The following is a 58,576-nucleotide window of genomic DNA, read 5'->3' as shown; positions in this document are numbered from 1 at the left end:
CTGGAAAGAGAATCAGCGTTTCTGTGGCTAACTCCGGCCCGGTGCTCAATCTTAAAATCGTATTCTTGGAGTCGTTCGATCCACCTGGCTATCTGACCCTCTGGATTCTTAAACTGCATCAACCACTTAAGGGCGGCATGGTCGGTTCGGATTAGAAACTTTCTGCCATAGAGGTATTGGTAGAAGTGCTCTACTGATTTAACTACTGCTAGAAGTTCTCTTCTCGTGACGCAATAATTCCGCTCAGGTTTTGAAAGGACTTTACTAAAATATCCGAGGACTCGTTCCTGTCCTCCTTGAATCTGAGACAGCACTCCTTCAATTCCCACGTTACTTGCATCCGTATCTAAGATGAACTCTCCTTCTGGCAGTGGATACCCCAAAATTGGTGCTGTTATTAAATGCTTTTTCAACGTTTCAAAGGCATTTTGGCAGTCTATATCCCAGCGGTATTCTCTTGCTTCCTCTGTAAGTCGCGTTAATGGCTTAGCGATATCTGCAAACTTCTTAATAAACCTCCGGTAGTAAGTACATAGTCCAAGAAAACTTCTCACTTGATGTTTGTCAGTTGGTTTTGGCCATTCCTTAATGGAATCGATTTTTCCCTTATCCACGGCCACTCCTTCTTTACTGACTATATGACCCAGATAATTGACTTTACCTTGAAATAGCTGGCACTTCTTGGGGTTTAGCATCAATTGGGCAGCTTTAAGTCGATTAAAAACGTTTTCTAAATTCCTCAAATGATCTTCGAATGTCTCCCCCAAGACGATTATGTCATCTAAATAAACCAGGCATGTTTTCCAAGATAACCCTCTCAACACATTTTCCATAAGCCTCTCAAATGTCGCAGGAGCATTACAAAGTCCAAATGGCATAACGTTGAATTGCCACAATCCAGATCCTGTGGTGAAGGCTGTCTTTTCTTTATCGACTGGGTCCATTTCTACCTGCCAGTATCCAGACTTCAAATCTAAAGTAGAAAACAATTTACTTCCAGCCAATGTGTCCAATGTATCATCGATCCGAGGCAGAGGATAACTATCTTTCTTGGTAACGTTGTTCAGCAAACGGTAATCCACACAGAACCTCGTCGTTCCGTCTTTCTTCTTAACCAGGACCACCGGAGAGACCCATGGGCTCGTAGAAGGTTCTATCACCCCGTCTTTCTTCATTTCCTGAACAATCGTTTCAGCTTCCTCTCTCTTCGCCTGTGGTAATCGTCGAGCTGTTTGACGAATTGGCTTAGCATTACCAGTATCAATTTTATGCTTAACAACGGTAGTTCTTCCCGTCTTTCCTCCTTTCGGTACGAAAATATCACGATACTGCCGAAGAAATTCCCTTAATTTCCTTTTCTACATCTGATTTAGAGACTGTCCTGCAACTGCAACCATTTGGTCGAATTTGTCGTTGGAATTATCAGATGTTGTCGCCTGACGGATTATGGATGTCACAGGTACACAAGTTCCTACTTTTGTCTCTTTCTTTATGGTCACTGGGTAGTTGTTGACATTGATAAGTCTCACAGGAATTTCTTTAGCCGAAGTCACCAATTCCTTTCCAATTATGATTCCACGGCCAACCTCATCGTCGTGGTTCCAAGGCTCCATCATAACAGGTCTCCCTTCGTCTACAATTCCCTGTAGTCGCGCTACTATGATCGTTTCGCTTCTCGCAGGCACGACTGTATCTTCTGTAATGGCTGCTTGCACAGTGTTGTCATTATGTGGATGAAGAAATACCTCCTCGTTGCCAACTTTGATTACCTTATTCTTAAAATCCAATTGGAATCCATGCATATTCATTACGTCCATTCCTAATATAACATCCTCTTCGATGTCAGCAACTATAACAGTATGGACAAACTTTTCTGCCCCAATTCCCAATTGTACCTGGATTTCTCCATGAATGTTGGCATTTTCACCTGTAGCGGTCCGAAGTCGTAACCTCGTTGGTAACAGTTTCTTTCGGCTGTTTATAACTGTCGTTCGTATAATGGTTCTGGTCGCTCCGGTATCCACCAACAACGTATGCTTTTTACCATTTATGTCTCCATCTACATATACACTATCTTCACGACATTTCAAAGAAGCTATTAGTATAAGAGGGTCTTTGGAAGAGTTCCGGGTCGAAGCTGCCCCCCTAAGGTTGACTCGTTCTCGTTTTCCTGATGGTGAGTTTCTTGATTTTATGGTCTTCTTTTTCTTGCATGTCATGCTTTTCATCAAATTAAAGAGCTGGTCAAGTTTATCTTCATCTCCTTCCTCTTTTACAGTCCTAACTTTACTGTAACCGCCAGAGGCCTGCGTAGCTGACTCGTATTCGAGGGCGGCGGATAAAACATCAACCAGCGTCTTGTGACGAGCTAATCGTAGTGTTCTCTGCATTTCATGATCACGAAGACCATCAATAAACGTTTGAACGGCCAACTTTTCCATCATGTCTTCCAGAGCTGTTGGATAAGCATATCGTACTAATCTGGCAATATCTACTTCATATTCTTGAAGAGCCTCATCTTTCTTCTGTCTACGATTTTTAAGCTGCGACTGATATACATGCTCCAAATGTTCGTGGCCATATCGCATATTTAACCTCTTCTTCAGTTGTTCGAAATCATCGGTCTCCTCTACGGCTATGGTCTGAAGCACATCTAAGGCATCTCCTCGAAGAGCGATAGTCAGGTTTACAGCCTTTTCTTTTTCAGACCATCCATTCGCTCTTGCAGCTGATTCGAACTGTTTCATGTAGTTGTTCCATGACGATTTTCCGTCGAAAGTTGGGACTTTGATATGCACAGAACTTCCACTTCCTTCAAATTTCGGCCGTGTTTCCAACTTACATTTCGTCTCGTCTTCTTTTATCTCTACTCTAATTGGATTGTTTCCTCTCTCTGCTGTCCCTGTTTCCTCCATCTTCCTTTCCATCTCTTTCCATATCTTTTCTTCGAAGGCCAACATATCGGCAGCAACTTGGTTTTTTAACGAAGACACTCTATCGTCAAGAGCAGACATCTCAGAAGTGACTTTAGAGATGTTAGCAGAAACTTTGCTTTCCAGAGAAGAAATCTCGTTAGAAACTTTGCTTTCTAAAGAAGCGATGTCGCCGGAAACTTTCGAAATATCGCCAGAAACTTTGTTCTCTAATGATGCGATATCACCGGAAACTTTGTTCTCTAATGATGCGATGTCACCGGAAACTTTGTTCTCTAATGATGCGATGTCACCAGAAACTTTCGAAATCGACGAGAGGACAGCATCTTCAAATATATAAGTCTCTGGATCTAGTCCTTCTTCTAGCAAAGCGTTCTTTAGTCGTTGGACTAACTCAGCCTTTTTTCCGGTAGAAGCTAATTCTCTGTCTTCAAGATGTCTTCTTAAATTAGTCACTGTCAGCTCATAAATCGTAGCCATTTTCACAATTTATTTTATATCACACTTGTATTATTATTATAAGTCTAATTTATGTTCGATCTCACTCTGACACCATTTGTTGTGAATTTATTAAAAGGTTCAATATTTATAACACTTACGGATTTAATTTATTTCTTTATTTATATTAACTTATCTGACAATAATTTATTATATCCGTACGTAACAAATTCGCGAGCGCGGGTGTTGAGAATTAACTGTCCCTTCCAAATAAAATGTCCTTTATATATGCCATTGCCTTTACGCTAGAATCATCGAACAGCCTTCTCGATTAGCGGCGAAATTATAACGGTAAGGCAAACGGGTATTTTTACATCGGCTCGACCGTTTCTGGAAGGTCCCTTCAGGTAAATTTCTGCCGGCTAATAGAATACTCTCGTAAAATCTAAAACAGAACAGCATTAGTCATAATATGTACGGTTATTTTAGGCCAGGATAATTATCGTAACAGTAGATAGACGCTAAAGAGTCATATTGCTAATTTTTATATTTTGGTGATAGTAAGTTTGTAGATTGGAGAATAGAGAATAATTCAGCAGTATGTATGCAGCAGAAGAGCGAGAGATTACAAGCTATGATTAAATCTGTGTTTGAAGTTACAGCATATCCAACAGCTATAGGATTCTTAGAAACATCTGTGTATACAATTCAAGTGTCAAATCTGTTTTTAGCAATTAATTCTTTAAAGGTTTGCCTTAGAAATTGTGAATTTGTCTGATGTTTATTATAATTAGTTAACGAGAGATTAAAATCTACCTTCAATTTATTCCAGGGAGGTTTAAGTGATATTTTGTAGCTGAAAGATCGATGTTATTCAGATGTGGTGAGAGATAATGTGGCAAAGATTGAAGTTTAATAGGAGAAAGAGAGCTTAAAAAGTCATTACTTAGTAATTTACAAAATGGATTTTTGGTATTAGTTGAGATTCAAGACGAGTATTTTAAAAGGAGTTGCCGGCTTCTTTGTATAAACTCTCTACGGGGCTAGACTTGAAGGCTCCAAGGCAGATTTGAAGTGCAGTGTTGTGTACAGAATTAACAAATTTAAATCTGATGGCCTAGCTAACATACAAATGAAACTGCAGTAGTCTATTTTAGAACAAATAACACATCTATAAATATGAAGTAGGGAGTCTTTGTCTGCACCCCAATGATGATTGGACAGAGTTTCTAATATGTTAAAATTTGTCATTCACTTAGTTTTGAGATTTTTTAAATGGCATTTCCAAGTAAGTGTACTGTCAAATGTGAGTCCTAAAATCCGTACACTTTTTACTGCTGATTGACAAGTATCATTTATGGTAATTTTAGGATTTATAGTACTGGCTGTCCTGCGAGAAAACTTGAATGATTTTTCTGTCTTCTCAACAGAAAAGTTGAATCTGCTTACTGAAGTCCATTCAAGCAATTGGTTAGTAACATTCTGAAGCAGTTTGCAAGTGGCAACAGTGTCTTTGCCTCGGCAGATAATTATTAAATCATTTGCGTAGAGTGCAAACTTGACTGGAAACTCAATTTTTTACATATCGTTTAAAATAAGTATAAAGAGTGTAGGACTCAATACCGACCCTTGGGGAACGCCATTAGTTTGTTAAAAAGTCCTAGAGATTTTGCCATTTTCTCTTACGTTGAAGGTTCTGTTTTGTTAGAAATTGAATAATAAATGAAGATATATTTCCAGATATACTGTACTCCTCGAATTTAGCTATAATAAGAGGCCTATACAGATTATCGAATGCTTTTTCGATATCAAACGAAACAGCCATTACGTCTTGTTTGCACTGGAAGGCGTTAATGATTGATGTCTGGAGGACTGCTAGATTGTCAGCTGTACTTCGATGTGATCTAAAACCTGATTGTACCAAATTTATTATTTTTTATTCTTCTAGGTACCACAGGAGTCTTTTATTGATCATTTTCTCCATAAGTTTGCACATTGTACATATGAGAGAAATTGGTCTGTAGGGATTTGGATCAGTTGAAAGTTTGCCTTGTTTTTTAACGGGAATTATTATGGATTTTTGCCACAAATTTGGAAATAATTTTTTGGTCCATATTAAATTGTAAATTTCAAGCAGTTTATCTAGACTAGGCCTAGAAAGATTTTTAATAAAGATAAAGGGACCTGCAGCTGAATTTTTGCAACAGTACAATGTGTCTGATAATTCTTGTAATGTAAAGGGCATATTTAGAGAAATTTGATGGGATTTTCTGCTATCAGATAACCTGGAGTTTAAATTAGTAGACATCGGAAGCTGCCAATTTGAAGTAAGTCTATTTGTTGCTTTCTTATGACAATTTTCACCCAAGATGTTAACAATTTGTTGACGACAAGTGACTGTGTTGTTTTGGATAAGTAAAGCAGAAATTTTTGAATTAGAATGAAAGTATTATAAAACAGTTAATAGTAAATAATTTGTGGAAATAAACTATAGAAGAAAGATATGCATTTGTAGCAGATAAGAAAAATGCTAACAGTGTAATAGACTTACTAGTATACATACAGAAATTGGTAGAAATCATCTAAATAGAAAATACTGCAGAAATATGAGTAAAACACAGATTTGCCATAGGATGTTTAAAAAATGTGAATCAAGTAGTACTAGCAAAAACAAAATACAGAGTTGGGATAAAATATGGAACCAAATAAATTTCTTTAAAACGAAAAAACTATATTCATGAAACTTTGCATGCTAGTACAATGAAACATAGCGCAACTAATGTCATATATATTTTTTTAATATTTAGAAACATACAATCCTCATCAACCACGCAAGGTGATTAGTGAAGTAAGCTTAACAAGAGTTAGATTTATTTACATTAAATAGATGTATATAAACATAAATCTTTTAAATAATTTAATACATGTTTAGTGTTTATACACTAGGGTGCCAAATTAACCAGACACTCAGATTTTTGTTTTGTTTTTTGTTGGTGTTTAGATCAAAACTTGTTTAATTTGTTTGAAATGTATTTTATGCCTTATTAGCAATAAAGTGTTTTTCTTGTTTGAACCTGTTTAGATGTTTTGTGCGAACAACAACACTTTTACACATACCTACGTTTTGTTATTAATGTGAAATAGTGGCTTAGTATTAATTTTAGTTTATTATGGTACTGTACCTGATTATAAGTTAGGCAGTAGGTTTTTATATTGTCTCCTGTTTAAAACTTGAATTAAAAAATTATGACACCAGCGGAAGTAGCACAAGCTGTTGCTTTAAATACACATTGATTAAGGTCCGGAATACTTGTCACGAGACCTCTATTAACCCAGATATGCTTGACGTACAATAAATTGTACACCACAAATATCTTTTAACTTGATTATCTAAGTGGATCATATTTCTTGATAACCGCCTAAATACTTTCAGTATGTTGTAACGTTATAAACGTCACATCTTTATTAATTTATATTTTAATAAATATTTCATTTTAATTTGTTTATTTATTTATTAATTTCTTTATCTTCAGTTTAATTTTTACTATTTTTTATTTATAAAAGTAGTTGGCGCCCTATGTTTTTTCTTTTCTTCCTCTGTCTTTATTTTCTCTCTCTTTCTGTCCCGTAGAATAAATATTCGCCCTCTCTCTTTTTGTTCGGCAGACTATTCTGTTTCGTGTTGACAGACAAGCTAGTTTCATAGGATGTTGCTATAGATATCGTGCCCCACGTTGGGCGCCAATGTGTAACGATAAGACTACCAAAGAGAATTGAAGTACTATTGTAAAAATAATACCTCAATCAACCATGGGAGCTTATCGTCTATACCTTGCCTAGCTCAGTATCTCAAGGGTGAGTTCGTTTTGTCTTATTTGCTATCAACTGAGAACTCAGGTTCAATCCCTAGTTTAAGACAAGACGAACTCACCCTTGAGATACTGAGCTAGGCAAGGTATAGACGATAAGCTCCCATGGTTGATTGAGGTATTATTTTTACAATAGTATTTCAATTCTCTTTGGTAGTCTTATCGTTACAATGTAGTAGTCAACCATAGAGTGAATTGCTGGCTTTGAAATATTTGGCGATAATATTGTAATAAAGTTTACAGTTTTTATAACATGGCCGAATTCGGAATACGATTTGCTAAGTAAGTAAAAATTTGTTATAATGTATACAAAAAAAATATTCTTTTTGTGTTTACTTGTAGAAAACACATTTATATTTCAATTTAGATTTATAAATTGGATAAATTATTATTTTATAACTAGAGTTAGGCCATTTGATTTTAGTGTACAAAATATTGTACGACAGGAAAATACCATACTATTTATTTTTAGGGGCTTTTCATTGGAGGATGCGCTTAGTATGTTAGAAGATGATGAAAATTTAGTAGCAAATGTAGATAGTATTACTTTGATGCCTCCAATAAATGCATGTGATATCCTAACAGACGAAGACTCTGGTGATGAAGATATAATGTTGATGGATAATTTACTTGGGTCGCAATTACAAGCTTCTGCTGAAATAAATGTGCAAAATAATTACGGTGACGCATTAGTAACCGATTCTCAAGATAATATTTCATTACCAGAGCAGGCAGAAAAAAGAACAGTTAAAGGGTCTAAGAAAAAAAAATCTACTACTGGGTAAAAGAAGACATTCAGATGAAAGACCAATGTATCATTGTAAACGAACTTCCAGAACAACATGATTCTAAGTGTCCCCTTGATTGGTTTTCCCTTTTTTTATGAAGAATTCATACACCTGATAACGTCAGAAACTAATCGATATGCTTCACAGAAGAATCGCCAACAAGAAGTTCGAGAATATGAAGTCAAAGCTTTTCTGGGAACTCTCATATTGAGTGGGTATGTAAACATTCCTCGCAGGAGAATGTTTTGGCAACGTGACAGAGATGCTAACAATCAACTTGTGACATAAGCTCTTACGGGAGATAAATTTGATTTTATTATATCAAATTGTCATCTGACAGATAACTGTACCTTAGAAAAAGGAGATAAATTTGCAAAAGTCAAGCCTTTGTTTGTAAATTTGAATAAGAAGTTTATGAAGTACGGACCTTTAACGACAACGCATTCTGTAGATGAAGCAATGGTTCCGTACTTTGGAAGGCATTCATGCAAACAATTTATACATGGTAAACCCATCAGATACGGTTACATCACAATTATGGGTTGGTACATCACGTCTTGCCTATATTTACTGGTTTGAACCATACCAAGGATCATCAACTAATATTAGTAAAATTTATACCGATTATGGAGTCAGAGCAAGCGTCGTATTGGAATATTCTGATGTGTTAAGGAAAAAACGGCCAAATAAAAATTTCCACTTGGCTTTTGATGAATTTTTTACCTCTATTCCCCTTACGGAAAAACTAACAGAAAAAAGCCTTTTAGCCACTGGCACGGTTAGAGAAAATCGTTTACCAGGAGTACACTTACAAGATTCAAAAATTATGAAAAAAGAAAAGAGAGGGACATATGACTACAGAAAAATTGCTGATTAAACTATAATCGCAGTAAAATGACATGACAATAATTTAGTAACGCTCTGTTCAAACTCTGCAGGTACAGATGCAAACCCAATTCATCTTGTAAAGCGGTATTCAGAGAAGGAGAAGAAGAAGATCCAGGTATGAAACAAAATAGACAATCTTCATCTGTAATACTAGTAATATTTATCATTTCAGGTAGAACAACCGTATCTCGTACATGAGTATAATGTAAACATGGGCGGGGTAGATCGTAGTGATCAAAATATTAGTCTTTACCGAATTTCTATTCACGGCAAAAAATGGTATTTTTCATTGATCAATCAATGCATTGACATGGCTGTTCAGAATGCCTGGCAACTTCATCGTTTGCATGGAGGAAAACTGGACCAGTTATCATTTAGAAGACGCATTGCAACATCATTGTTACAACAAAATAAAAAACCTATTTCCTATTCTCGATATCATCCATCAGCCAATGAAAACAGTGATATTCGCTATGATCGACTAGACCATTTAGTAATTCCACAGGAAAAACCAACTCGATGTGGTTTGTGCCACGATAGAGCAAAAAAAAAAATGAGGTGTTCAAAATGCAACGTAGGCTTACTTGTTAAATATTTTGTTTCATATCACACTAAAACTTAATAGTAGTTTATATGCCTGGTGTACCATATTTTGTACAGTATTTTTGTTTACTTATTTTTTATAAATATTTTGTTTTTACGATAAATGTTTGTGTTATTAATATAACACGTAAATTTGGAGAAAAATATTAAAAAATATTTTCATGTAGGTTTTAGGCATATCTGGGTTAAGAGCAGATCATCGTGAGGCAACGTTTACACTTCGCTTGCGAACATCTTAATTGGAGTTTTAACGATTGGAGTGCTGTGCTTTTTACGGATAAATCAAGATTTAACAGATACTCATTAGATGGGGCCTAGGATATGGAGAAGAGCTGGTGAACGTTATCAGCAATGTTGTTTACTCCGAAAGTTCAATTTGGTGGAGGTGGTATAATGGTGTGGGAAGGCATATCCCTATACAGGGAGGCTCATACAGAACTTGTTACAATTCGAAGGGGCAATTTGAACGCTCAACGGTATATTCAGTAATGTTTGGAAGATCATGTAGCGCCATTTGCCCCATTTGTTGGAGAAAGCTTACGTTTGATGCAAGATAATGCTCGTCCGCACATCGCAAGCATCGATTCATTTATTACCATGGCCTCCAAGGAGGGCAGACTTAAATCCAATAGAGCATGTATGGAATATTCTGGGACGACGTATTCGACTTAACCATGGTGAGTTCGGAATTATGAATGATGTGGAGCAAGCAGTTCGTAACGAATGGGAGCAAATCCCTTAAGCAGACTTTGCTGCCTTAATCCGAAGTATGTTTTACACAGAAGTGGTAATAGTCTCTACTAAATATCGTTTTTCATAAAAAATTTATATATTTAAATATAATAATTTTTGTTTTTTTGCAGATTTTCAAATTTTTTGAATTGTTTATTGTTTTTTCTGTGTAACATTCTTGAGTTGTAATTAATTTGACTTTTAAATTTTGTTTATTATTAAATACTCCATTGGGAACATCTTAAACTTTTTTAAACGTCAGTTTTTGGGAAAAAACTGAGTGTCCGGTTAATTTTGCACCCCAGTGTAGTTAGGTGGTTTTGATGTCATCTGAAATTCCATATTTTCTGCTTTTTTCTTCGTAGTACTGGCAGTCAATCAGAATATGCTTCACCGTCAATGGAAGAGAACAGATTCTGCAGGTTGGCGAAGATGGGTTAGTTTAGTATGTCCAATTCTTAGTCGATTAATTATTACTTGGTTTTTCCTATTGAATGGATTATTCTAGATTCTAGTCTTGACAAGAGGAGATATTTCATTTAGTTTAGTTCCTGTATCTTTCCAGTAGCCTTGCTATATATTCATGTAAGCTTTAATTAGATTTTTAAGATCAAGGATGCGACGGTACCCAGATATATGCTACTTCTTTTCGAGATAATTATTTTTTATTGGTCGAAACATTGAATTTGTAGAGTACATTTGTTTTATACCTAATAGGGCATTTATTTAGTCTGTGATGATGACACATATATCCTGACTACGCGTTTTGAAGAAAATTAGGGCTTCCAAAATGGCTATGGTCTCACCTACGACGATGCACCAGTTTGTAGGTATGGATATAGTGTGAGTATTGTATTTACAGTAGTATGCAGCAGTATGTCCGTCACGAGGTTTAGAGGAATCACTGAAGATTTGGAGATAATTACGATAATGAGATATAATATGTTCGGAGTATAGGTGTTTGATGATAATCGGATTTGTAGTTGATTTGGGTTTATAGAGTTTTTTTGCAGAAAAATTAAATCCAGTTTGTAATGCCCAGTTTTGAAGTCGATTTAATATAAGTTGTAAAATGTGTGTAGCTGAAATTAGGTTATTAGATTTGGTGTAAATAACAATATCATCTGCAAAAATACTAGCTTTAATAGGGGCTCCAATTACTTTTATGATACTATTAAAAGCCACTAACAATACGATTAAATTTGGAGCCTTTGGGTATTCCATTATCTAGCTTTTTGGGGAACTTTGGTGATTCCACTTGTTCAAACTTGTATAGAATGATTAATTAAGAAATTTTTTATGAATGCAAGCATGTTAGCTTGAATACCATAATAACTAATAGTTGTTAATATAGAGTAACTCCATGTTTTATCGAAAACCTGGGTTATGTCAAAAAATATTGCTATTAACTGCTAATAATTTGCAAAGGCTTCATTAATTGAACTCTGTAGTGAGATATGATTATGAAATGTAGACCGTCCCTTGCGAAAATTATTTTGAAAAGGAGTAAGGAGATCTTTTGTTTCTAAATGCCATGTTAGACAAAGATTTCAAAAATTTTCCAGTATTTTGTACATGCTGCATATTAGAGAAATTGGACCATATGATAAGGGTATATCTTTGGCCTTATTGAGTTTAAAAATGGGAATAGTAATTACCTGAGACCAGAGTTTTGGAAATTTATGTTTTAAAAAACAGGTGTTAAATAAATCTAATAATATTATTTTTGCTGTGAAAGGTAGGTGTTTTATGAATATTGGTGGGATATCATCGTGTCCTGCAAATGTGTTTTTAGAGTTTACAATGAAGAATTCTAATTCATGAAGAGGTATGGTACGATTTAATGAATTGTCAGATTCCTTTACAATGAATTTAAAACAATCTATATTTTGCTTGTGTAATAAAAATTCCGGAGTTATATTTCGCTAGTATTTTCTTGGTAAACTTCAGCTAAAGTTTCACCGATAGCTTTTTTAAAAGTTATGATCTCATTATTGTATGTTAGTACATTGATATGCCTAACAGACTTGGTACCCTTAAGTTTGCGAATTTTAGGTCAAATAACCGGTGAGGGAGTTGATGAATTTATGTATGATACATAATTTTCCAAGTATCTTTTTTGCTTTTTTTTTCATAAGATATCTTGATTTAGCTCTAAAAAGTTAAGTAAGTTTTCATCTGTATTATGTTTTTAAGTTTATTAAAGACATGTTTACAAGATAACAGTCCATGTGCAATTTCACTATTCTACCAAGGTACAGGTTGCCTTTTACAGAGTTGTATCTTTCCTATATTTTTTAACGTTGCTTCTATAATAATGTTATTTCAAGAGGTAATATAGTTTATATCATTGCTTAAATGAAAATTTTCAAGTTTTTTATTGATATCGGATTGATAAGGTGCTTTGCATTTTTCAATTTCCAGAACTGATAGATTAGAAAATCAAGGGGGTGAATGTGGTTTAATCTTATAGAGATTAGAAAGTGGTCACTATTATCTAACGAATTTAAAGTGGTCCATGACAATTTATTTGAAAGTTATTGACTGATGACGAATAATGAACGATTATAAGAATTAAATCTAGTTGGATCCACTGTATCAAGTAACAGTAGATCAGAACAATTAATCAGGTTTTTAATAAGTTACTTATTTAATAAGTCAAAAAGTTATTTTAGTTTTAATAACTTATTTATCAGTTTTTTGACTTTCCCATGCAGTCTGATGACAGTTCAGATCCTCTAAAATTAATTTAGGATGTGGAATTTGATCAATAAGATTATTTAATTCGTGAGAGTTTAGAGTTTATTGATTTAACTACTTAACAAATACAAAGATTGTTGGTAGCCAGTCAAAAAAAATACATAGTATATAAAAAAGGAATATAAAACTTAACTTAAATATATACAAACAAGAACACATATTAAACAGAAAAGGATTTATGGCAAAGTCACGGTAAGAAGTTCAGTGGATGCTCTGCAATGAGTCATATATATTCTTCTGCGCAGTAAAAAACATGTTTCAGAAGATATTTTTTTTAAACTTTTTCGAAACTATTACAGCTTAGCTGTTTAATACTTTTTGGTAAACTATTGTAATAGTTATAATTAAGGCAATTTTTATCTGAAATGTAATATACAGCGATTTGTTTGTAAATAGTGACAGTTTCGCATATTGTGAACGTGAACCTCAGAATGCTTTATTAAATGGGTCCGTTTTCTGTGAATTTCAGTCAAAACTTAAAATATCAACAGAGTAGGTAGCGGCATAATTTTGAATTTGATAAAAAAAAGTCGGCAGTGTTCTAGATAACTAACTCCTGCTAAAATCCTGATAGCTTTCTCTTGCAGTCAATTATTTGAAGTGGGTTTGTTGAATTGCCCCATATGATTACACCACAGTTTAGGTGAGAGTGAAATAAAGAAAAATCATGTCATTTTGAATGTTTCAAAATTGACAACCCTTGTTAGTTGGCGAATAACAAATAATGAACTTGATAACTTTTTCTTTAGTTGTGAGATATGTGCCGACCAGTTCAGTCCATTATCTATGGTTATTCCCAATAGTTTAACAGTCCCTTTGTTATCTATATCATTATGTAAATTACTTGCGTTTTATCAGAGTTAGGTTTTAGTTTGCTTGCAGCAAATCATGTGCTAGATTTAGTATAAACTTCCTCATAAGACATTTTTAAATCATCATTATATTTTCCTGATATTACGTATGTCCTATCATCTGCGAATTGTACAGATTTGTACAGAAATATAAATTTAGGTAAATCGTTGACATAAATAATAAACAAAAGAGGTCTGCCTGGTGTCTGCTACATAGATAAGAAGTTATAAGCTTAAGAAAGATACCTCTGATTCCATAGTAATTTTATTTGTGGAGCAAAATTTCGTGTGAAACGCAGTCAAACGCCTTTGACAAGTCGCAAAGAGAAATTGCTATGCGATTGCCGCGTTCAAACCCCTCAATCACCTCGCTCACAACATTAAATACCGCGTTCGTAGTAGAACGAGTACTTCTGAATCCATATTGTAAGTTACTAAAGTAATTATTTGACTCAAAATAGGAATAAAATTGTTGTTAATAACCTTTTCAATCACTTTCCCAAAAGTAGAAACAATGCTCTGGGTCTGTAATTGTCAGTTTTTGAGGAATCTTTTTTTGTAGACAAGTAGTACTTTTGAGTATTTTAGTAATTTCGGAAATACTTCAGTTGATAAAATTAAATTAACAAGATGAGTGAAAGGTAACTATTTGGTCAATTTCTTTTAAAATTTTGCTATTAATTTTGTGAACGTCCCTACAATTAGAATTACTAAGAAACTTTATTATTTGAGACCTCTTCTTCCGAGATCAGGTTGTACCGAACTGGATATTGTATTGTTTCTTTCGAAATTTACTATTTTCCAGCAGTCTCTAGGTTTATTATTGGAATTAGTTATAAAATCACAGTAAGCTGACTTTTTAGTAATTTGTAATTGCCAATTATATTTATTTTTGTTGTTTATATACTTTGAACAAATCAGGATCTTTAGTGGCTTCTACAATGTGTTTAGTGATAGAAAGATTAGATTTGTAAGACCTTAATTCATTATTAAACCATTGCATGGGTTTGTTTTCAGCAGTTTGTCGTACTTTTTTTAGTGGAAAATGCTTTAATATTAGGTTGTTTCGGTTTTATCGTGTATATATACAGTCCATCAAATTTAGATAACGATTTACGTCATTATATACGTCAGAGATTGAAGTTGACATAGTTGCCAAAGTATAAAAAATCCTGAATCCATTTTAAATCAAATAGGTCACATAATTATTAATATACTCTTTACAACGACTATTTAAATTCTAACATGACATTTTTGAAATAAAACACACTAATTTTGTTCTAAAAAGAACAGATTTTATTAAATAGTTAAAAATATAAAACAAGAGGTATTTACTTTAAGATTTAAAATAATAAAGTACAAAAAGTGTCAACACCGCAACTGTCAAATAGGTGTTACCAATTTATGCCAAAATTTTACCTTCGTTCAATTACAGTTACAGTGTGTTCCGAACAAATGTTCTTGATAAAAACGCTTTATAATGCATTTATACAAATTAAATGAAACATATTATTGTGTATTTCTTTAAGTTAACATTAATAAAAACTTTTAAATATTAGTTCTACGCGTATATAATAAAATATGTCTAGTGGCTGTAATGCCAGTGTACTCGGTAAAGTGATTCTAAAAAAGAACACACCTACACCCTAAATATTTCGTGTTGGTATCATGTGACGTCACACGCTATGACGCCGATGACGTACATCGTTAACTAAATTAGATGAAGTGTAGATCACTGGGTGTGGTAAATATATGTTACATATGCTAATATTCTTATGAAAAGTAATAGATACAGCACCAGCTCCGGCTTAACATCCATTTATTTCAATACCGCTATTTATAAGCATGAAGAAGTGAACCGACAGTGTTTTTGGAAGAAAGGTATATATCATATTATTAGTAACCCTAGAGGTAAAAAGTAGATTAATTGGACTAGTGATCTAACAGCTACAACTTAATATTAAATTTTTGTACCTTTAATGTTGGAGACTACGGCTTGCTATTTTTAAGGATGTGTAAAATAATTTACGGTATCTGAGGTGGAGTTGTGTGTAGAATTATTGCTATTTGAATTCATTTTATTTATTTTCGTGAAAATAATTGAGCCGGCCCTGTGGCCGGATAAAAAACTAGTCAAGACCCAACTGGAATTTTTCTTTTCTCTTTAGGTAGGTAATATTTTAAGGTTATTTTGTTGTTTGTTACAAAAAATATTACTATATGAAGTGCTACTCACTTGGGATAATATTTTCAGCTCTAACTAAGGACTCTGTTAGACGAGCGCTAATGTCGTTGCGTTAGCAGCGTCACGTTAGCGTCAGCATAAGAGGGCCTTCACACACACCCGGTCGCCGGTTACACGGCACCGTTTACACGGTTTGGCGAGATTTCACTCACACTTAAACGGTTTTGTGGTACGTGTCGAAATGTTAGTCGATGTTCACCATGAATCGAAAACACATCGTTGCCATGATGATTGCCTATCGGCGTATAAAGAGAAGAAAGAGAACTAGAAATGTGTGGATTCATCCCATTAATATGAAAAGGAAAGAGTTTGGTGTATTTTATACTCTTTCCTTGGAACTGCGAGAAGATGCGAACAAATTTTTTAATTACTTTAGGATGACAATATCCACGTTTGATAAACTACACCATCGGTTAAAAGATTCTCTTCAAAAGCAAAACACATTTATGAGAGAATGCATTAACCCAATGTTGGCAGTTACAATTAGGTAAGTAAAAACATATTCAAATCAATTATTGTTTATTACAATATGGTGTTGACAATGTGAATGATATTTAACATTAAATGAAATCAATTGAATCTAATGAAATTTGGGAATCACTAAACTGTGACTGGGGTGATGCTATTATTGAAAGATGAGACCGCTGCGACTGGTAAGTGGATGGTATTATTGGTAAGAACTGAGTGGTTTGTATTTGTAGCACATAAGGGCGTACATGTTGCAATGTATGATATGATCGGTTTGTTGTAATATCTGATGTTGTTAATACTGACTTTGGAATGTTTACATTTGTAGCAGTGGACAGTGGTCTAGGAAGCATCTGCTGTCGTTGTTTAATTGTTTGTAATGTTTGCAATACTTCCATTTAAAATTCCAATATCTCAAATTCATTGAAACTTTGTAACGAAGGAATTATACCAGCAAAAAAGGACATGTGACGATCATGTTTCTCCTTAAGAGCTTCAATCATTTGTAATTCAACAGGGTCTGCTTTACGTTTTTTTCCTGTTGGCGTTTTGGAAAATTTGTAAGCATGTGGAGTAGTTACATTGGCAGTGGTATTTTCTTTACAAATGTTACTGTCGGTGAAACTAGTGTCAGATGTTGTTGCTTTTGATACTTCTGATAGTCCAGTGTTAGTTAAACTATTTTCTGTTTGGCGTTCCTCAAATACCTTTTTTAAGAATTGTAACTGCTCGTTATAAATATACTTTTTATGAGTTACTGCCCCAGCTCCCGATCTTGTAACTATCTTAATTTTTTTACAAGATTTTTGAAACGTATCACGGATATTTCCCCATTTTTTCATCACCTGTTTACCTGCAACAACAAAAAAAAACCTGGTTATTACTACTACAATATTTAGTACGATATACTGTTTTTTGCAGATATCTCGCCAGTGGCTGTACTTTCACAGATCTATACATTCTACACTACAGTTATCGACTTGGTATTTCCACAATAAGCAGCATTGTTAAAAAGGTATGCAATAACGTATGATTAATTATGCGTTCTGAGTGTATTCCCGAACCACAGAAACAAGACTGGCTCAGAATTGCTGAAGGATTTCAAAATAGAGCAAATTTTCCACATTGGTTAGGAGTAGTTGATGGAAAGCACATTCGAATTATTAATCCGATAGGTTCAATGTACTTCAATTATAAAGGGTACTCTTCAATAGTTTTAATGGATGTAGCAGATTCCAATTATCGTTTTATCTATAGATAAATTGGAGATATTGGAAGTTACGGAAACGATTGCGATTCGAATATATTTAAGACCTTATGAAAATCCATAAAAACAAGAAACTAGAAATTTCTGAAGAAACATGTCTACCAGGATCAATGAAGCCTAAAGTACCCTATGTCTTTATTGCAGACGAAGCATTTGCACTTGATAGACATATTCTTAGACCTTACGGTGGACATAACTTAACGACCAAGAAAAAAAAATTTTAATTATCGCCTTTCTAGAGCCCGAAGATATGTGGAGTGTACTTTTGGGATATTATAAGTGGCGAATTTTTCATCTACCTATCAACTTGAATCCTAATTATGCTGTCGATATTGTGAAGGCTTGTGTTGTGTTACATAACTTTGTTCGCGATAGAGACGGATATAAATCAGAATACTCTAACCATCACTGGGCTTGAAGATATCCCTAGAGCAGAAACTGTACGTGGAAGTATTAACGTAAATAACATAAGAAATATTGTGATTATTTTCTGACACCTATTGGATCTGTAAAATGGTAGATGACCAAAATTTCTTGTTAGTATATAAGTAATATATGCTACACACACCTATGTGTTTTTACTTTCGTATTTAATTAAGCAATAATAAATAAATATCCACACAAACTTACCGAACTTAGTCTTGTCATCAGATTCCAACTCCTCAAAGTTATTCTTCAGTTCCCTATAAATTTCTTGTCAAGTACTTCTGGTTTTATTTCTGTCTTTGTATGTTTCGCTTGTCTTGTCCCATATTACAGGTCTTCCATGCACCAAAGTTATTAAATGCTCTGTATCAATTTCCACATCAGTCATTTTTCATAAGGTAATCACAACAAAAATTCCTTCTACTTTCTAAAAAGTCAAATAACCTTCTACTGTCAAGGAAGTCGTGTATTCTATTATACGGTTTTTTGCAAAGAATGAATAGATATGAACGCCCACCGTACAATGGCACTATCATGGAGTAAATTATACGAACGGTATGCCGAACGGCTTGAGACGATTACGCGATTTTAGACTTTTGTTCTATATTTTTAAGATGTGCCTGACTAATTAATATCGAACGTATTCTATACGGTTGAACTGTTTTTGAGGTGGAGAGTTCAATATAAGTACAAAATATATAGGATGTTGTATTTAAAATACAAAAGTAACTGAGATCAGAAAAATGGTAAACCTAGCAACGTTACAAACATCAAATTACAAATCTTTATATTGCAAGATAAGTGTGTATCCCTGTTATATTCGGATTATCAGTTTAAGAGATAATTTGGCGTTTCCAGACTTTTAGTCCACTCTGTATAAGTAAATATTTGGCCGGAAGAGTAATTTATTTTTGGGATATTGTTTATATGTATAAAAATGGATTTGAGCATTTTAATTTAAAAAATATAGCATTAACCTTAAATACAAAAAAATAAACTAAAACACCATTCACAACTATTTTTAACAAAATAGTTCATATAATAAAGTAGTTTTTTACGACGCCTATTCCCATTCTTCTTTTTCATATGTCTCCATTCCTACTTGATCTAAAAAGTCAAATCTTTTTTGATACTTTTTGACGTGTTCCTTCCATAGGTCTGAAAAAAATGTTTTGTTTAAAGTATAACTAGTTGTGAGTTTTACAGGTTCATTTAAAAAAAATATATATATATATATATATATATATATATATATATATATATATATATATATATATTTTTATATATATATATATATATATATTATATATATAGATATATATATATATACTATATATATATACATAATATAATTTATATATATATATATATATATATATATATATATATATATATATATATATATATATATATATATAGTGTATTTTCAAACCCATCTGAATGGTATACATTGTAGTATCCAGTTCACGATGGAGGTAGAAACTGATTCATCCCTACCGTTTTTCTCCAGATCAATACGCCTTTACGATGATGCAAGTAGACCCCCTGAGCTCTCTAGTTTAAAGCAAGCCCTCATACAAAACGGTGTCCACAAAAATCACATCAATAAGAGCAATCACAGACATCAATCTCACACTCAATCTTAACCCAAAGACGCTGATTATACCAAAGTTTTTATTCCTTACATCAAAGGTGTCACTGACAAAATCGATATAATCCCTAAATCAAGAAGAATAAACACAGTATTTATCCCCCAAGAAAAACTTTTATCCCTTGTCCGATCAATCAAAGACAACATTCCAAATGAACAACATGAAGTTTATGAAATTTCTTGAGCAGACTGCCTCCGATCTTATATAAGCCAAACAAGTCGTAGAATCCAAAATAGGATTTACTAACATTCCATTTTTGTTCGCAATTCCAACTCAATTTCAGCTTTAAACGATCTTCAAACAGCTCACTAAATTGATTTTGAAAACTCCAGAACTATAGCCCCCATCCGCTTCTATAAACCAAGAATTACCCGAAAAGTAACACCAGTACTAGCACCAGTAATGCATTGGTTGGTGATCAATGTAGCAGTGTCTGGGGGCTCGGGAGACTAAGACCTCAGAAGCCCTAAAGAAGACATCGAAGGGGATGTCGCAAGCTTGGTGCAATGATAATCGACGTGGTTCAACCCGGAAGACTTATAACCCTGAGTTATATATTAATTCCTGTAATAGTATTAATTTTAGTTCTATATATATATATATATATATATATATATATATATATATATATATATATATATATATATATATATGTATATATATATATATATATGTATATGTATATATATATATATATGTATATGTATATTTATATATATATATATATATATATATATATATATATATATATATATGTATATGTATATATATATATATATATATATATATATAACAAATGGAAAAGGGTAATGCGAGTGAATAATAAAAGTAAAAAGTAATGGCATGTCTCGCAAAACAGAAAACCAAAAATGATATAAAGATGAAAGGCAACCGTATATACGTATTTCTGACTATTGGTCGTCTTCAGTACGGTGCAGCCAAGTTAGAAAAGAAACATCGTTATATCATTTTTGGTTTTTGTGTTTTGCGAGACAAAGATATTATTCTTTTCCCTGGTCCTCTCTTTCTGTATTCATTTCTCATAACATGGCCAAGATATTTTAATTTGCGCTCTGTGATTGTATTAGTGATATCGCACTCCTTGCCCACTCTACGTAGGACCTCAATATTAATCACACGATCTACCCATAAAATTTGTAAGATGCGCCTGTAACACCACATTTCGAAGGCCTCGAGCTTTCCTAAAGAAGCTTTAGAGAGCGTCCATGCATCTATTCGATATAATAATGTAGAAAATACATAGCATCTGATGATAGAGATTTTGGTGCTAAGTAATAAATCGTGACTTCTGAAAAGAAACTTCATCTTTACGAACGCTGATCTTGCTTTCCCTATGCGTTGTTTTATTTCAGTAGCGTGGTCCCATTGACTGTTCATGTTAGTACCAAGATATCTGTAGCTGTTTACCGTATCAATTGGCTATTGGTTTACCAAAAGATGTGTATTTAATATTTCGGGTTTACTAACTACCATGTACTTTGTTTTGTTCGTATTGAGATCCAGCCCATATTCTCGACTTACATCTAATAAGCGCGACATTATTGCTTGTAAACCATCTAGGCTATTTGCAAAAACTACTACATCGTCAGCATATCTAATGTGGTTTAGACAGACTTCATTAACTAAGACGTCTTCCTGTAGTTGTCCCAGTGCTTGCTCGAAGATACGCTCCGAGTACATGTTAAATAGCACTGGAGACAGAAAGCATCCTTGTCTCACTCCTCTATCTATGGATATTGTCTCTATCAACTGTTTATCCACTTTAATGTTGGCAATTTGGTTTTAAGATAAATTGTATATAATTCGAAATTCTCTACCATCCAAGCCCGCTTCTTTCAAGATGGATATGAGCTTGTCATGTTTTACTCTCTCAAATGCCTTTTTGTAGTCAATAAAACAGATACATACATCACAAATGACATCGCTGCACCTCTGGATAAGCACTTGTATAGCGAATAGAGCTTCTCGGGTGCCTAAGGTAACGCGGAATTCAAATTGTGTCCATGACACTTGTTCTTTACATTATATATATATATATATATATATATATATATATATATATATATATATATATATATATATATATGTCTATGTATATATATATATATATATATATATATATATTCTCTTATGTTTCACATTTAAAAACGTTTTAAGTAAGTGGCTCATTAGGCTAATTATTCTGTAGTCCTCGCATATTATTGTATTTAATTTTTTTGGTATAGTTACGAAGGTCGACTTTAACCAGCTTTGGGGAATATTTCCAGTTATCTATATTTTGTTAAATATAGTAGTTATCCATTTTATTCGTTGTTCGTACATTAGATTAAATTATATAAAGATGTATCTTTAAGAAAATTAATTAAGTCTTTGATGTTTAAATGTTCACCTAATACTGTTTTTAAATTGTTGGAAATATTGTTATTTTGTCTGTTGACTGTATATTTTCCACATTCTGTTAGGAGGTGTTTAACAGTAATGTTGATTTGACAGTATTCACACACTGGAATGTCTTCCTTATTCATTAGGTACTTATGTGTAATGTTGGTATGACCTAATCGTCGAGAGATTTTGACTTGATCAGCTCTTTTTAAGTTCACTAGGCGCCACGGACTCACTGTCGATTTAATTTCTTTTAGTTTAGATTCCGATAAATTCCACTCATTTTGCCACGCACTGATCACTTTTTCTTTGACGAACTGTTTTATATCACTGGAAATAGTCTTTGACACTATTGTAGCATGATCGTTTTTGTAAGCTTCCCTTGCTTGGAGGTCTGCTTTTTCATTACCTTGTATTCCCATGTGAGATGGAACCCATATAAATTTGACTTCGGAACCAGTTTCTTGTAAGGCTGCAAGTTCTTTCTTGATAAGTAAGGCTATAGGGTTCTTAGTGAATAGTTGATCAATTGTTGTTAACGAGTTTAGAGAATCTGAGATAATGACGGAGGAAGACTGTTTTGTACTTTTGATATGAACGAGGGCTTGTAATATTGCATATAACTCTGCTGAGTATATAGAGGTGGCCGACCTTAATTTAAATTGGAAGGATGCATGTGAGTGACAAATGCTGCTCCTACGTCGTTTGCAGATTTGGAGGCATCTGTATAAATGCAAAAACTTTCCCCGCAAGTCTCGAGTTCTTTTAAAAATGACTGTCTGATTACATTTGGTGATGTCTCTGATTTGTGATATTGGAGTAGTGTCGTATTGATCTCGGGAATCATGATTAACCAAGGAGGGGGAGTTTTTAGATTTGAAGGATAGAGGTCAGGAATTTGCAGTTGCAGATCTTTTAAATTTCTTCGGACTCTTTCATAGAAAGGTGGATCGAACTTACTTTTTTTATAAGCTTCTAGATACCGGTCCGTAAATGTATTTCGAAACACTGGGTGGAATTTGTTACTGGCAACTGAAGATGCATACGAAAGGCTTAGATACTTCCTTCGTAGGGTAAGAGGTGGTTCTCCTGTAAGACATTGGAGATTCTTAACGGGTGTGGTTCTAAATGCACCTGTGGCGATCCGAAGTGCTGTGTTTTGAATGATTTCAAGTTGATTGGTAACGTGTTTTTTAGCCGAGTCATATACAATAGCCCCATAATCTATTTTTGATCTAACAAGTGACATAAATATTTAATAATGTGGTTTCGTCGGTTCCCCATTTTTTATTTGATAATGTTTTCATTACGTTTAATCCACTTTGGCAAGACTTTTTTATTTCTGAAATATGATGTTTCCATGTTAGTTTTTGGTCGAATACCATTCCGAGAAAATTAATTTTGTCTGAGAATGCCAGCGGCTTGCCACACAGCTTTAGTGTAGTTCTTTGCATCCGGTGCCTTCTTGAGAAAATCATGCATCTTGTTTTTAGTGTGGAGAATTGTACACCTACTGATGTAGACCATATCTCTAGTTTGTAAATGGATTCTTGTAAGTGTTTTTGAAACCTTTTTATATTCTTGCCCTTTGCAAATAGAACCAGATCATCGGCATATAGTCTTCCCTTAACTAGCGGGGAGCAATGATCCAGTATATCGTTGATAGCGACAAGAAAGAGAGTTGGGCTCATAACTGATCCCTGAGGTGTTCCGTTTTCCTGAATTCTTTTTGTTGAAGTGGAATTATCGGTGCGCACAGAGAAAGCTCTTGACTGAAGAAAGTTTTCTATGAATCTTAGCATATTACCCCTGATTCCCCATTTGTGTAATTTTGATATAATGTTAAACCTCCAAACTGTATCGTACGCCTTGGTAATATCGAAAAACACTGCGATGGTTTCTTGATTAGTTGCAAAACCCTCGTGTATCTCTGATTCTAAATCTAATAGATTATCTACGCATGATCTATTTTGACGGAAGCCACTTTGCTGTGGGATTAAATGTTTTTCTTGTTCTAAGTACCACAATAGTCTTTTGTTTATAATTTTTTCTAGAACTTTGCAGGATACATTAGTGAGTGATATAGGACGGTACGAGTCTACCTTTGTTCTGTCTTTGTTGGGCTTGAGCAGAGGAATTATAATGCTGTCCGACCATACAGATGGAAAGACCTGATTTGTCCATATAAAATTGTATAATTTTAGCAGCCAAGACATTCCACTTTCTGGTAGGTTTAACAAAAAAATTAGTGGTATGCCGTCTGGACCTGGAGCGGAGTTTTTAGTTGACATTAGGGCATCCCTTAGTTCTTGCATTGTAATTGGCACATTTAGTATATTATCATCTTGAGAGTAGTATTCCAACTTCGTTTTTTCTATGCTTTGTTTCTTGAGCTTAAATTCCGGTGAATAGTTATCGTTACTTGAATTTGACTCAAATTCACCGGCGAATAGCTCCGCAATTTCTTTTCGGTCGCTTATAATTTTGTTATCTTTTGCCAGGAAAGGTATTTTATTTGAACATTTTTTTCCAGATATTTTCCTTATATTTTGCCACACTTTACTTGCTGGGGTAGAACTATTTATACTTGCAACGAATTTTTGCCATGATGTTTTCCTACATTTTTTGAGAATATATCTAGCTTCTGCTCGACGTTTTTTGTATTCTACCATATTTTCACTAGTTTTGTGATGATTATACCTATTGAAGGCTCTTTTATACGTTTTTACGGCTTCTTTGCATTCTGTGGTCCACCATGGTAAAGGTTTATGATATTTTAGTGTTTTTGTTTTTCCAATATGATTTTCTGCTGCTTTTTTAATTATTGATATGAAGGTATCTAGGTCTTTATCTATGTCATTAAGAGTAATATCTTTTATGTTGTTTATTTCATTTTGTATGTATTTTGTAAAGTTCTCCCAGTCTGCATTTTTTGTATTCCATTTCGATGGGGTTGTGGTAATATTGTTATTTTTTTGTTGTGGAAACGTAATTTTAATGGGATAGTGGTCACTTCCGTATAGGTACGGGATAACGTCCCATTCTAGTGTTGGGGATAACATTGGATCACATAAAGATATGTCGATGGCCGACTGACTACCCGTTTGAATGCTAAATCTGGTGGGTCTACCATCGTTTAACAAATTAAGATTTTGTGAGGTCATACAAAATTCCACAATCTTGCCTCTAGCGTTAGTTTTTGTTGAACCCCACATAGGATTGTGTGAATTAAAATCGCCTAAAATAATGCGGGGGCTGGGGATTTGTTGCAGTAGATTATCAAAATCTTCTTGGACTATAATTTGATCAGGAGGTAAATATATGTTGCAAATATTGATTGTTTGTTCCATGTTTACTGTAATCGCTACTGCTTCAAAGCTATGTGTGTTGATTTGTAATTGCTGGGCTTCATATTGTTTATCGACGTAAATAGCAACCCCTCCACTGGCTATATCAGCGTTGTGTCTGTGTTTGAAAAAGTTTGAGTATTTTTGAAACTTGAATGCATGGCTAGAATCCTTAAAGTTGGTTACTTGTAAACAAAGTATCATTGGGTTGATTTCAGAGATAATATGCTTTAGCATTTCGTAACGGCTGAAGAAACCGTTTACGTTCCATTGTATTATGGACGCCATTGCTTCTATTTACTATGTACTTTACGCTGAATCGACAGAGGTGTCGGATTCTTCTTCTAGATATATCTTCATTGCTATCGGGTCCATTTTTAGTTGCTTCATAATCTTACGTCTTATTCTCGTGCTTCTGTTTTTCATACTTCGGTCTTTGTAATAAGGATGAATTTTAGCTAATAGGTTCAAAAAATCATGAACATTCTCGGTATATGTTTTAACTAAGCTTAACGGATCTGTGTTTCCTTTCACATTTACAAATAAATCGACGATTTCATCAAAACTGAGTTTAAGCGATTCTTCTTCGAATATTTTCCTAGTTGGTTCCAGTAACGGCAGTATTTCATTAGATTTTGGTTCATGTGTTTTGGGCAAGCATGATTCTTCTTCAGTATCAGTTTTGGATTTCTTCTTTCTCTGCGTAGTTGGTACTAAAAATGTAACTTCAGTTTGTGAGGACGGAGGAGGTGTTATTACGTCTGTAATACTGATTCCTTTATTTTTGGGGAAGGCGTAGATATGTCTGTGGTTGGTTGTTTATCTATATCGTTATTATTATTTTGTGTATTTGGTGCTATGTTATGGGTTAGAGGTTGGGAAGGTGAAGATTTTTCATTTACTTGTACAGTTGTCATGATAGGGATTTCATTTGGTGAGGTAGGGATGTTGGTATTGTTTGTAGGCTCTTGACTTACTGCAGTTAAGCAATTGTTTGAGAAATGACCTGTTTGATTACACTTTGAACACAGCTGGCTTTCATGAGACAAAAAAATACGATATGATATGTTATCATGAGATAATAAAATCGAGTCTGGGACCGTATTGTTGGGAGGTGATATATAGATGTAACGACGAAAACTAAGAATGTGTTTATACTCAGGGTTGGTTGTCCCAATTCTGAGAAAATTTAAAGGAGATACTAAGTTATAGCCTTGTTCTCGGAGTTCTTGTTCTATACAATCATGTGGGATAGATGGACACACATTAGATAATAATAAGCGTTGGCTTGGAGTAATGAATCTGCGAGTTTGAATTTGTTCTGAATTTACTGTAATTATTCCATTGTCAGTGTTCATGAATTCATCGACCTTTGCCACACTGGATAGATAAACACATATTCTATTGTTAGATATCCTAGACGAGAAAAGTATATTTTTCGGACTAATTTTCGTTCCGATGGATATAAGATATTCTTCTAGTTTTATTCCATTAAGGGAGTTGAAAATTATAGCTTGATTTTTTAAAGGGAATTTCGGTTGGGTAAGAGCTCTTGAGTAACTTTGTTGTTGATTGTTAGTATTGTTGACAGTAATAATTGCAGCATTATTTTGAAGTTCCATTATTTCCAAATAACTATTTGTACCCCCTCAGCCCGGACCTGCCTTGAAGCAAATCAGACTGATAAGAGGCACGAAAACTAATTAATAAGAAACCTGTCTTTGTTTTTATTTCTTACTTTAGTAGATTGTTTATTTACTTCAAAATAAAATAATAATTGTGCATCTTACTTTAGTTTTAAAGATGCAAAGAGACTGCACTCACTACTACTTATCACTACATACTTATTTGATTAGGAAAATTAACTATAAGTAGATAAAAATTATGAATAATTATTTTAAACTTGGTAAAATTAAAAATTCAATTATCACTAATTGCTATAACTGATAGCGTGTTTACACTTCGATTGCTCGATCGATTCTCCTTTTTACTTCTTTATACAGTATACTCCCTCTATAACGAACACGGTTATTACGAGATTTCGCTTATAACGAGATACATTAGATGTCCCGTGAAATTTCTATTGAACTATAACCGTCTATAGCGAGGCAAATTTGGTTATAACGAAAGAAAATAAGATCCAAAAACGTGTTTTTTACGTTTTTAGTCCGGTCGTGGCTATAAATAAATACCTTTTCAAACAGCCCGCAATAAACTTCTTTACAATGAATAAATACAACTGTTTCACATCTTTAGAAAATATATGATAGGATGATACTGGACCATTTAAAGCAGTTAAAAATAACAGAGTTCTTAAAATTGCAGAAGCAATAGTTTATGTTATCCTTGAAAATACGATTTATACATTATGTAGTTGGAAAAAAATATAAGTACAGCTTTTTTTTTTAACATATATCATTGATAATAAAAGTAAACACTTCTTTTATGAATTAATATATTTCATTGACAATAAAAGTAAATAACTTTTTTTCAAAAACGCCATTCAAACAATATTTATTAATATCTTATATTGCTCCGAATGGCTTCACTATAGGAAGTTAATGGTTTAGAAAACTACAGATTCATATGTATGCACAGTATTATGATTGTCTGATATAACGAGGTCGGCTTATAACGAGGTAGTTAGTCTGTCATTTCAGTTCTCGTTATATAGGGAGTCTACTGTAGTAAACATAAGTTGAGATTTAATATTTAGTCTCTCCAGCACTGCCTAATTTGTGACCCTATCCGTCTAGGAGACTCTGAGATTACGCCTGTAGACCCACCTTTCAAAGTCCTTTATATTTCCAAGGAGTTCCTTATTTAGTGTCCAGATTTCCACACCATATAGAAGTATGGGAAACAAATAAGAATAAACTATTCTAATTCTTAGTGTTATAGTCATAGGAAGATAACAGTTTTCTCATTTTGACGAACGCAACTCGTGCGTATTCAATGCGTTTAATAGTTTTATTATTTAACTTCAATTATTAATATAAAATTTGAAAATAAGAGCCTCAAACTTAAAAAATATAATATAGACTTACCAATTATTTCATCCAGTGATTTCTCCTTTCCACCGTAATCGCTTGGAAGTAATTCCTGTGGAACATGTTCGTACAAGCTCTCTATGTTTTTATGTATTATTATCTAAAGAAAATATTAGATTATGAATATTTACACTCTTATAATAAATTAAAAACTTCCAACTAAAATATTTCAAGCTTGTGCACAATAAGTGATGGATCACTAAATACCAAAACCCACAAAAACGTGCTATCTGCGTGAGAAACTCGTGACTTTGAACATTGATGACAACATCTAGCAGAAGTAGAACAAACGTTCATCAGTCAATTTGGCAAAATAAGTAAATAGAAAAGATGATTTCGATATATCCAAAAAATTAAACATAATTAACAGTATCAGTTTGATAAACACATACGAGTTCTGAAAACAAAGGTTCAAATAAATTCGAGCTTAACCTTCCACGACACGCGCGCGAAGAAATCCACCTACGAGAGGGAGTAACATGTCGATTCATCAATGGCTATTGCTTCGACTCTACAATAGGCGAAATAACCTGGGAACAATACAAAGACAACAGTTGTGAAAGTCAATTGTCACAACTTTATAAAGGGCACGGTAAAAAGATCACTAATAAACAATCCCTAGAAGAGCTGGTAATAGTAGAACAAGATAAAAACATATTTGCTCTAACGCTACACAAAAGGGCTATAATATGTAACACAGAGGTATGGCAAACTAAACACCCCCGAATCCTAATAAATTTCCTCGTAAACAACAAGATAAATCCTAGTATGCCACTCCTTCCCCAAAACGTAGACCTAATGACCTACATAAATAGCAAATTCCTTTACACCGAACAAGCCTACCAAAGAGAAATAGAGAATCTATACTTAGACACAGTACTGCGTCGATGTCAAACAAAGAGAGAAATTTTAAAAAACAGATTACTAATGGCCCCATCCCTACCTAACGCTGTCAGTCAACCCATGCAGAACATGCCAGGGTACACTGGAAGAGTACTAGGAGAAGTACTTTACATAATGCAATGCACACCGAAACCAGTGACCATACGAAGGACAAACAAATGTTTCCATGAACTACCGATCTCACTACTAAACCAGTCAAAATTTATGTCACCAGTAACAAGAATAATCCAAGATTACGCCGAAGAAATAGATTGCAACCATGTAACACCTCCGATGTACTACGTAGAAGAACAATGGATCAGCTTGACACCAGACCCAACCAAGGCAGTCAATCCAACAGAAATCACAGTAGAAGCAGAATCATTAATAGACATGGTACCACTACAACCATTAGCAGCTGGCGGAATATACACACAACAAGAAATACAAGACGCATAAAGGATAGTCACGTTCGGATCAGAAAGAAAAGCAGTAGAGAAGAACAGCAGGCCTAGAGACAATAAATCAAGGGTACACATTAACCAAAATATTTGACGAAAATGAACTAAAAGAGATCGCTCACTCCACCCTTAATAGAATATGGGGATGGTTATCCACATTAGGAAATATCACCAGTAGCCTTCTTCTTCTTAAAGTGCCTATCCGTTCCGGACGTTGGCGATCATCACGGCTATCTTCACCAGTAGCCTAATTGGCGTATATTTAATATATAGAACAATTATATATGCTTGTGGAATAATACTGAATGGGTTAAGAATATACCAAACAATAGGATGCAGCTACATAATCATAGCAGGGTTATGGACAAACCTCACCAACTGGGTAATACACCGACATCAAAAATCAAAGAACGAAGAACAAAATATACACCTGAATACAAGCAATGAGCAACCAGAATCAGAAGAGGAACATTGAACAAAGAGATGCAGCAAACACATACCAGATACCAATTTATCAGAAGTATAACGCGGCAAAGTAAAGCAGTACCAATCAGAAACAACCAAACCAGCGAGAGCAACCCAATGGAGATAGACAGCACTAACAAGATAGTTAACGCGGTACGTGAAAATTGGCAAACGGACATTAAAAGCCAAGACGATGCGAGTGAAGTGCGAAAATCCCCACAGGGATACGTCGATAGTGAACGATCATAAGCAAAACCGCGATTGCCGAGAAACGCGAGTTACATTCGGATAGAACAATTTTAGAATTTTAGAATTTTAGAATAAGTGACACATGTAGTCACAAAACACTGTAATAAGTCAAGAATGTTTTCACTTGTAAACTTCAATAAGAATTTAATACAAAAGTAACTCAACTTGTCATACACATAGGTACAATACGGGGGCAGCACGATACATTCGCTGACCACTGCACAATATTCTATAAGAAACAATATAATATAACATAATAATTGGGACTTAATATAAAAGAATATAGTAGGATATAAGTAATGTAAGATGTAAGTAGAATAATTATTATGGGTTGAAAAAGGAAAAGGCCTCTCAGGCCATTTCTTTTTTTGCGAAGGGAGTAATGTAATGGAAACATAGCAAGGAAATAAAGAAGGAAAAATTAAGGGACAATTAGCCTAGTAAAGAGAAATAATTATTTAAGTAATTATTATATATTCCAAATTAATAAAGAATAAATTCGACACAGTTTAACGTATACATTTCAAATTAAAAAACAAAACAATTGACCCAGTTTAACACAAGCCTGAATGTTGAAAAAATTACGACACTTAGACCTTGTTGGAAATTAATACAAGGTACGAATTGTTAAACAAGTGAGAAGAATTAAGCTGGCTAAGAAGTTTTACATAGCGTGGTACAGTTTAACACATGGAATTGATCGCATAATCAGCGAAATCGTAAAACAAATCTCCACTTCGGACGTGACATAAAGAATCTAAGGTACGAGTTGGCGATACATAAAAAACGGAATGAAGTGGGTCCGGGAGCTCAGTAATAGCGCGGCGCCCGAGAGGGCCCCACGCGAGGGGCGGACTATTGAGAAGTTGGCACTCTAGACGCTCCACGCCATAGTGTGGAGATCGGACGATACGCAGCGAGTGGACGCGCTATTTAACTCGACGGGATAGTGTGACGTATAAGTGTCGACAACTGGAGATTCGAAGGTTTGCAATCTCAAATCCCTGTAGGACTGGAGGCGTATTCACTAGCTAGAGCCTAGATACGCGAAGGTAACTAAGATCTATATACTAACCCAAGGTATATCTAATGACACGGAATTGTCCGACCTTTAATTCCTTGCTTGTCTCTTCTCGTCTCCCTTCGCGCCGGATCGAACATTTTTGGTCATAACTGATATTTTGTAATGTACAGTCTAGTTAATACATTGTAAACTCGAAATTTGTTTTTTGTTATTCCTAGCCGTTACAGGTCGAGACTAGAAGAGATACACATTTCGCTTATGCAGTATTCCGGCTTCTAACGTAAGCCCATAGCCTCTCACTCTTTACAGGAACTGAGACCGAGAAGTCCTTAATTCCCTACCTTCCGAAAATTTCCTTACCCTCTTGTAAATCCGCGAGGGCGGAACCAGTCAGTCCAGACTAGTGGAACCAGTAAGCCTTGCCCCGCTCGCAGGGATAAGTATCCCCTAAGAATTGTAGAGGCATTGATAAAGAGATTGAGACAGACGTCTTCTACAATGGTGACAGCCTTTATCAGAGTGGAGACAATTCATTAGAGGGATTTATTAGATTTATTTACAGCTTCAATCCTAAATTATCACACTTAACCCCCCAATTTATTAGAAGGTCTTAAGAAGAAGAAACTATACTAGCGCAAAATGGGATAGTCTCCGGGAGTTGGCTGTGTACCATATTAGTTAAAAGTAAATAAAAACTACTAGCATCGAAGTAAAAACTTGTGTTGAAAGATATATAATATTTAATTAAAAAATTAAATCACCTTTGGAGTATTTGCGCTACCAACTACAAAACCAAACAGTGGTGTGGTTTAAATTGCAGATAACATACTTAAAAATATTAAATTAGACGGCATAATGCCGATGAAAATGGATATAACTCTCCGGCAACAGTATGTCTGTATTCGAAATAAAATTTCACATCTAAACTGGTCTACGGGAGTTTGCCAATTGTTATATACATTTTCATCGGCATTATGCCGTCTAATTTAATACTTTTAAGTATGTTATCTGCAATCTAACCACAACCACTGTTTGGTTTTGTAGTTAGTAGCGCAAGTACCTACTCCAAAGTTCACTTAAGATGGACTGATAAGTCCCAAAACGTTCAGAACTTTTATTATAATCGATTGAGTTTTAATTTAATTTTTTAATTAAATATTATACCACTTACAACAGAAGTTTTTTACTTCGATGTTAGAGTTTTTTGAAATATACTAACTTTAGAGAACAACTTATATTTTACACATACAGAACAAACTATAAATTTTACAATTTTTTAAACTTACCCTGTCTACCATTTTCTTCTTTAGAAATCTTTTCATAACATTAATTAACACGCTGACGTAGGATGGGGCCTCAATTATATGTATTTGTTTTATACGATTTTTTGCTAATTTCTAAAAGCAGATATGTTAAAATACTTTGGTAACAAACATTGAAACTTATAAACTAGTAAATATAATTTTAAAACAAAACTTATTGTTTGGAAAAATATTTAGTGCTTACTTAAATATTTTATTTTTAAACTTCTTAATATTTTTAACATAGTATGATCTTATTTGGTTATATATTTTAATTACTTATTTCATTAAATATTTTCATATCTTTCCCACGTTAAAATTTTATAATGCATATGTTTATCGAGTCTGAGAACCACTGGTTAATTTGCATAAAAATGCTCTAGAAAGTTCAAAAAGTTTTTAAAAACTTAACGTATCTTCAACCTTATCTAATTTAACTCTCAATAGGGGATGTATATGCAATTTTGTAAAAAAGCTTGAGGTGACAGTTTTAAAAATTACCAATAACCTAATTTATTACGGTGCAGCTGCCGTCGAAATATTTCCAGAGGACTACCCCGCACAACCTATACGTAAATAAGAATTGATACCTAGGGAGAAGACACACACTTCGAAACCTAAGCAAAGGTAGATGCAATTGCAAAAAGAATGGCAGCAATACACAGGCAAAACCAAAACATGACGGATGCAAGAACTATCCAGAAGGTCAACATAGAATACGAGAGGATAAAAAGAAGAAACGAAATTTTACAGCTTAGGGTGTCTGCCACCAATTGACCTCAAAAGAAAAGTATTTGACAAATGCGTATTAATGGTCATAATCTATGGAGCGGAAACTATGACTAACCAAAACTACGGCTTTAAAATTGAAAGTGGCACAGAGACGAATGGGACGGTCTATGCTGAGAGTGATGTTGCGGGAACAAATAAGAAACGAAGATCTGCGAAGAAGGACGAATATTGCTGATGTTGTGGAATGCATAGCGGAACTGAAATGGAAATGTGCAGGCCATGTAGCGAGAATGCGTGACTTACGATGGACGAGCAAAATTATAAATTGGAGGTTAAGAGTAGACAAACGTAGTAGAGGAAGACCACCTACACGTTGGGCTGACGACATCAGGCGTATCACGAAAAATTGGCAACAAAGAGCACAAAATGCTAAAGAATGGAAGAGTGTCCAGCAGGATACTTTTCCATTTCTCATAGCTCCACCTCCACAGCAGATGAAGCTATGTTCAGCAGTGGACGAGATAGATCAAGGCTGGATGATGATGATGATTTGGGTCACTTAGATTTTGTCTGTCTGTACAGAAGGAAAGCCGAGTCTAAGCAGAGGCCTCTACGGTTATTTCTACATAGACCATAAACTCAGTATATTGCAAAAAAAATAAAAATTTATAAGAAAAATATTTCTCAGAAAGAAAAAAGTCAATCTAAAGATATTTTAGAACAAAAAAAAAAGCAACAAAGAATTCAATATCTAGTATCCAACGACTGATTCTGGAAGTAAAAACGTAGATGATACGCATCGTGAGAAGAAATAGAAACATCTCAGCAAATGACCAGCCATATAAACGTTTAATCAAAAATCAATCAATTAACATTAATAATATTTATTATATTTACTGATGGTAATATTTACTGATTTTGAGAACGATTTCAGAAGAGGAAATCGAAATTCGTCACAATAAACTTATTTTAAAGTAAAACTGTAATTATTCCCAATAAAAATATTTACTTAATTAGTTTTAACAAAATTACTTTAATACCATTATTAAACAAAAAACTTACGTCTAATATAGTTGCCATCTTTAACAACAATGGTGTCATTTTAAAAACATGACTCCACAATAATTGTTTATAATCTACTATGATAATCTCACTCAGGCACAAGTCTTCGCATATTCGTATTTCATATATGTTTAACATAAGTGCGAAATATTTCCAAGCTACAAAATTTGAGCAATTTTGATTTAATTTTACTATTGACAGTCTGTAGAGATCCTCGACTGGATTCGGTAATGGACAAAGTACTCTGGAAATAAAACAAAAAAGGTAAAAAAAGGATCATCGGTCAAAAATGTTGAAGTCAATGTGCATTCATAGTTAAGGTGTCATGAGTAAGTCTGCATTCATTGCATCGTTGAAATAATAGTTATTTGTCATCCAAGCAAAAGGTGGATGAAAATCATGAAAGGATTTAAAAATACTAATAATAACACTATAATGAGAAACCGGCTTCAAAAGCAGGTTCTACTAGCTGTGTGGTGTTTTGTGGATTATCCCGGCGAGCTCTAATCTCTAATTCTTCTTTTAAGCATATCCCACAAATACTCCATAGGGTTAAGGTCTGGTGAGCAGAGGCCACTCCTGAACAGTAATATCTTCTCTTTCAAGGAAATCTGTAGCCACTCTGGTATGTGGAGGTGCATTATCATGCATGCAAATTTAATTTTCTTCCATTTCACTACTCCAGAGCCTAATTAGAGGTTCTAGAACCAAATCGACATACATGCGAGCTGTTAAAATCGGTTGGATGACAATTAAAGGAGTGTTTTCACCGATCATAATGCTTAAACAGAACATGCCACTTCCTTCTATATACCTGTGAACAGACCTGGCAGTTTCCGTTCTTGCTTGTCTTTCCTCCAAGTACACGACTTCGTCGGTTATTTTATTTTACACAAATCCTGGTTTCGTCTGAAAATAGCACATTTTGATAATGTCCAATATTCCAGATTTGGTTTTGGTGTTTCAGACACCAATTTAGGGCATCGTTTTCTTATCGTTTTAACTGAAAAATTACCTTGTTGAAAGATATTATCTTGTTGTTGTATATGATCTTATGTAGGCATTTGTTTGGCCTATATAAGATAGGGGGCAATCTGCGCAAGAAATTTCATACACTCCGTATTGTTCATTTGGAATGTTGTCTGTGATTGATCGGACAAGAGATGAAAGTTTTTGTAGAATCCAACCGCAGAATTTAAAATAGAGTCCTTTCCCAAGCACCAATCTTTCTATAGGTTACAAAATTGATTTGGAAAACTCCAGAACCATCCGCTTTTATAAAGCAAGAAATATCCAAGAAGAAGATTAAAAAATGCCAAATTGTCTTAATAAAAGAGATGACGGCATCCAGTTACCTTCGACATGGAGACCTCATAAAGATAATATCGTCCGCTCCACCTTTCAATCAAAATGTCGCCGTCAGAAATCTTCGCGCCAACTCCACCCAAACCACGTCATTGTAACCGTACCAACAGTACTGCAGTGATTAGTGAACAGTGTATTAGTGCCTGGGGGCTCAGGAGACTGAGACCCTGGAAGCCCTGAAGAAGACATCAGAGCGGATCTGGAAAGCTCAACGCAGTGATAATTTATATAGCAGGATAATTTTAATGCTGACAAAATAGTTGCTAAAAATTTAAAATGTAACACTTTTGAGATGTGTCATTGTTGGCTAAATGTATGCACAGTGCTATATCGGTGATCTTTATGTTAACCTTCCGTTACTTGCGCACGGTGTGTCAGACCGGCCCTGTAAATAGTAAAAAAAAGTAACTCTGATTGTAGTGGGGATTTGGAATTGCTGCACCATATACCTCTTCTCTTCAGTCGTTCCTCAACTGTGGGTGAAGTATGTGCAGTGTAAAAAAGAGCATTGTTATTTTATTATTAGGCAATACGGTCCGGTACACCGGGTGCAAGTATTGTGCATACATTTTTGTGCTTTGGATGAAACATCGAAAGTTTTACTCTGTAATCTGATATAAGTTCTTTTTATTATTTTCAATGTCTATATATTTGTATATTGATAGGGATACAGATATGGATTACAAAAAGAAGTAACACAGATTATTAAAATTATTTGACAAAGTATCGAACGACGAGGAAATGTATGAAGATGGTGATGAACAAAATGAAATTGTCCATGTAGAAGAACGGTCTGAATGTAGTGATACTGAACAAGAATTTGAAGACAATCAAACAGATCAAGAAAATGTTAGTTTCAGAAGGGAGCCATACTTTATAGGGAAAGATCAATTAAAAAAGTTGAAAAACCATTGTCAAACCAACGATGAATGTAAGAACACGCAGTACCAATATATTTGTACGATTTCCAGCTATAAAAAAATTTGTTAAAACTCAATCAACCCCTATTGAGATCTGGAATTGCATTTTTGACGAAGAAATGCTAAATCTAGTTGTTGACTGTACAAGTATAAAAATTGAGAGTGTTACAAATGATTACAGCAGACAAAGAGATGCGAAACCCACCGACATTACCGAAATCAAAGCTCTAATTAGTCTTCTTTATCTTGCTGCTATTAGCAACGCCGGTCATATGAATTTGGGGGATCTGTGGAAAACAGATGGCACTCGCATTGAAACTTTCCGGCTTGTAATTAGTAAGCCTAGATTTTAATTTCTTTTGCAGTGTCTGCGATTTGATAACATTCACACAAGAAATGAAAGAATACAAGTAGATAAGCTGGCTCTAATACGAATATTGCTAGAAAAATTTAAGAGCAACATTAAAAAATGCTATTCTCATTCTGCTTATGTTACCATTGATGAGAAACTAGAAGCTTTTCGAGGAAAATTCAGTTTCAGGCAGTACATTCCTAGCAAGCCGAATAAATATCGCATAAGTATTTTTGCTATTTCCGATGCCAAACAGTTCTATACCAGCCACTTAGAAGTGTACGTCGGAAAACAACCAAATGCCATTTTCAAGTTAGTACAGCGACGCAAGACGTAGTAAAAAGACTTTGTGAACATATTTATGGGAGTAATAGGAATGTTACTCTGGATAATTGGTTTTGTATTGTCCCTCTAGCTGATAGCCTCGAATGAAAAATTAACTTTAGCTGGTAAAATTCGAAATAATAAAAAATAGTTGCCATTAGAATTTTTACAAAATAATGGCCGACGCATAGGCTCTTCAATGTTTGGTTTTTACGACACAATCACCTTAGTTTCGCATATTTCAAAAAAAATCGAAACGTCCTACTCATCTCTACAGTGCACCATGGAGATGATTTTGATCCTACCAAAAAATAAACCTGAGATAATAATTACATATAATGAGACGAAGAGCAGAGTAGATGTGGTGGATAAATTATGCGGTGAAGATATGTGACTTGCCAGCGGAACAAGTACCAGTCATAACACCCGGGACTCAAGGTTGTTGTGCTGTTAGTGATTGGTGGAAAAATATAAAAACAAAATATTGCCAAATATACACAAAATATCTGTGTTTGGAACATGTTACACCATTGTGCAATTTATGTTATGAAAATGTTAATTAATATTTCTATTTTTTTTGCAATTACTGTTTTTTTTTTTGTTTTGTTTTTTATGTATTTTTGTATTGAATTAATTTCTTTAAGTTCCTAATAAACAAATTTAACAATATTCAATAATTTATTTTTTAATTTCCAAGTTTTTTATATTAATGGATCACTATGAAAAGTAGCTAACTTTAATGTTGGAACAAACGCAAATCTACAAAATTATATGATCATATATTCAGTAAATAAGATAATGGTAAACAATTTCCAAAAAAAAATTAAAAAATATTACTGATTCACATTTTCGGAAACGGTCTTGTGCACCGTGTGAGAGTATTTGATAACAGAAAATTGGCGCGAGTAACCGAAGGTTAATGCTGTTTGATGTATATTTAATTTGTTTTACTTTACTCACCCCATATCCCAGCAATTCTCCATTTCTGGTGATTGTGGATTTGAATGGCGGTACACTTCAGGTATTTCTTTTCTTATAGAATAATATGTCGTTAAATTTTTCTTTGTTTTGTCTAGATTGTATTTACAATTCGTTAGAAAGAACTCGAGAGTATTGTCGGCTAAAAAGTACTTATAGTTTAATAATTTTTGTAAAATATTGTTAAAAGTGCTGAATATTTATTTTGATAATTTGTTTTTATCTGACGACTTAGATATGCGTTTGGTACTACAAGGTAGTGTTCAGGTGTTCTAATATTTAAATGATAGACAATGACACCACTTACATATTATTCAAATCTAGTAAGACCTAAGAATGGACTTGGGAGAAAAAAAAATAATTAAAATCAATTGTGATGCGATTGATGCAGTCATATTAAACAAAGACCATCATTTGTTCCTGGATAACTATTACAACAAGCATTTAAAACCTTACAAACATTATCTAACAAATTACTTAGCAAAAGGTCGCATGTGATAAGAACTTTTCATGTAAATAGGAAGTGTTTGCCGCAAGAAATAACAAATTATCAAATTATAATAAATTTTTTTGTTATTTATTTATTTTTGTTTGATTGTGAACTAAAATTTCGTGTAAAAACCTTTAAAAATACTTTGTTGCACACAAAAAATTGTTTTTGGGTCATTAATCCCAAGCTACTACTGATGATCATATTTTTATTTATGGTGTAATTTTCTGTTTGGTTTAATTTTTGCAACACTCCTGGATACTGCCTCTTTCGGTAGTCTTTTGCACCGGTAATCTTTTGCCATTTATTAGTACTTACAAGGTATTAGCTAACGTATTTGTTAATTTTTATGGTGTATTTATTTTTTATATATTTAAAAAAACATTTTGTTTATTTGAGATTAACAGAAAATATGATAAACAATATTTTGTAGTCTGAAGATTTTTGGGAGGATTTGGAAGGCTCAAAGAGAAATAAACCTAGCACAAATATATCCGGGTATGACCCAAATAGAGAAGCTATGTTAGATGAACTAGAAGTATTGTCAGAGGAGATTTAGTAACCACGATTTCGAAACAGATCAAGAAATATTGACTCAGATCTAGAAGAGTTGCCCATCAGAAATAGTTGATGTGGTAGAGATAATATCAAATGGTCCAAAACGCCGGCTATTAGGACTAGGACTTCTGCTCATACTTTAGTTATAATATTGCCTGGACTTGCTGGTTCAGCTCGTAATAATCCCACAAGTGAGCCTATAGGTGCTGTGAGACTATTGATTACCAGTGACATGATACAAAAGATGTTTAATTAAACAAATTTGAAGATAATCTCTACCAGCGAAAACTATAAAAGATCCAAAAGGTTTCGTTGGTCATAAACTAAGTTTTGGCCTTCTTCTACCCACAACACCAATTTTTCTGAAATTTTCAGGCCATTGTATCTGCAATCTCTTTTTAAAACTGATCATGAAAAAATTCGTTCTATATGAGCCACAGATGGAACTGAAAGACTCAGTTCTCGTGTCAATATGAGTCTGGCAAGATTTTAGTGTTTATTGGATTGTCTCAGCTTAGACAACGATGAAACTAAAAAAAAAGAGTTAAAACTGATAAATTGGCTGCTGTGTCAGAATTGTTTGATAAATTTGTATCTAGATTGGATTTATGTTATTGTACGGGAATTTATCGATGCTTGTACCATTTCGGGGAAAGTGTGCATTTCGGAAGTATATTCAGAACAAACCTGCCAAATACGGGATTAAAGTGCAGTGATTAGCTGAAGCTTAAACTCATTATCTGGTGAATGCAGATATTTACGCCGGAAAAAGAAATAAAAGTTGCTGATGCACCTAAGTCTACAATATCTAATCTGACAAAGGTAGATCTAAGGCTTGTGGAATGTGTTAAAGGCTTCAACAGAAACATCGCAGAAGACAGCTGGTTCAGTTTTATGGAACTTGTCGATGAACTCGAAACTCGAAAGAAACATGGCTTGACTTACGTGGGCAAAAAATAAAAAATGAATACCATCTGAAGTTTTGCCAAACCGAACCATTATAGTAGTTTTGTGCCAAAAAAAACTAAAGCCGTTATATTACTTTTTAACATGAATCATAACAATTCTATTAACGCAACAAGCAAAAAACCAAAGATAATTCATTTTTATAATAAAATGAAATCCGGAGTTGACGCTTTAGATGCAAAATGTGCATTACATTCGCTGTCATGTTATGACCCAGAGACTTATATATTTGAAGATGCTGTCATCTCATCGATTTCGAAATTAGAGAACAAAGTTTTTGGTGACATCGCATCATTAAAGAACAAAGTTTCTGGTGACCTCGCATCATTGGAAAACAAAGTTTCTGATGATATTTCGAAAGTTTCCGGCGACATCGCTTCTTTAGAAAACAAGTTTCTAACGAGATTTCTTCTCTGGAAAGCAAAGTTTCTGCTAACATCTCTTCGGAAATCTCTAAAGTCACTTCTGAGATGTGTGGCCTGGACGATAGAATGTCTTCGTTAAAAAATCAAGTTGCTGCCGATATGTTGGCCTTCGAAGAAAAGATGAAAGAGATGGAAAGGAAGATGAAGGAAACGGGGACAGCAGAGAGAGGAAACAATCCAATTACAGTGGAGACAAAAGAAGACGAGACGAAATGTAAGTTAGAAACACGGCCGAAATTTAAAGAATGTGGAGGTTCTATTCATGTTAAAGTCCCAACTTTCGACGGAAAATCGTCATGGAACAACTACATGAAACAGTTCGAATCAGTCGCAAGAGCGAATCGATGGTCTGAAAAAGAAAAGGCTGTAAACCTGACTATCGCTCTTCGAGGAGATGCCTTAGATGTGCTTCAGACCACAGCCGTAGAGGAGACCGATGATTTCGAACAACTCAAGAAGAGGTTAAATATGCGATATGGCCACGAATATTTGAAGCATGTATATCAGTCGCAGCTTAAAAATCGTAGACAGAAGAAATATGAAGCTCTTCAAGAATATGAGGTAGATATTGCCAGATTAGTACGACATGCTTATCTAACAGCTCCCGAAGACATAATGGAAAAGTTGGCCGTTCAAACGTTTATTGATGGTCTTCGTGATCATGAAATGCAGAGAACACTACGATTAGCTCGTCACAAGTCGCTGGATGATGCCTTATCCACCGCCCTCGAATACGAGTTAGCTACGCAGGCCTCTGGAGGATACAGTAAAGTTAGGACTGTAAAAGAGGAAGGAGATGAAGATAAACTTAACCAGCTCGTTAATATGATGAAAAGTATTACATGCAAGAAAACTAAGACCATAAAATCAAGAAACTAGCCATCAGGAAAACCAGAACGAGTCGGCCTTAGGGGGGCAGCTTCGACCCAGAACTTTTCCAAAGACCCTCTCATACTAATAGCTTCTTTGAAATGTCGTGAAGATAGTGTATATGTAGATGGAGAAATAAATGGTAAAAAGCATACGTTGTTGGTGGATACCGGAGCGACCAGAACCATTATACGCCCGACAGTTATAAACAGCCGTAAGAAACTGTTACCAACAAGGTTGCGACTTCGGACCGCTACTGGTCAAAATGCCAACATTCAGATACAGTTAGGAGAAATCCAGATACAATTAGGAATTGGAGCAGAAAAGTTCGTCCATACTGTTATAGTTGCTGACATCGAAGAGGATGTTATATTAGGAATGGACGTAATGAATATGCATGGATTCAAATTGGATTTTAAGAATAAAGTAATCAAAGTTGGTAACGAGGAGGTATTTCTTCATCCACATGATGACAACACTATGCAAGCAGCCGTTAAATAAGATACAGTCGTGCCTGCGAAAAGTGAAACAATCATAGTAGCGCGGATACAGGGAATTGTGGACGAAGGGACACCCGTTATGATGGAGCCTTGGAACCATGACGACGAGGTTGGCCGAGGAATCATAATTGGAAAAGAATTGGTGACTGCAGCTAAAGAAATTCCTGTGAGACTTATCAATGTCAATGACTACCCAGTAACCATCAAGAAAGAGACAAAAGTAGGAACTTGTGTACCTGTGACATCCATAATCCGTCAGACGACAACATCTGATAATTCCAAAATTCCACAAAAAAAGAATGGGGCAAACCAAGGTTGAATCTGTTCTTTGTTATGGCTCGGAAGTATGGACAATTAATGCAACCTGAAGAGAAGATTGTTGGCAGTTGAAATGGATTATTTGAGAAGAAGTGCTAGAACATCAAGGCAAGAAAGGAAGACCAACAAATCTATAAGAAATAACATGAATACTACAGAAACGGTCATTGACAGAATAGAAAGAAGAGGTTCAAAATGGTTTGGACATCTATTGAGAATGCCTGACGAACGTTGGCCCCAAAAACTTTACAAACGGAAGCCCCCTGGAAGAGGTAGACCTCGATGCTCATGGAATGAAGGAATTAGAAGAGCGATGGAATCGAGAGATTTGGAGGAGAAGCATGCCTTGCACCGGGAGGATTGGCGGAGGAGAACGGGAATACGGCGATAGCCGTCTACAAAATGTATTGTATTTACAAGTTGGATTAATGTCAAACGTCAATAACCTTCAATAGTGGCTTATTCCCATTAAACTAGTAATTACTGTAAAATGCCACAAGAAAATAGCTTCAGAACAATAGATAAGATCTAGATACGAGAAGGGAGTGTTCCAAAAATGTCGTCAGCCTTATAGTGGCCACCCCACTTTCGGAGTACGGTACGTGCGACACGTGCTTTAGTACTTTAAATTAAACTAAAACCCAAATTTTAGGGACTCAAAATAGAGGTAGCATAAAAAAATTTCAAACCCCCCCCCCCCCTAAGACAAATTCTGGGTGAGCCACTGTATGTACTGTGCGTCAATGTGTTAACTTGTGTCACTTTAAAATTATAAAGGACACAATAACTACTCCAAAAGTATCTATTAAATAAAAATATTAAAAATAGGAAATTATTAAATATTGAAATAAATTGTTAATCTAGTTTTTATATGATAAAAGCAATCCACGCATAATATTGCACGCACGTGTACTGATGGTTCTCTGAATTTGTATCAAAGTATCTAGAATAACACGCGCTTAAAATAGCGGGTTTCTACAACCTTGAACTTTAAATCCATCTCTTAGACGTATTATTAAGGTATTTTTTTTATTTTATACAAAACAATGCTAACAATACGGTTGAAATATAAATAATGAGTTTAATTAAAATTTACTTACTTGGCATTTCAGGAAAATTTTGTGTTTTAATCCATTCTTTGAGTCTGTCTAATAATTCAAATAGTTCTGTTTCGGTTTTGCCCCAGTGTTTTCTTATCTTGTCTCTGTTTACCACTAGAAAGGTATTAAACACCCCTTCATCCATAACTTTAACATCACTCATACTTTTTCAACAAATTATCTAATTCTAATTAAAAAAAAAATGGAGGTCATTACTTGAACCTTCCGCTGTGGTTCCGGTTTGTAAACAGTTGAATATAAAAATATGCGAAGATATAAATACCAGACGGAATTTGCTGTCTTTTTTTTTGTAGTTACATTTATGATCGTCTATCTACTAGTAAACTTATACTGAAAAGGATGAGCGCAAATATTTTACTTTATACTTTACTTTTTTATCATTATCAGTTAATAAAAGCAATAACAAACTTAATGTTGATTATTATTTTAATAATGGTTGGCAAGTTACGTTAGAATTTTTCCTTATATGTCTAGATAATATGTAGATATCATTTTCGAATTAATACAATCTCCAATCAATACTTGCTATTGGAGATGGAAATATCAATCCTCTAATATAACTTGATTTCTAAATAAACAGTATCTCGCATACGAAAATTATTTTTGGTTATAAGTATGGAAGATGTACGTCCTTCTTTATTTTTAAAAGCTGGCCCCTTTCAAGTTTCATCTTTTGTTGAATTTTAAAAACCATCATTCTATTAAACCTTGCTGTAAGAGGATCATTCTCTTAGGTATTTAAGTCAGGCTATTCTTTTCTTTCCACAGTTCGCTTTCTCGTTCTCTTTCTTCTTTGAAGTGACCTTCTTTTGGTGGTGAATATTGTATCTCGTTCATTTTATATCCTTCTAATTACTTCCGTTTTTATATTGTTTCTATTCGTGATATTTGTAGTATTTTTATAAATGTATAAAAAAATTTAAAAAATTAAAACATGCTGTTTCTGTTCGCCCCATTGAGTGGGGTGAATAGAAACAGACACTGTTCTCCAAGTATATTTGAACTGCAGAACCTGTGGGGCTTTATAGAAACAGTCAGCTCTGTCATGGGGTGAAAAGAAAGAACACTTGTTTTGATAAAAAATATATTTATTGTAAATATCAAATTATAAATGACCAAATATCAAATTACAAATGACAAAATGAATCATTGCTAAGTTTATTTCATTAATAGATGGTAAAGTAAAGTTACTGAGATTATCAAGTAAAGTAATGTTTGTATTTATACGAGAGGAGGAAGACTTAGATGCTTTAACTGGTGGCATGAGTTTCTACATTACATCGCCCTTCAGAAAAAAGCACTCTTCTTCAGTTTGTAAAAATGTGTTGTTAGAAATTGATTTCTTGTAAAAAATTCCAACATAACCATTGTCTTCAAGGTGAGACATTTTGATAATGTACATTCGAAACACATTTTTAGTTTTCTCATATACTTTCACAATTGCAAAGTCATTAACCTGGAGGTTACTGTCAAGTTGAGCATAGTTTGTCATATCAGATTCTTCGGAGTCAGATAGAATAATTTCTGCATCATTATCTTCAAGAGAGTACTCTGACTTTTCTTCAGGTGAGGAATTAACATTTTTATGTTTTTTTACTTTTTCATATTTGTTTTTTGACCTGCTTTTTATTTTATTTTTAAACGTACTAGAACTCCCATTATCAGTGCTTGTACTAGCACCACCGATAGGTTTGACCTGAACTGGATCTTCTTAAATTGGAAAATCTGCCACACAAACACTTTTTCCAGGCTCAAGAGAAACTTCCACATGTTTTTTGCAAGGTGCAATTGCTTCTGATTGTCTGAGAGCCTTTAGGAGTTCCCTCAAAGTGTCTTCAACAGCAGCGACGAGAGTTGCGGCTCATGAGTCATATAAAGATAATAACATATTTAGTACTTGATTGCGACAAAGAAGCACAATACCATATTTTCTAAAATCAGCAATTATGTTCTCTGATTTACACGCTTCACATAGTTTTTTTTAATAAACTAGGGAACTTACTCTTTTGTATAGTAGCTTCATATCTGCCGGGTCCTTTTTCCAATCAGCATCAATTGCCCGCCATGCAATTTTCATTGGCCGAAAGAATGCTACATCTAACGTTTGATGCGTCGAGTTTGCTGGAAATATGAAATGAACATTGTTCTCTGAACACGTCTGAACATTTTTTACCGTCATATATCGTATAAAAAATAGAAGTATGATGGTTTCGATATAATGTGAAAAACAGAAGTTATCAAAAAAAACACTTTTGGTACTATTGTACTTAGACCCCTCAAGACCGCCCTGTCTCCAACTTTCATACAAGTTTAGGGTTTTATACACTACATTCTTCTTAGTCATTAACCTGATGCAGGTATTGTGATATCATGAAGCTGTTAGCTAAATTTCCCAATGTTCCTCCACGTTTTTCTATCTTATACACTACATAAGGGAGTAAAATTTGACCATCAGCAGTAGCAGAAAACATCACTGAGATCGAGCTTTTAGTAGAATTCATCACCCTTTCAGGATATTTACATCATCGTCTAGCTATTATTTTACTTTTGCCCGGTTCATCAGATAAGTCAGTTTCGCCATAATTCATTATATTCAATGAAGGAATGTTAACCAGTTCTGCTCCAAGTCTGTCAAAGTATTCATTAATTGTTTCCGGAGAGATGGCTGCTCTGGCTCGTTTTATGTTTTGGCATAATCAGAATAACAAGCTAGCCTGGTGCCTTTTCAATAAAGAGTAGACAAACTCCCGACCAGCTAAATTGTCTTTACATTGCTTTATGGTCTTGCCTTGGCGGTCAAGCAAATTTCTAATTAAAAGTCTCAGAGTTAATGAATCAATGGTATAGCCCCATTCACTGCAAATAATTAGGCGTCTCACCAAAGTTTTTTCCTTAACTTCAGTCAAAGCAGTTTTTCCCTCCCTCTCTTTTAGCTGATCACCTATTTTGAAAGTCTATAAAAAACACCATAATTGACGCCTTATTTACTCTCTGCTTTCCTAAGGCTGAGACCATTGGCTATCTCTGCTACGGCTTTCTGAAGAACCTCTGTATCTTGTATTTTCTTCGGTTTCACAGTTTTGTAATTCCTTGGCATGCTGAATGTATACAAATATATTAGATATTTTGTCAAGTATAATAGGTATCCTAAACTGTTATCATGTTTCATTCCTATTTACCACTAATAAAACAAAAAAATAGGGATTTTGGATTTGTGTCGTGAATAGAAATAGCTGTCTACTGTGTTTCTATTCACCTTACACATCCTAAATATGTGACATAACCTCAAAAAACATTCTGAAAATAGAAAATTGTGTTATTTATACATTCTTAAAGTATGTTATCCTTTTTATAGGTATATTCTTCTTCTTGATGTGAATATCCGTTAGGAATGTTGGCGATCATCATGGCAATTTTTATCTTATCTGCAGCAGCGCGGAAAAGCTGCACAGATGTTATATTGAAAAAGATTCTGAGGTTCTTTAACCAAGATATTCTTTTTCTTCCTGGACCTCGTTTTCCAAATATTTTTCCTTGCAGGATGGCTTGAAGGAGAGCATACCTGGATTCATTTTACATAATGTCCGAAGAATTGTAACTTTCTAGATTTTATGGTGGTCAGTACCTCTCGGTTCTTATTCATTCTTCTGAGGACCTCCTCATTTGTGCCTCGGTCAGTCCACGGGATCTTAAATTCTCCGATATAGCCACATCTCAAATGCTTCCAGTTTTCTGCACATATCTTCGTTCAAGATACACAATTCAACACCATAAAAAAGGACAGAGAATACGTAGCATCGCAGAATTCATAATGAATAATAGGTATATAACACTAAAGAAATAGTACAAATCAAGAACATAACATGATAGGATATAATACTTACATGTAAAGTTTAGAACATGACGAAATATCTGCTTAAAACAAAACGTGTTATTCTTGCAATAATCTGACTCTCAATGCTGCCATCCACGTAAACTTATTTTATTCGCTTCAAATTTAAAAACTTGCAACCAGAAGTTTACCCCTTTACCACTACTTTTACCCCCTGAAATATGATATAAAACTATTTTGGATTTTTGAAGTTATACTTCTATACGCGCGTTCAACGTTGGAAATTTGTACGGGAGTGAATCGGCAAAATCATTACATATGTAAGATATAGGTAAGATAGAGACAGAAGATATATTTTCTCTCTCTTTCCCTCTCGAGAATAAAAATTTCCTTTTGTAAATATATTTAATATTTATTAATATAATTATTATTTTTCCATTCTGTTCAGATTTGTCTTGAGACTCGTTAGGCATGTTAAATTATAAATTAAAACTTGTAAATATCTCAAGAAAGTTCAAATGTGTACTTATATACACAACAAACAACAATTAAATTTTGTATCTGTCAATGTCACAAATTGACAGTTGTATTACGAAACATATTTTTATTTTATTAATATTATTATCATGGTAAATTAACCATATGCATAAGTAAGTTATGTATATTGCCATTTTAAAATACTACTTAATATTGCATTTTAATTTTTATTGTATTATTATATTGAATTATGTTACAGTGTATTGTATTGTATTTTTATATTAATAACAAAATAAACAATATGAAAATAAAAATATACATTTTCATCAAAATATTGATACAGTCCTTCATTTACTATACTCCTATTACAGTTCAAATGTTGTTTATATACAGCAAACGATGCACCATATACCTATATACCTTATCATGTTTCTCTTTCTGCTCTCTCTCTTACCTATAGCATTACATATGTAACGATTGTGCAGGTTGACTCTCATATAAATTTGTAACGGCGAACGCGTGTATAGAAGTATAACTTCTACCGACAGTCCCACTGGACAGCCACACCCGTTTTTTTTACTATCCACCCCACTGTTTTTATTCACCCCATTTTACGGTACCACAGTGGGTGTTCTGAATGTTCCTCCAGAGATTCCCTAATAATATCTTCCGCGTATACTTAAAGAGAAGCGGAGGCAGAAGGCGTCCCTGATGACTCCTACAATTTTTGTCGCTAAATATAGTATAGTATTAGAACAAAATGTGGCGCTGAAAAAAGGTCGTGACAAGAACTATTTATACTGTAACATCTAATTCTATGTATATAGTTTTGTTACATTTAGATTATCTTCAAATGATTTTTTACTTAATTGCGTATTCGATTCTTAACAGGTATCAATAACTGTTTTGAAATATGAGTAAAGCCATTATTTGAGAATATTTTTTTTTCAATAAGGAAACTTGAATAGAAATAAATCTAAATCAAAACTTCCAGTATAGACAGATAGTAAATAATAAAAATAAAATTGCTGTTCTTTAGATTAACAAATGATTAATTATTTATTTAATCAGTGCAAAAGTACTTAAATATAAGCATACATTGCAGTATTATTTTTTTATCAGGATTTTTATCTTACTCAGCTTTTAACAAATAAATAACATTGTTGTTATCCTAATTATTGTCTGTTGATTGATAGACATAATCACCTCCAAATTTGATGTTATTCTTGAATAAATAAAAGTTTCTGGTTAACTGGTCGTAACCAAAGCCATTAATACCAGGAAAAATACAATTAATTTTTATCGCTTACTACCGTTTTTTTCACAGTAAAGATCTCATTTGCATTCATAAAATTATGAAAAATCTTGCTTGTTGACGTATTCGTATATATTCGTATAATCAGGTTATTAAATGAACAGACTGATATGTTTTTGTACACGCTTATGACAAATCAAATAATAGAAAAAGAAGAGTATTTTTGAAGTGTGTAAACATTTATTTTCTAGCTGAGCGCTTTCGGCTTACAAAGCCATCTTCGGAGCTATGCTACAATAGAACAATTATAGACTAGGCGGGATCTGTAGAAATTCAGACCATAATGGACATTTTCCATAGGAAGCTATTTTTTTTTGCTGGAATCCCTTCAGGATGTACCCAATATCGATAATCACGATATGCGCCAGTCGCAAACCCTGTGCTAAATTTTTTATTTAACAAAATATGAAAACAATTGAAAATTTCTCATTTTTTTGCTCCTATTTTCGTTTATAATTCGGAAAATATTGATCCTAGAGAAAAAATTATACGAAGTAAAAAGTTTCGCTATTTAATTTTACACAATATTTTGTTAGCTAAAAATTGAAAATTTAATGTTTATTGTTAAAAAATAGAAATAATTGGAAAAAAAGTACAAAAAAATGAAGTTAATCTTTTAAATGTTTTCCACTTTTTAAACTTGACTTACAAGCTCCATATTCCGCCTAGAAAAACTTTTTAATATGTTTAAAACGTGTGCTAAATTTTGTTAAGATCGGTCGGATAGGTTTTGCATAATAATTTTGCAATCCAGCCTACTGGAAAAAAATCGTAAATTTTCAAATTTATAGTAGGCCCCAAATAAGCCTCTTAGATAGTTGTAAATTTTTTTACTTATAAAGACAGGCTTAAACTTTCAAACACTTTTTGTAAAATTTAAATTGGTTTACTAGGAGAGCCTAGAAATTTTTTTTAAAGTTTTAAACATTTTTTAGGCTTATAAACAAATTGAATAACTTTACGAGCTTTAAACATATCAATTTCATAATTTATAAGGTTGTAATACAACCTCTGCATTTTTTTATCAAGGAAAAAGCAAAATTGTTAAATTGTTTTCAACAAATAATGATATATCGCAAGAAGCAACCATTTTTAATGAAAAAAGTGCCACTAAGGAAGAAATTAAACGCAGCGGATGTAAAATTATATCGGCATTGTATATGGGCCACTCAAATTGCGATTTTACATTGAATAAAATTCGCTACTTGTGCTTTAATAAAGGTTGCAAAAATAAAAATTTTCAATTGTTCATGCTGCCACCAACACAATCTGCAGCTGAGCAACACTCGCTTCGTGTATATTTCCAAGTACAGCAGTGGCTTGGAAATAACCTGAATGCTACTGAGTGGGGGTGGGAACTAACTCAAAATGGTCTTGAGCCAATACAAACTGAGCAGGTATTACTACCTGACTCACTGATTATTCAGAAATATTAGTTGCAAATGTAAAAAACTTTGTTCAAAAATGGATTCCTTAGATTTTCTAGAGGCACAAGATAAAGCTACAGATAAAGGAGAAAAAACATTAAATTTACAGATCGAGGATGAAGATATTAAAATGGAAAAAGAAGGTTTTGATTAAGAAATAAGACCTGAAGATTCTTGTCCTTCCAAAAAAAGAAAGACTTAAAAAAAATTATTGAAGATTGAGTCAAAATAAAGTTTATTTATGAAAAAAAAAAATTTTTTTTCGTTCGCCTTTGTTTTAACAATTTAAATTATTTATTAACAATTTATAAATACATATTTGTTTACTAAAAGTAACAATTTACTTCAATGTATAAATTGCAAGCTCAAAAAAAATGCATGAAGAAAAAATGCAATTACTTGTTTAACATACAATTGTTTATTGTAAATTTCCCAATTTGCAATTAAAAATGGTATTTGAAAATATGATATTTGAAATCCTTGTCGTCCGAGACATCAATCAAAAAAAAAGAGCAAAATTGGTTAACAAGAAGCCGAGGTAATGCAATTTTTAGCGCGCGCTATGATTTTGAACTCGCCGATTCACATTTCGAGTGAATGTCCCCCACCACCACCTCCCATGCATTCCGAGCGACATTTTACGCGAAAACGGTTTTTTATTTGTCTTTTTTATGGATGTTGCCATGAAGCGCATTACGTAAAACTTTTCATATAAACAGTACTTGACAAGGCGAGGGTACTTGTTTAAAAACGAGCCCTCTATCACTTATGGTTACACGGCAAATGTATGCCAACTTTGACCTTCAATATCTCGGCAACCAGTAAGCCGAATGTATCTTTTTTTTAAGAAGCGTCTTTTAATATTCTTTAAGTGTATAAATTTTGAAATTAATACACTCGCGATCATAAAATCCGGGTCATCTTGAAAATTTCAAGTTTCTTAAATATTTTTGCCTCTGGTGCAGTAATTACCTTTTTTTTGGCTAATGTATTTTTTATTTGTCATCAATGTTTGTTTTGAAAGAAAAAGAATGGTGTTTTATTGTTTTTATTGAAAAAAACAGAAAACAAATCAAATTGTTGATAAAACAGACATACGAAAAAAAATGGAAAGTACAGAACGTGGTAAAAAATCAGTGAAATTTCAATGACCAATATCGTGTATTGCCTTCCCTTGCTCTAATAGCCTCTTGCAGATGACGGGGCATACTCTAAATTTTTCTCCGGATTACATGTTGTGGTATGTTATTTCACTGTCTCACTAACAAATCCTTAAGCTCCTGTGCGTTGTTAGGAGGAGGTGTACGGGTTTGAATACGTTTTTCAAATCGTCCCAGAGATGTTCGATGGGATTCAGGTCCGGAGACCTAGCTGGCCAGGGTACCTTCGTAATTCCAACTTCGTCCAAGTATTACATACTGATGCTGGCAACGTGCGCTCGCACGTTGTCCTGCATAAAAACGGTGTTTTCTCCAAGCCCTGCCATGTTGGGCATAACGTGTTCTTCCGGAATCTCCGTAATGTACCTTCGTGCAGTTAGGGACCCATTTTCGATGAAGGGTAATTCTGTGTGGAAGTCGGAAGATATACCTCCCCAAGCCATGACCGAGCCTCCATCAAATGGCATTCTTGGAGCAATGCAAGCTTGTGAAAATCGTTCACCGGTTCTCTTCCAAACTCTTACCCGTCCATCGGATCCAGTTAGGCAGAAACGGGATTCATCTGAGAATATAACTTTGCTACAATCGTTAATTCCCCAATGCGCGTATTGTCGAGCAAAAGCTAGTCGTGCAACTCGAGGCACCCGGCGAGGTGGCGGTCCTCTAGCCATTACCCGAGAAGATAGTCAAGAAGAACAAAGTCTTCTTCTGACTGTTGCAACACTGAAATTGCGATTTCGTACTTCCTCTAGACGATTTTGATGCATAACCGCAGTTGGGGTCCGGTTTAGTAAAGACTGAAACACAAGGAAACGGTCATCTAGTGTCGTGGTCGTTGTTCTTCGTCCAGAGCCAGGTCGCCTGGTTAGCAAACTTGCCTCCTGAAAGCGTTGAAGCACTCGTTGAACCGTAGAAAGTCTTACGCCAACAGTTCTTGCGACTTGCCGTTGAGTGTGACCGTCTTTCACAAGTGCAACAATTTTTGCCGTTTCAACAACAGTCAAAGGCATATTTGTCAAAAAATAAACACTAATAATGGCACTAATAAACACTAATGGTGGCAATAATAAACGTATGTCCGTTGCATTTGAACAGAAAGCCGAAGTACAAACGAGACATTTAAAACAAGCGGAGTTACAGGTAGCGTTCATTTTGGGAAGTGTGCACTTTACCGCGAAATCGGCACTATTGGAATTCTTTGTTACAAAGGAAACTGCATGTTTCTCAGAAACATGCATTAGTTTGTATTTGTGTTATTATTATTTACGATAAAGCTCGTTAAAAATGAAATATCGGTGATTTTCAAGGTGACCCGGATTTTATGATCGCGAGTGTATGTTTAAAGCTCGTAAAGTTATTCAATTTGTTTATAAGCCTAATATATATATAAAAAATGTTTAAAATTTTAAAAAAATTTCTAGGCTCTCCTAGTGAACCGATTTGAATTTTACAAAAAGCGTTTGAAAGTTTGTGCCTTCCTTTATATGTAAAAAAATTTGCAACTATCCGAGAGGCTTATTTAGGGCCTACTATAAATTTGAAAATTTGCGATTTTTTTTCCAGTAGGCTGGATTGCAAAATTATTATGCAAAACCTATCCCACCGATCTTAACAAAATTTAGCACACTTTTTAAACATATTAAGAAGTTTTTCTAGGCGGAATATGGAGCTTGTAAGTCAAGTTTAGAAAGTCGAAAACATTTAAAGGATTAACTTCATTTTTTTGTACTTTTTTTTCCCATTATTGCTATTTTTTCAACAATAAGCATTAAATTTTCAATTTATAGCTAACGAAATATTGTGTAAAATTGAATAACAAAACTTTTTACTTCTTATAATTTTTTCTCTAGGATCAATATTTTCCGAATTATAAACGAAAATAGGAGCAAAAAAATGGGAAATTTTCAATTGTTTTCAGATTTTGTTAAATAAAAAATTTAGCACAGGGTTTGCGACTGGCGCATATCGTGATTATCGATATTGGGCACATCCTGAAGGGATTCCAGCAAAAAAATAGCTTCCTATGGAAAATGTCCAATCCAAAACAGATCCCGCCTAGACTATTGTATAAATAGCTAATTTATAATGTTTCAATTCGCGTGGTGACCGCAGCACTCAGTAGGAATTATTTTAAGGCTACAAAAGTATTCAGAAAACAGCCGGCATTCAGACTCAGTGTAATCTCTAATGGTAGTATGTAGGAGGCATGGTACAATGAACACAAGGTATGATATTGCGCATGACATTTGACAGCTCACCCAGGCATGTGACGTAGTCAAGAACGGTCGAACCCATGGTACAATGAATATAATGAATACAACAAGAGAACCAGTTCCATTAATTGAATCTTCTGAAGATAGTATTGTAGATCATGACTCTTGTGATATGCGTAATAAAAAGAGTTTGAGTATTTCTATGATACAGAAGATGTCAACAGATTCAAATCTAATTCCTAAAAGAGCCTGTGATAATATTTTAAAGTTAGGCGGTGAGGTGAGCTTTGTCCCAATTGCAAATAAATCATATTCTTTGTTGGCTTGTAAGAATTCGTCATATACAAGTGATCATTCTGAAAATGATGCTATCATCTGAAAGACCATATTCAGTAGAAGAGTTTCTTAACGAATAACTAAGAAATTACAATACCTTTATGTACAAGTAACTTAAGTATTTTTATATATATTTGGGTATCATACGCAGCAACTTCAACTTATTAGTTCGTAATGTTTTATTGTGCAATTTGCAATTTATTTAAATTTTGCAACTGCTTATTTTATTATCTTTTATTTTGTGATTTTGACGATTTTTGTAATTTCAGTAAATTTTAGTTATTGTTAATTTCTGACTTTTTGTAAGCTTTGTCCATAAAATTGTACAATTTTCTGTGACAATAAAGCATATTTCTAGTTTATTCTATTCCATACCGAAATAAACAGTTATCTTCTAAGTCTTTTAAACATAGTGTTAAAGAACTCTTGATTTACCATAGTTTATATTCTATTGATGAGTATCTGTCTCATGTATTGTATTGTATTTTTTATTAAATCCGTAAAATAGTTTCGAAACACAATTCAGATAACTGCCTTAATCTAAGCCTCCTATAAATTGCAAGGCATAGCCAGACGTTGATAAAGATGTTAATAGAGACATGGGGAATCTAAAATTTGCATTCCACGACATGTCTCCTCAACCAAGCAGAAATCGTTAGCGAATTGGTTTCTTGTACTCATACAGAGTAGATCCAAATAAAATGAAAAAGACAGTAATGATTCCATTTCACGTACAAATCGTCTACGTATCTGTTTATATGTATTTCGCTTTAATAAAGCTCATTAGAACAGTTATTCATAGGCGTTTTCAACGTGAAAAATAGATATTTCCTGTCTTAAGAAGCAACAATAAAATGGCTTCGAAACGGACGCAATAGCGACATCTGATATTAAATCCGTAAAATAGTTTCGAAACACAATTCAGATAACTGGCTTAATCTGAGCCTTCTATAAATTTGCAAGGCATAGCCAGATGTCAATAAAGATGTTAATAGAGACATGGGGAATCTAAAATTTGCATTCCACGACATGTCTCCTCAACTAAGCAGAAATCGTTAGCGAATTGGTTTCTTGTACTCATACAGAGTAGATCCGAATAAAATGAAAAAGACAGTAAAGATTCCATTTCACGTACAAATCGTCTATGTATCTGTTTATACGTATTTCGCTTTAATAAAGCTCATCAGAACAGTTATTCATAGGCGTTCTCAACGTGAAAAATAGATCTTTACTGTCTTAAGAAGCAACAATAAAATGGCTTCGAAACGGACGCAATAGTGACATCTGATATTAACTCCGTAAAATAGTTTCGAAACACAATTCAGATAACTGCCTTAATCTGAGCCTTCTATAAATTGGAAGACATAGCCAGACGTTGATAAAGATGTTAATAGAGACATTGGGAATCTAAAATTTGCATTCCACGACATGTCTCCTCAACTAAGCAGAAATTGTTAGCGAATTGGTTTCTTTTTTCTTGTTTCTTGTCAATTGTTCATTGTATTTTTTATGTTTGACGAATGTAATAATGCATATCTTATACTTTTTAAGTTTCCCACCTTTTTCCCAATAACATATTACAACACCATTAATTCTTCAAAGGACACGGAATAAAGTCAAGATAAACAGTACTATAAGAGAAATCCTTATGGTCCATTGTCATCTAAAATGTTTAGCATAATATTAGAAAAGGTTATACATGAAGCAAACATTAATAGAACAGGTCTGACTTACCACAAAAAACATCACTGCTTAGCATTTGCGAACGTCTTGGTAATCTTGGCTGGAAGGAAAATAGAGCTGATGGAAACAGTTATGAAACTGAAAGAGAGTTTAGAAACCAAGCTAATGTATATAAATGAAGCAAAAACGAAGAAATTCGTTCGAGGCATTACTAACAATGATAACAGCAAAGGTAACATAATATAAATTCTAAGAAGTTAAAAGATTTTAGTACTTAGGAAATATCTACAAGAGAACCTAACTGTGAGGAAGAAATACAGAAAATAATTATGTCTGGCAACCGCACTGTATATGCTCTCAATGGGTTGTTAAGAAGCAAAAATATATCTCGTAAAGCAAAACTAAGGACATACAAGACCATAATAAGACCAATAGTGATGTATGCTTCTGAAAAATGGGTCACAACAAAAAAATACCAGGAGTTTTTATTAGTTTGGGAGCGCAAAATCTTGTGGCAACATATTAGCGGTAATTAAGGTTCAAAGACTTAGATGGTTGGGCCATGTGCAGAGAATAATTCCATCTAGAATTCCCATAATAGTACTACCTAGTGCATTGGCAGGCAAAAGGCGAAGAGGAAGACCGAGGTCAAGATGGAGCAACGAAGTTAAAGAAGATATGAGAAGACTTAACGTAACGAATTGGGCAAGAATAGGGAGTGACAAAGAAAAGTACATGGGTCTACTAGGCTCGTAGTGCTTACATATTATTATAATTATTAAACAATACCAAGATAATTTTATGTTTGAAAATTACAAAAGCTGTCATTTAACACATTATGCAATATTGTGTGACCTTACTACACTCATATTCTATGGCCAGCTAACTCATCCGATATAAATAAAGTTGACTTTATCATTATTTATTTTGATTTTGTGTTTAGTTCAGTATATACGTACAAATTTTGTGTACCTACATTTCAAAGTGATCATTAACAAATTAAGAAGTGGGAATACCATGTACCTATATTTAAAAATAATTTTAAAATTTTTAGTTATACTCGACCCATTTTTTTTATATCTTTTTAAACATCTGAAATATCGAACTCTGGAGTATAAGTTGATCAACCTGTACCTATGTGTAATAAAAGATAATTAAAACTTGTTTTATAAAGGATATCTATGTGAACAAAATAACTGTACCAAAAATCAATCAAATTAATTAACTTCAAAATATTATTATTATGATTTAATATTATAGTAACATAATTTTATCATCTCTTTATAATTACTATAATTAAATTAGCCAAATTATATAAAAAAAACTTTAATATTTTTAGTACTTACTACTAAAAACTTAAAACTCTAAGTTTTTAGTAGTAAGCAGTACGGGAAACCGTGGAAAGAATTTGTTGCGTTTTAGTCGTGCTGTTTTAACGTCACCATTGTACTACCTTTTTTTTTATTATGGATGCAGCTCAAGAGAAACAACTTTTGACGTGGTTAGATGAAATTGAAGCAGAGGAGAACGAAAATATACCGGGTTTAAAAGATGTAGAGGACAGTGATACAGAACAGTGTGTAAATTTGGGCCAAAATACAGACTTCTAATTTTCAGCAAATTCTGATGACAATGATGTGGCTTCTGTTTGTCGTAAAGAATAGATACTCTGACGAAATGATAAACTTAATTGTGTAACATACCAATACGTATTTAGTAAAAATATGTAACCAGTTTTCTCGTGAAAGGGATGCAGTATGTACCAATAGTGATGAAATTAGAGCAGCATTTTGCTTGTTGTACTTAGGTGGTACTTTCAAAGATTCTAATGCAAATACAAATAGAACAGCATGAATTTTTTCATAAATGGTATGAGAGTGAATAAAGTGTATACATTTCTTTTATGTTATACAATTTTTTCTATATGTATTTCCTTTTTATACTACTACTGTTAATGGTCAACCTATAAATATTTAATATCAGCAACAGCAAATTCAACCAGAATACCCAAATGTCTTTTTTCCACAAAATTTTCAACCAAATCCAGCAC

At 33.9% G+C, this 58,576-nt stretch overlaps 2 protein-coding genes across 2 annotated transcripts; both read right to left on the bottom strand.

Moving 5' to 3' along the window:
- Window positions 1-16,609: 16,609 nt before the first annotated feature.
- On the bottom strand, window positions 16,610-44,435 carry LOC140445618 (retinol-binding protein pinta-like). The gene is made up of 7 exons (XM_072537814.1): window positions 44,063-44,435; window positions 38,818-38,977; window positions 34,897-35,140; window positions 33,088-33,198; window positions 28,718-28,820; window positions 18,473-19,426; window positions 16,610-17,428 (listed from the first exon to the last, which is right to left on the bottom strand). Exons 1-6 carry the CDS (start codon window positions 44,223-44,225, stop codon window positions 19,332-19,334), a joined length of 876 nt encoding a protein of 291 aa, XP_072393915.1. The 5' UTR covers window positions 44,226-44,435; the 3' UTR covers window positions 16,610-17,428; window positions 18,473-19,331.
- LOC140446558 (uncharacterized) lies at window positions 16,974-18,656 on the bottom strand. Its single transcript, XM_072539122.1, has 2 exons — window positions 18,548-18,656; window positions 16,974-17,428 (listed from the first exon to the last, which is right to left on the bottom strand). The coding sequence occupies exons 1-2, from the start codon at window positions 18,654-18,656 to the stop codon at window positions 16,974-16,976; spliced, it is 564 nt and encodes a 187-aa protein (XP_072395223.1).
- Window positions 44,436-58,576: the final 14,141 nt, after the last annotated feature.

This window comes from Diabrotica undecimpunctata, chromosome 7 (assembly GCF_040954645.1).
Source record: "Diabrotica undecimpunctata isolate CICGRU chromosome 7, icDiaUnde3, whole genome shotgun sequence".
NCBI lineage: Eukaryota > Metazoa > Arthropoda > Insecta > Coleoptera > Chrysomelidae > Diabrotica > Diabrotica undecimpunctata.
This window is presented reverse-complemented; position numbering and strand designations above follow the sequence as displayed.

Bases quoted from the DNA above. Each gene is read 5' to 3' on its own strand.
- LOC140445618 (XM_072537814.1), bottom strand. From the start codon at position 44,225: ATGAGTGATGTTAAAGTTATGGATGAAGGGGTGTTTAATACCTTTCTA. The intron at 35,141-38,817 runs GTGAGTAAAGTA...TTTTATTTCCAG, and splicing joins GAGAATTGCTGGGATATGGG to AGTACTTTGTCCATTACCGA. The intron at 33,199-34,896 runs GTAAGTTTTTTG...ATCTGCTTTTAG, and splicing joins AGATGGCAACTATATTAGAC to AAATTAGCAAAAAATCGTAT.
- LOC140446558 (XM_072539122.1), bottom strand. From the start codon at position 18,656: ATGACTGATGTGGAAATTGATACAGAGCATTTAATAACTTTGGTGCAT. The intron at 17,429-18,547 runs GTACTTGACAAG...TTGTTGTTGCAG, and splicing joins AGACAGAAATAAAACCAGAA to GTAAACAGGTGATGAAAAAA.